The sequence below is a fragment of the Papaver somniferum genome, chromosome 11 (assembly GCF_003573695.1).
Source record: "Papaver somniferum cultivar HN1 chromosome 11, ASM357369v1, whole genome shotgun sequence".
Taxonomy (NCBI): domain Eukaryota; kingdom Viridiplantae; phylum Streptophyta; class Magnoliopsida; order Ranunculales; family Papaveraceae; genus Papaver; species Papaver somniferum.
In genome coordinates this window covers 75607890-75679978 of record NC_039368.1, presented here as the reverse complement: position 1 = coordinate 75679978, position 72089 = coordinate 75607890, and the positions used below count along the sequence as shown (strand labels likewise).

General features: G+C 37.8%; 4 protein-coding genes across 4 annotated transcripts; all 4 read left to right on the top strand.

Annotated features, from left to right (window-relative positions):
- Window positions 1-18509: 18509 nt before the first annotated feature.
- LOC113322877 (17.8 kDa class I heat shock protein-like) lies at window positions 18510-19473 on the top strand. Its single transcript, XM_026571057.1, has one exon. The coding sequence runs from the start codon at window positions 18773-18775 to the stop codon at window positions 19304-19306; it is 534 nt and encodes a 177-aa protein (XP_026426842.1). The 5' UTR covers window positions 18510-18772; the 3' UTR covers window positions 19307-19473.
- Window positions 19474-35432: 15959 nt separating this feature from the next.
- LOC113323516 (17.8 kDa class I heat shock protein-like) lies at window positions 35433-36547 on the top strand. Its single transcript, XM_026571832.1, has one exon. The coding sequence runs from the start codon at window positions 35833-35835 to the stop codon at window positions 36334-36336; it is 504 nt and encodes a 167-aa protein (XP_026427617.1). The 5' UTR covers window positions 35433-35832; the 3' UTR covers window positions 36337-36547.
- A 1365-nt stretch (window positions 36548-37912) lies between these two features.
- Window positions 37913-39633, top strand: LOC113323346 (omega-hydroxypalmitate O-feruloyl transferase-like). The gene is made up of 2 exons (XM_026571636.1): window positions 37913-38555; window positions 38651-39633. Exons 1-2 carry the CDS (start codon window positions 38097-38099, stop codon window positions 39509-39511), a joined length of 1320 nt encoding a protein of 439 aa, XP_026427421.1. The 5' UTR covers window positions 37913-38096; the 3' UTR covers window positions 39512-39633.
- Window positions 39634-40570: 937 nt separating this feature from the next.
- Window positions 40571-41508, top strand: LOC113321917 (17.8 kDa class I heat shock protein-like). Its single transcript, XM_026569876.1, has one exon. The coding sequence runs from the start codon at window positions 40781-40783 to the stop codon at window positions 41282-41284; it is 504 nt and encodes a 167-aa protein (XP_026425661.1). The 5' UTR covers window positions 40571-40780; the 3' UTR covers window positions 41285-41508.
- The last annotated feature ends 30581 nt before the right edge of the window (window positions 41509-72089 follow it).

The following is a 72089-nucleotide window of genomic DNA, read 5'->3' as shown; positions in this document are numbered from 1 at the left end:
ATATTCAAACCTGCACTTTCCCGCCAAAAATGTTTAAACCGTGGGGAAGAAAGGGTTGCCCCCTATCCAGAGTAGGGGTGAGAATAACAGATGGGTGCTGAGGACAAATTTGGGTGCTGAGGATGAATTTTGGCTACGCATAACCTTGGGTGCCTCTTAGCCAAATCGGGGGTCCGTATAGCAAATGTCCTCCAGGGGTCTAAATAGCACTTTTTGAGCAACTTTTTCCACACAAGTGTATTTCTCCAAAAACATCTACACAAACATAAAAACACCATAATAAGTACAAAATCAAGCACTAGCAATAGAGACACTGAGGACAATTCAGACACAAAAATGTGTCTATCAAATATCCCCAAACTTTTTATTTGCTAGTCCTCGAGCAAATCTAATAAAAATAAAAGCCTAACTCACTAGGTGGCCCTAATGACCGAGATATAGTCTCGGGAGGGTTTACCAGAGGTGTACCCACAAAACCATGACTTCTAATTGGTCACAAGTATCCAAAGAGCTATGAGGATATACAGATTCTCAACCTATCTCGAAGTAACTAGAATGCCAAAGAAATTAAATGTGCCAGCTCTAAAGCTGAACAAAGAATAGGGGAGACACATCCGCAATACTGTTAGATAAGAGATATCCGCTACACAGCTAGATACACATTGTAAGATGCGTTCGCTTTGCAGTTGAATAAGATTAGGAGAGAGATAAAAATGAGAGGGACATCTGCTACACAGCTGGACTAATTACGTGTGATGAGTTGAACCAGTGATAGAAAGATCTTGTACCAGATGGAAAGTGGACTAACAAAGCAACCAATATGCATCTCTCCTCGACTCTCTCATAGTGCTCAGTAGAAACAACGTCTTCTTCGGTCTTCAACTGTTGATGATAAACTCTCGAACTTCGTAGAACCTTGAAAATTAATTCTTCTCTTCGATTTCTTGCTTGAAACTTCCTTATAGATTTCTACTTCCTTATGGCCTTATTAAACAAAATTTAAATGTCCCTTTTTTTTTGGAAACAAAAATAACAAGACAACAATTTACATGGCCATTATAGAAGGACTTTAGAACTTAGATCTTCACAACTTGTAATTTCTTGGTATCATGAACTTCAACAACGTATATCGTTTGATTTTTTGCTCTTGTAACTCAAGCTTCAACTTTGATTTTTTTTTTGAATTATTCTTTTCTATTGTTTCTTCTAAACCTAAAACGTCTTCAACTTTCTTCATAGATTTTTATGTCGCTCCGCTTGTTGATGATGATAAGTTTCTACTGAGAGAGAGTCGTAATCCAATAACTAAGACTACATTGTGAGGTTGCTTTGTCTTTCTGGCATTTCCTTCTGACCTACTTGCCTTTCCATCATGGATGGTTAGGTCCATCACGGTTACCCTCTAAAAGGAACAAGTTCTCTCCTGAATGTCAAAGATCTTAATGTCGTTTTCTCTAATGTCTCAAAAGAATGTTATCCCTAGCAATTCCAATTTCCATCTTTTGGTTGATAAACCGAATGTAAATTTAGCTAATCGGGTACTATGTGACGCTAGAAGTTTCAAAAATGAAACTAAAAAGTTCTTCCCCACCCCCAAACTTAAATATAACATTGTCCTCAATGTTTCTAATGAAAAAGCAGTACCGAAAGTAAAATAACACGAGGAGAAGTTGGAAAGATAGTACCTTGGTGAAGAGAGAAATCAAAAACTAATATACAACATACAATCGCCTCGATGGTCAATTAAGGGTAAACAGAGTCCTCCAGAGGGACCTCCTCAACATCACCTGTAGGAAAGGGCTCTACAAAGGGTTTCAATGTGTGACCGTCAACCTTAGAAGAACTAATACCATTCGGTGTCTCAATCTCAACAGCTCCATGAGGAAAGACAGTGCGAACAATAAAAGGACCCGTCCACCGAGAACGTAATTTCCCAGGGAAAAGATGCAAGCGAGTATCATACAGAATAACTTTTTGACCTGGAGAAAATGACTTCCTTAAAATATTTCTATCATGCACAAGTTTCATTTTGTTCTTATACTCCTTCGCACTATCGTAAGCATCTATACGAATCTCTTCCAACTCATTGAGATGGAGTTTCCTATGGGCTCCTGCCTTGTCAAGTGAAAAATTTAGTTGCTTAACATCCCAATAAGCTCTATGTTCTAACTCAACAGGTAAATGACATGCCTTGCCATACACAAGCCGATAAGGCGACATTCCAATGGGGGTCTTAAACGCAGTACGGTAATCCCATAAGGCATCAGTAAGCGTAGACGACTAGTCTTTCCGATTAGGATTAACTGTTTTCTCTAATATACGCTTTATCTCCCTGTTGGAAACCTCTATCTGACCACTAGTATGTGGATGATATGGGGTATCTACCTTATGTGTAATACCATATTTCTTCATCAAAAGCCTAAAATGTCCATTACACAAGTGCGACCCTCCATCACTAATTATAGATCGCAGTGTACCAAAACGTGTAAGTATATTATTTTTCAAGAACTCAATCACAACCCTATGGTCATTGGTTTTACACGCAACCGCCTTAATCCACTTAGAGACATAGTCTACAGCGACAAGGATATAAAGGTTACCAAAAGAATTAGGAAACGGACCCATAAAGTCAATACCCCACACATCAAATACCTCAACAACTAAAATAGGGTTCAAGGGCTTCATGTTCCTGCGGGAAATGGTTCCTAATTTCTGGAAACGCTCACAAGTAACACAATGACTATGCGAGTCTTTAAACAACGAAGGCCAATAGAATCCACATTGCAATATCTTAGCAGCAGTCTTCTTAGCACTAAAGTGACCCCCACAAGCATGATCATGACAAAAGGAAATAATACTGGACTGGTCACTCTCAGGTATACATCTCCTAATAATCTAGTCTGGACAATACTTAAACAAATAAGGATCATCCCAAGAGAAATGCTTCACCTCGGCTAAAAACCTAGAACGATCTTGTTTACCCCAATGTTGGGGTATTCGACCAGTAACAATATAATTCACTATATTCACATACCAAGGTGCTTGGGTAACAAAGAACAGTTGTTCATCAGGAAAACTATCCCTAACAAGAGGAGAATCATTAAGGGTATCCACAACAAGCCTAGATAAGTGGTCTGCTACTACATTTTATGTACCCTTTTTATCTCTAATGTCTAAGGAAAATTCCTGCAACAATAGGATCCATCTAATCAATCTAGGTTTAGTATCCTTCTTGGAAAGAAGATACTTCAAAGCAGCATGATCAGTAAAGATTATGACCTTAGAACCTAAGAGGTAGGATCTAAACTTGTCTAAGGCAAACACAATAGCTAATAGTTCCTTCTCTTTAGTGGTATAGTTTAACTGGGTATCATTCAGAGTTTTGCTAGCATAGTAATTCACATGAAGTAACTTATTTTCTCGCTGACCTTGCACAACACCAATAGCATAATCTGAAAGCATCACACATGATCTCAGAGGGTAGGTTCCAATTGCGTGCCTGGACTATGGGGGCGTTAGTGGGTAAATTCTTAAGCTTCTCAAAAGCCTCTAAACAAGCATCATCAAAGACAAACTTAACGTCTTTTGCAAGAAAATTGCAAAGAGGTCTAGAAATCAAGCTAAAATCCTTAATGAATCGACGATAAAAACCTGCATGCCCTAAGAATGACCTAATATCTCTTACGTTTTTTGGGACCTGTAAAGTTTTAATAAGGTCAACTTTGGCTCTATCTACCTCTATACCCTTTGAAGATACTATATGGCCTAGAACAATTCCTGAACGAACCATGAAGTGACATTTCTCCCAATTAAGCACTAAATTATTTTCCTTACACCTAGTCAAAACTAATGACAAATGATGCAAGCACTCATCGTAAGACGAAACAAACACTGAAAAATCATCCATAAAGACCTCCAAGAACCGTTCTACCATGTCAGAAAATATGCTCAGCATACAATGCTGAAAGGTCGCAGGGGCATTACATAGCCTAAAAGGCATGCGTCTATACGCAAAGGTACCAAAGGGACAAGTAAAAGTGGTTTTCTCTTGGTCTTCTGGGGCATTAACAACCTGATTATAACCGCAGTATCCATCTAAAAAGCAATAATGGCTACGTCCAGCTAATCTCTCTAGCATTTGGTCGATGAAGGGAAGGGGAAAGTGGTCCTTCCTAGTGACCTTGTTCAATTTCCTATAGTCAATACAGACACGCCAACCCGTGGTCACCCGGGTTGGGATTAACTCATTGTTATCATTCTGAACTACAATGATACGGGATTTCTTGGGAACAACCTGAACGGGGATGACCCACTTAATGTCTGAAATGGGGTAGATAATGCCTGCATCTAACAGCTTAAGAACCTCGGTTCGAACTACTTCTTTTATATTAGGGTTCAGTCGACGTTGCATCTCCCTAGAAGGTTTGGTGTCACTCTCTAAATAGATATGATGCATACAATCAGTAGGACTTATACCCTTAATGTCTGCTATGGTCCACCCTAAAGCTTCCTTGTTATTCTGAAGGACAGTCACTAGCCTACTTTCCTGATCACTATCCAAGTCGGATGCTATAATCGCAGGTAAAGTTTCAGATGGGCCTAAAAACACATACTTCAGGGAATCTGGTAATGGTTTAAGGTCCAACTTAGGAGGCTTTTCTAACGAAGGAACTAGGGTAGACTCAGAAACGGGTAGAGGTTCGAACTTAGGTTTCCAGCCATTACTAGTGTCTATCAAAGGGGTTGAATCTAACAAAGCATTCACCTCATTAATCACATCGTCATCATCAAAATCAATCCCAAAGTGGGCTAGGCATTTCTCTAATGGATCTTCTAACAAAGTGTTTGGTAATGACTCCTCGACTAATGTTCCTATCATGTTCACCTCTTCTATGCTCGAGTCATCTAGTTCAGAGGGTAGCTTACTAATATTAAAAATGTTCAGCTCAATAGTCATATTACCAAAAGACAAATTCATAATACCATTTCGACAGTTAATGATCGCATTGGATGTAGCTAAAAACGGGCGACCTAAAATCACTGGTATTTGGTTCTCTGGGTCAGGGACAGGTTGGGTATCTAGGATAACAAAATCCACTGGATAAATAAACTTGTCGACCTCAATAAGAACGTCCTCGATCACACCACGAGGAATTTTAACGGACCTATCAGCTAACTGAAGTGTCATCTGGGTAGGTTTCATCTCACCAAGTCCTAGCTTAAGGTACACATGGTATGGCAGTAAGTTCACACTGGCTCCTAAGTCAAGCAAAGCTTTCTCGACACGGTATTTACCTATTGTGCAAGAAATAGTAGGGGACCCTGGGTCTTTATACTTAGGAGTAGTGGTATTCTGAATAATAGAACTCACATGACTAGCTAGGAAGGCTTTCTTCTGGACACTAAGTTTTCGCTTTCGCATACACATATCCTTAAGAAACTTAGCATAAGCGGGAATCTGCTTAATCACATCTAACAATGGGAGGTTGATAGTAACCTGCTTAAAAACCTTTAGTATATCATTAAAGTTGGACTCCCTCTTAGTTGGAACTAGCAGCTGGGGGAACGGGGCTCTAGGAACAAAGCCGGGCTCAACAGGACCCTCATTGGTCTTTTTGGAGACTCTATCAGTCTCTTCATTTTCTGGCTCAGAAGGGTGAACTACAGCATGTTCACTATCAGGCATGGCAACCTTATTGTCAACTTTCTTTCTACTCCTAAGGGTTTTTATAGAATTTCACATGATTGTACGATTTCTCTCCTTTAGGGTTAGGATCAGTTTGACTAGGGAATCTTCCATCTTCTCTTTCACTAAGAAACTTAGCTATTTGGCCGACTTGAAGTTCTAAGTTAGCAAGATACTGGGAATTATTCTTAAAATTCTGTCTGGTTTCTTCTTGAAAACCATAGTGGTTCTTTGATAACATCTCATGGTTCTTTGATAACATAGTAAGGGTTTCTTCTAAGGTGGAGATTTTTTTCTCATTATGAAACTGGGGTTGACCTGAAGAGTGCTTAGCATAACCAAAACCTTGGGGAGGCTGAGAATTACTAGACTGTCATTGATTCTGACCCTTAGACCGAGAAAAATTAGGATGGTTTCTCCAATCAGGGTTGTAAGCCTCTGAGTACGGGTCAAACTTCTGACGGTTCTCAAACCTAGCATTGTTATAGACATCATGGGCTTTCTCTTCACTAACCTGACCTTCCCAAAACGAGTTATTGGGTTTACTCCACAACTAGACACTTGAGAGGCTCTAAACCTATCATCAGGTTCAACAAGAGACCTATGTTTAGGATGATTCAATTCCAAAGCTTCTAACCTTCTAGACAAAGCAGCAAATTAGCATCAGACCCGAAGCTTGTATCTACCACATTGGTGCTACCTCTATTGACCAAGAGTCTTTTGTGGGGTTCAACACAAGAATCCCACTGTTGGGATTTTTCAGCGACATCTCCTAAGAAGGTAAAAGCATCATCAGCACTTTTACTAGTGAACTCACCAGCGCACATAGACTCAACCATGGCTTTGGTTGAATAGTCTAAACCATCATAAATAATCTCTACGAGTTTCATCTTATCAAATCCATGGTGAGGACACTGGGATAGGAGATCATTGAATCTGTCTAAGAACCTATGAAGAGAGTCTCCCTCTTGTTGCACACTAGCACTAATTTTCTGCCTAACAGACGCAGTTTTATGCTTAGGGTAGAATTTCATATAGAAAGCAGCAATAAGTTCATGCCATGTTTCAATGGATTCAGATGGTAGGTTGTTCAGCCAGGTCTTGGCTTTATCTCTCAAGGAAAGGGGAAACATCTTAAGTTTCAAGACTTCATCAGTAAGGTCTTTTATTCTAATAGTCCCACAAATTTCCTCAAGTCCCTAATATGAAAATAAGGTTTCTCATCATCTTTCTCTAAGAATATAGGGATCATCTGAAGAATACTAGGTTTTATCTCGAAATTAGCCGTAGTGGCTGGCAATTTAATGCACGAAGCTCGGGTGGACCTAGTTGGGAACATGTAATCTTTCAAAGTTGCCATCGCTGGCACAGCTGAAGTACTTGGGGTATTTTCCTCACGAAGAGACAAATTCTCAAAACTGAAGTTTCCAAAAACAGGGCTCTCAAAAGAAGAGTCTTCGAGCTCTCCTTTATCACTAATCAAACGACCTAGAGTGTTTCTTTTCCAAGCCCGCTCTTTAATAACCTTGGTCGTACACTAGAAAAACAAAAGATAAAGAAAGAAACCCTAAAAGGAAGGAAAGTTCTATGCAAACACAAACAAGGATAACTCCACCACAGCAAACCTACTGATTTCTAGCAAACAAAAAGCATGATGGCTCCACTTAGATTGTTTCTAGACCAGCTTCTAATCCTTCGAAAGGGAATTCGTTACAATTTAAGCAAACCCCTCTGGAATCAATCCGAGTTTAAGTAAGTTGAATCCAGACGAGGGAAGCTCAATGGAGCTTTGATACCCAAGGCCTCACTGACATTACAAGGCGGCATATTCAACTCACAGAAACCATCATGAACTTTGAAGCATGCTTAAAAGAGTAACCAATATTTTCTGAATGACTTTCCTATTAAGCTCGTTAACCTATAGGTCTTGTTCTAGTCAAATTTTAGGCTTAGGTTCGCTTTTGGTTTCGTTTTCCTAAGGCGGGCAAGAAGGGAACGGTGATAAAATCCGAACCCTTATCTTGTATGGCCAGTCCTTGCCCTTTACTAGGAAATTAACGCGGCCATCTTCAAATCCTCAGCATATATGCAAACAAAGGAATACAGTAACTCGCTTACAGGAGATTCACGAGTGTTTCGACAAACTTACCTCCCGTACCAGACGGGGGATGAACCACTGAAGTCGATTCGGGCCACGACTCCTATGTCATATACGAACTCAAGGGGTCGAGGCGATATCGTAATCGCCGTCATTCTCTGCAAACAATTTATATTTAAACTACGCTTCCGTAGAGTTTAAAAAAATAGCGTCCCAAAGTCCACAGTCCAAAGTCCAAAAATAAAGTGCAAAAGAAAAAGATAATCTAAAAATTTTTTGTCTCTCTCTCTTTTTTTTTTAATTAATTTTTATTCTCCTTTTATTTCGCTCCTTTCGCTTTGCTTTTACTCCAAATATTTAAGTATTCACCAAAAGCTTTGGCAAATTTTTCTTTTGCTCCAAATTCCAAAATCTGTAAGGAAAAGACAAAAACCCAAAAACATAAAGAAGAACAAATAAAATAAAAATAAAAAACAAATAAAAACCTAAAAAAAAAAATCTAAAAAAAACTCTAGCCTAAAGACAAGTCCGCGTCGGCGGCGCCAAAAATTGATGTGATTTCAAGTTGAGTTGTAGTAAAAAGTTCGTTGAGACATGTGAAAGCAATAGATTTTAGAAAAAAAATCAAATAAATGTTGATATGTTGTGAAAATTATGGAGAGGCTGGAGCGAGGATGTCACCATTCATCAATACTTATGTGGTTTTAAATTAATTTAAATCATGCAATTTAAACAATTGATTCGATAGTAAAGTATTGCCAAAATCAGATTCCAAAAATATCAAATGTTAGTCGCAAGTATAACGCATCAAGAGTCTAAAACTAAGCATGCATCATCAAGAGAAAACACATTTGATTAATAAGAATCATTTAATTTATTTTTTATCAATGCAATTAATCATATAAAAATATTGCATAAATTTATAAAATAAATATTACCACATAATTCTTGAGAGAATGGATTCCTCCGTCGCCCCAAGGATTGGGTTTAGCTCATCATTATGAAAACACACTCAAAATTCATTTTTTTATTGCTCAAAGTTGGTGTACAAATGATGAAATAGGAGAAACAATGATAACCGGGTTGCAACAGTTATAAGTGATACAAACTGAAAAGAACAATAGAACAATACTATCGCTGATTCTCGACCCACACTCGTGTGTCGTTTCCACTGTTGAAAAACGACTGTCTTGGATGGTCTGTTCTTCAGATGAACAGCAGCAGAAAAATATTTCTGGAACTGGATTTTTTTCGACTCTGTGATACTCTATAATCTCCCAAACTCTCCGTAAACCTTCTCTGCTACCCCAGGGTGATATTTATACTCAACAGGCAAAGAAAAATATCCGTAATAACTCCCAGTAATCTCTTTTTATTCGACAGTGAAGGGATATCTTCTCGGTAATATTTTCTTCCCATTCTTCTCTTCTCAAGTTGTCAACGAGTGCTGATTCTTCCTTATTTAACTCGCACACGCTTCTGCAGCGGTCAAGCTCTATCCAAACACGTAAAATCACGATGCAATCCCGTAATTATCTCATCCGCACACGTACTCCCTGATGTGTAGAAAATCCACGTATTCGCCCCACGTTTTCCGAATCTGAAGGACTTACCAGTCCTGTGTGAGTGTAACAAGCTAGAATGAGTCGATTGGAGTCATTGAATCTCGCCACAGCTCCTCCAAATTGAGAACATCAAACTCCGCAGGTGAACAATATTCAAACCTGCACTTTCCCGCCAAAAATGTGTTAACCGTGGGGAAGAAAGGGTTGCCACCTATCCAGAGTAGGGGTGTGAATATCAGATGGGTGCTGAGGATGAGTTTGGGCTACGCATAACATTGGGTGCCCCTTAGCCAAATCGGGGGTCCGTATAGAAAATGTCCTCGAGGGGTCCAAATAACACTTTTTGAGCAACTTTTTCCACACAAGTGTATTTCTCCAAAAACACATACACAAACATAAAAACACCATAATAAGTACAAAACCAAGCACTAGCAATAGAGACATTGAGGACAATTCAGACACAAAAATGTGTCTATCACATGACATAAATAGTCAAATGAAATTCATAATTCATTTATTCCAAAGGTTCAGTGAGTTCTTTTACTAATCTAACTATGGACTATACATGGCATATAACATGAAAAATTTAGCTAGAAGGTGAAACATTGAAATAGAATCACAAACATTATCATTAAGTTCAATTGGTAGAAACTTTATTCAAGAACATAAAATAATTCACCTACAACTTCATCCGTTCACCCTAACATGGATTAGCTAGACATGGTTTTCTCAAAAAACCATAAATAAATATAAATAAATCAAACTCTAGATAATAAAAACTAAGAATAGAAAACAAAACTTCAAAACCCTTCTCTAGTTGCGGCACTATGGCCGACCCCCCCATTTTCATTTTGAAACAACACATAAATATAGCCCACAGATGAATTCACGTCGTCGCCACATCACCTCCCAATAGAAGTCTGCCACATGTCATGAAATACAATCCGCCCAATAATATTGTGCCGCGTATCATAATATGACGAAACATTGTAAAGTATCAGCGAATCTTCACTTTCCATAGTATATGAAACCACCAAGGAAATGAACTAATTTCATTTAAAAAGCATGATATTTTCTTGCATGTGCTGGGCCCACCTTAACTATATTTGCACAAATGACGTCATTTGGTCTCAAACATTCCTTCAGATTCTTTATATATATATAGGATGAGAACTTATGTAAGGACAAGATATGTTAATCTTTCCTTTTTCTTCATTTGCACTTCATTTTCACGTGGTCATGGAGGTGATATTCTTCCATTCTTATGCTAACAATAATAAAGTCACTCTTGACCAATCTTAGGTGGCATTAGTGTGCTGACGTCGACTCGCTTCACCATGCATTAATTGAAGAGAAAATTAAATCTTGTCTGCCCATTGTGACCTCGGATGTGAAATAATTCTATGTTGCTTATATATATGGAGATACCAGGCCAACATAATAAGTGCTGCTGATATATAGAAATACCAGGCTAGCATAATAAGTGCTGCTGATATATAGAAATACCAGGCCAGCATAATAAGTGCTGCTGATATATAGAAATACCAGGCCAACATATTTGATCATTTTGGTTGTTGATACATGGAAATACCAGGCCAACCCGATTTCATCATTGTGGTTGCTGATACATGGAAATACCAGGCCAACCACGTTTCATCATTGTGATTACTGATATATGGAAATACCAGGACAACCACATTTCATCATTGTGGTTGCTGATATATGGAAATACCAGGCCAACCACATTTTCCAATTTTTGTCGCAAACATCATTAAGTCTCACATTTTGCTGTTTATTCGCTGGATGATCGAATTCACTTGTACTTTCTACAAAAGCACTAAAATAGTATTAGCAACTAAAATATTATATCCTAGATAATATAAATATGGGTATAAAATGTAGCATTTACATGCTTATCAACATACGCTGATAATGATATTCATTGCAATTCAGATGATTTTGGTATTGATTTGGGGCTTGTACAATTGTTCAGTGAAGAAGAGCATGACATACAGTTTGTAGTTGACTTAGGGAAGGTTGAATTTTCTGTTGACTATAATGATCTTTTGCATGAAAATAATTTGAAAGTGTCTGATTCCCTGCCTAAGTCGCAATATGTTGTTTCTTTTGATTCTAATTTGGGTTTTGTTGATTTGTTCTGTGAATGTAAGCATGCTACGTCACTTGTGGATGACTTAGGATATGTTGATTTGACTGATAACAATGGTGCTCTTGATCTCATACATGTGAGCAACTTAGATATGCCTAACTTTCTTCCTAAGTCACAAACTGATAATCTTCCACCTAACCTAGATTTGGTTTGTAACAAAATTGTAAAACCATCTTTTCTGAGAATACCTAATCTACGACTAGAACTGTGTGCTTCTGAAGTTCTTTTGGACCATTTTGCATCTAAATATAACATCTTTAAGGATCCACAGTTGGAATGTGTGTCACTGCCCGTTCCTAACATAATTCACTTTGAACTAGACCTTGTGCATGATGTACCCTTGCAGTTGCGATATTTTGTGTCCAAAAGCATATATGTAGACAATTTATGGTTGGGGGGTAGCTCATATACATCCGTAGTCTTACTTACACTCCCATGTTATATATGTGTAAGAATGTTGATGTTTCTGCACATTATCATTTGGGTTGATCCTAAACTCTTTAGGTCGTATGTGCATGGTGAAGTTTTCTTGTATATAATCCAGTAGGTAATATTTTAGTTGAATCTTATGTTTCTTTTATATATATTGTGCTAATCCAATGTGATCTCAACTGGAGAATGTTGGATTCTAGCCGCGAATAATGGTGTTCGGTTCTTTCTTTCGTCAAATCTGGTAATCTCTTTCTTTTTTCTAAAACTCAACATGTTTCTCCTGGTATGTTACAATTATAATTCTGTTGATCATTATAAACATTGAGGTCAATGTTTAGTTTAGGTTTGGTGGTGAACAGTATATACCATATGACTGATGGCATGATATAATTGTAACTCTTTCTTTTTGCTATTAAAAAATGAAAAATGGAAAAAAATGAAAAAAAAAGCTCATTTACCTTGATTTGTGATACGTGTGCATGTATGATATCTTAGGGTTCTTAGTCTAGATGATGAGGCACCTTTGATTCTAGCATAACTCACATGTGATATAAAAAATTTGCACATGCACGATCTACCAAGCATGTATAACGTCGGTGTTTCATAGGTTAAGTAGGCTGCCAATCATCTAGAATACTGAATGAGACTTGAATAGCTTGTTCTTTGGTTGGCTGTGATAGAAGTTTGAGGATACGTTAAGAAAAGCAACCATTGAATTTGACCGGGTGCATCGAAAAGCGTTACCTCTTGCTAAAAGTGTCATGTATTTTTTTTTTTTGTAAAGTTGTTGTGCCATCTTATGTTTGTATCTGTGTTATTCCAAAATCAATTGAGAAACAAATTCAGAAAAAAAAAAGAAAAAAAAAAGAAAAGAGAAATTGAAATTGAAATGAATTGTTATTGTTATTGTCTTTTGTTGCAAACCATTGAGTCAATTTCTCATTAAATCAGTTTCTCTTTAGTTATGTTTCCTTTTTGTATATATGAATGTAAATAGTCTTGTAATCTTGTAATAAGCAATGGAGGGTGTATTCCATCGATGTACAACGGGGGTAAACTGAAATATCACCAACTCTGAAGGTGAACATTCACAATTCTCGTAAAGCCGGACGTCTAGCTTGGCTTTAAATTCAGTTCTTAGCCTAAAAACTATCTCTTAGTAATTGGCAGTTAGAAATTCCTACAATAAATCATTCTCTATACATGTCTAAGTTAGATGCACTTTACACTCTTATCACATGTCTTTAGTTGTTCCAGTGCTAGAATGGTGCCTTTGAAAACTAGATTGACATATCCAATTGCTGTGAGCTAAAACTGAAATTCAGGTGTCACTCTCATTGAATCTGAGCTTATATTTTTTTCCTAGAACTTTTTGGGTATGTTCTAAGCAAACCCTCACGAGACTTCAACTCGTCCACTAGGGACACTTAATGGTTTAAAAGGCTTATTGCATTCGCTAAATGCAATCGAGAGACCAGTGACAGTGGTATAGGTAGGATTTCTTAGTTTTATGGTTTACTCGAGGTCGAGCAAAATTCAGGTTTGGGGATGTGATCGGTGCCTAATAATGCATATTTCTAGGCCTTTTGTTGTCTTTCGTCACATCTCAAATGCTTTGATGTCTTATTTTAAGTCAAATTATGCATTTTGCACATCGAGTATCAATAATCTTGTTTGTTGTAAATATTAATAACTTGTGTTTTGTTTATAATTGTAAGAGAATAAAAAGAATGTGGCTGGCATTGTCGAGAGGGGAATGGTGCACTTGAAGCATGAAATCTGTGAGCAGAAATGCAGACAGTCATATCGTTGGATTAACAAAGTCAAGGTAGCATAAAACAATGACTAAGAAGTAAAAGGGAACTGAAGTGCTGAACGTGGAATAGAATGTAACTAATGGGCCAAAGTACAAGTTGGTGTGTTGTTAGTCATGGTTTGGAGAAAGGAAGCCCAATCTTTATACCTAAAATAGGTAATCTCGTCCAACACCCTAGTGCACCCTCTGATACATTTCATCAAATTCCAAGATCAGAAACATTTTATTTTCTACTCTCTTAGAGCGTCCACAGTAGGCGACGAAACCCAAATATTTGGTCTTTTGAACAGACGTAGTGGAACGTACTATCGATCAAATTTTGATCGACGACTAAAACCCAGAGTATATTTGATCTGGGACCAAGACGAAACCCAAATATAGTCGAGCGTTGGTATAGTCCACGCCCCACCACCAGGAGGTTATATAATCTACGTCCCACACCAGGCGTACGTAAAGTCCCCGACCACACCAGGCGTACGTAAAGTCTACGCTCCACATGGGGCGTACGCAAAGTCTACGCCCCATTTTTTTTTTTAATTTTGTATGGGACGAGCATTATACCCCGCCCCATTCTTTGTTTTCCAAAACAATTTTAGTGGGGCGGGCTTTATACCTCCGCCCCACTTCTTTTTTTTTTTTTTTCAGATCTCCCCAATCAGGCGGACGTATAGCCCACGCCCCACACCAGGCGAATATATAGTGTACGCTCGATCAAATTTAGTCTTCCACCCGTAACGTCACACACTAGAATAAACTCAAATTTGGTCATTTTTTTTGGTCTTTGATCTTTGGTTATACTCGCACCATTGCAGTTGCTCTTACACCACCTACCATGTTCTTCAACTTTTCTGCAAAATCCATACCCCCACTGACCATCAACCTTTCTTTATGTCCAAATTTAATCTCCCTCTTTACTGATACCGCCACCCTACAACTGACTCTGTCACTTTCATCTATACATCTCTGATTCACGGTTTTCATCTCCTCCATCATAGTAATCTAATAGGTAGGGTGGCTTTATTTGAGCGTTAGAGATAATGATGGGCTGTCGCTGCAGACACCACCATATTTGCAACAAGAGCAAACAATTGAAGAGAGGGTTTTCTCGGTCAATCATGGTGAGTTGTATCTATCTAGTGTCCTAGTACCAATTTGTATTTTATTATTTGATGGGATTGATTAGAATTGGGAGAAAATTTATATAAAGAGGGGAGGGTGTTGTATTTGGAAAATCAAGCCCGGATTAGCCAGTGCAACAATATGTAGTAGATGTAATTTAGGTTTTTTTATTTTCTTAGTTATGTTTTAATCTCTTCTTAGGATTGAGATGAAACCCTTAAATAATTAGAATCTTTTAATTTGATTTTACTTGTTCTTCTTCATGGATTTTATTGATAAATATGTCTTAATTTCTGAATTTTGTCAATTTGCTTTCACCTTGTATAACATCCTAGGTAGTTTGGTTAACTCTTTGTCAAAATACAAGCCTATGTAAACTGATTTTAGTTCAATCTTTGATTACTTGTACCGTAGAAAGACAAGTAATGCTAGGGATTGACATATTAGCTGAGCTTAAGTCATATATGTGTGCAAGTGATTATATCACATCTTCAAGGTAGCTTGAGGCTAGCATCTCTATAGCTCATTGATTAATAGAGAACTAGTATATGAAATTAGAGATTCTATGCATTTTGAGGATGGATTCAAAGCCCCAGTTTACCATTTATTGATCTGTAATCTTATTTCTTTTGTATAATCATCCATCACTTTGTCGTATCGATGCAAACAAAAACCCTTTTTGTTACTTCTCGTTTGAATCAGTATAGAAATACCTTAGAATCAACTCTACATCGTCCTAGTCTCTGTGGGATCGACCTGTATTTGCTCTGTCTACTATAGACGTTGTGCACTTGCAGTTTAATATTGTAGGCATCTTTCCTAGCCTACCAAACTGTATGACAACGCGATTAATTGAATGAAAACGAAGATACAAACCACGAAAATCTCGGTTTCTGGGGTTCCCCGTTTCTGAGACGAACATGGTGAAAATGTTCTGCCAAAAAGGTGTATCAAACATGTCTTGATCGTGCATATCATTTTCTACCATATGAAAAACGTAGGCTTTGCATATGAATAAATCCTCTTCTTCGGTAAATTTAGGATCACGAATTTTAGCAGATATTTTTCTATAGATTGAAAGATTAAGAGTTTCAGAAAGACAAATTAAGATGTGAATTTGGAGATGGGAAGATTTGAATTTATAACATGATAAATAAAACCGTTGGGATTTTATTCGTTGGTGGTCAAAGAAAAATAACGCGGCTTTATCTAGACCGCCTCACGTGAATTACCAACGGCTACAAAGTAACAACTACGTTTTTTCTTATAAATTAATTAGACACTAATTTTGATACTCAACCTAACCAACAAAAATCATTCTCAGCCAAAAACATCCACCATGGTCTCTAAAGCAAAGCGAAGCCAATAATATGCGTGGAATTAAAAAGGATTTGCCCATTATGTTTCATGGATGTTCATAGTCTGACGCAATTTCCTTGGATGTATTCAAAGTGTTTACTTGAAGGTTGTTTCCGCATCGAAATGGTGATTGAATCACAACCAGAAGAAGAAAAACAAAAGTTTGCAACACTGTGCAGAAACTTCAAACTTAAAGCCATATTGAAGAAGAAATTATTACACTGTGAGCACTGTGGAGATGGAAATCATGAATACAAAAATTTTCTACAAAAAAACCTATGGATGCTCAAAGCCCTGTTGCAGGACTTTTATGCATTTCTACAATTCTACAGAAGAAGACACATACATAAAGCACTTCTAGAAATGTCCTAGGTATTTCTTAGTAAAGTTGACTGATAAAAGTGTAGGAACGAGTTGATTCACCGTCGTTTTATGTTTTTATTTCATGTTTTAGTTTGGTGTTATGTGATATGTTTGTCTCATCAATAAAAATTTATTCGCATTTAAAATATCTATATTTACTAATTTAAACCTTTCTTATAATAAAAACATGCTATATTGGATTAAACCAACGATATTGGATTAAAGCAAATACATTAGATTAAAGCAACTACTATATAGCCGTCAATTAACATCCTCGTTTAATATCCGCCAGGTGGCATTCCTAGGATGCTGAAAGGGTTGAATCTGTTGAGCTCTCTAAGAATATTGAAACAATCTTGGAAGGGAGAAAGGTCTGCTGTGAGATACTGCTCTCATCGCTAGTGTTTTTGGTTTTACTTCATCTACAACTTCACCGTTCATCTTATTTTGGTGATTGTGCACTAGCAGAGCTAGCAATTATGATATTTCCCGACTAATTACACTATAACGATGCGACAATCCTTCAGCCTCATGATTAAACAAGCTCCCTTTTTCTGCAACGAACTTCGAAAAAATATTTTCCTTCTCTTCATTCCCATTGATATTACCGTTTGTTTGAAAAACAAAGGCTCTACAGATAGCTAAATCCTCTTCTAAAGTGTATTTAAGATCACGAGATCTAGGAAACACTCTTGGAGGCATTTTTTTTTGTGATTTTTAAGCAGGGGAAAAACTACATGATGACTAGGGCTATCTTGAGCCATCCCAACATGCCAGAAAGCCATTTATTTTACAACCTATTTTGAGTTGGGTCATACTATGTGTATCAATTTTACATTTAAGCCAGCCCAAAAAAAGATCAAGCCCACCCCATACCTAATTTCCAGTTCTGCCACTGTTTATGGGAGAGATTTGAAGGTGAAGGCGTGAATTTTAGATTTATAGGAAATTCAAAGAGAGTCATTGGATAATTAAATTTAGAGCCGTTCAGATGCAGCCGTTGGCGGATAGAAAAGAGCCACCAGTGGAGAAAGTGGCACCGCATAGACTAAAAAGATTCGTGCGTGGCTGATGATGACCCGCACGATCTGAAGGGAGGCGCGCGACTACTCAAGAACCGCAGTGTGCAAATTTTCCCGTTTACCCAACCATTATTTATCTTATTTTTTTTGTTAGAAAAAATACATTGTATTGTGATGAAACCTTACAAATATTGTGTTAAGAAATAAGTAATGATTTCCCATCGCTCATGACAAACATTGAATCTTCTACGGTGCTATTAAAACCTATCATAAGATGAGAAGTTTTAATAATAGAAAACGAATCTAACAACATATAACAATCATCCATGATGGCACACTACTAAACTAACAAAGACTATTATTTTTATTCTTCAAATACTCCGTAACTTTCTTAGCATCACCGATAGGCTATTTACGCCCAACTGATAGCTTCAAGTACCGCTAGACATTCCGTCACCTCTGGATTTCTCGATATGCATTTGACAATTTTGCGTCCCTCGTAACTGTCTTTACCCATGGCCATATACATACCAATACCATTTGTAATATTAATGTTTTTATCAAAATATGCATCAAAGAAGAATAAGGTACTTTTCCACAAACGCTAGATTAGAGTCACTGTTAGATTGATTATTTGTAACTCCAATGGGTAGATTAGCTAACTGAATAGGATCAGAATGCATAGATGAATAGTATCATCGGAGTCACCGGACCAAGTTTAACCTGGACCTGCAGTGGGGGTGGTACTTTCCCAATCCGTTTCATTTGGCAATTCGTCGTACCGTATGGGCCCATTTGGTCAAAAGGTCCATCGAAGTTACTAGACTAAACTTTTTACAGTACAAAATGCAAAGAAAAGAAAAAAAGAAAAAGAAGATGGACGTTTCCAGAAGAGACATTGTTCTTCAATTTTCTGGAAAAATGGAGAATGGTGTAGAAATCTTAATAAGAAACCCTCACAAACAGATCCCGATCCTTCTTAATTCTACATATAAATACGAGATGATTCCGATCGACGCAACCATCCAACCTAATTCTGCAACATCAAGATTCTGAATTCTCATAACCTAACTCACGAATACTCAGAAAACAGTTTTCAAATTAACCTTCAATCAAAACCCCAAAACCACAAACTCTCAACAATGTCGATGATTCCAAGTTTCTTCGGCAACCAAAGGACAAATGTGTTCGACCCATTCTCACTAGACATTTGGGATCCATTCCAAGGTTTCCCATTCTCAGGATCCAATTCTTCTTCCTCTCCACTTTCCTTTCCGGCTGGTTCTGAAATCTCGAAAGAAACTTCACAATTGGCAAACACTAGAATCGATTGGAAAGAAACCCCAGAAGCCCATATTTTCCGAGCAGATCTTCCTGGTATTAAGAAAGAAGAAGTGAAAGTTGAAGTTGAAGAAGGAAGGGTTCTTCAGATAAGTGGTGAAAGAAGTAGAGAGAAAGAAGAGAAGAACGATAAATGGCATAGAGTTGAACGGAGCAGTGGTAAGTTTCTAAGGAGATTCCGATTGCCGGAGAATGCTAAAGTTGATGACGTTAAGGCGTCTATGGAGAATGGAGTGCTCACTGTAAGTGTTCCTAAGGTTGAAGAGAAGAAGCCTGAAACCAAATCAATTCAAATATCTGATCAAGTGCCTAGGGCTAATAACGCTAATAACTAATGAAATGTCTCTGCTCATAAGTCTTGTGTGGTGTGTGAAATGTGAAGAATAAGAAGATGAGATGTTATGGTGTTGTGGTAGTCTGTTATTAGTGCCAAAGTCTGTCTGTAATGGTTTAAACTTTTCTTGTTAATGAAAACTACTCGTATAAGCTTGTTTCTTGTCTATATGTTTTCTGCTAATATTGCAATTGAATTCACACTGGTCAAATTTGCGAAGGATTCATGTCCATCGTCTTGCCAATATGGCATAACCAGATAGAGAGCTCTAACTTTTCTTTTCCTTTTTTAATGCAAAGAGAGCTCTAACTTGGAACTTCGTTAGCCCGGGTGCCGAGATGAGTTGGCATATAAGCGTCTATTCTGCAGCATTGAATTTCCTGCATTAAGCTTCTGTTCCTGGTTTTCTCAAGAAAATCTCATCGTTGTTATAATTGTTATAAATGGACATCCTTATAACAAGTGCAGGTGAATCCTATCTCATACTGCTTCTTTTTGTGTTCTTTGCCATTTCTACAAATTTATGTTTACTGCATTACCTATTCGTCATAAACTCGTGGGAGGACTCTCACTTGAACCTTAGAAATTGAGGGATTTCTGCAGCAACAAAATTTATGCAAGGGAGAGCTGCCCATACCTCTCTTAAAGCAGGCTTTTGTTCTTCACTTGACTAACCGAACTTTTTGCAAGGATTTCCAATGAATTGTAGAAAGCCGAGTTTGACATTAACTAATGCTATAAAAATTTAGGCAAATGGTTTACAAACTGAGTTTGTTGAGGCTAGCTCAGAGCCATTCTTCTCAGCCTCTCATCTGCTGGACAGCTCTGATTGTTTGAGTAACAATTGCTTAATCAATTTCTCGTTGGTCAAGTCAGTAGGATATGCCTGAACTGCTGAGGCAACTAGATATCCCCATTTTGTCAGAGGTTGTTGTATAGATGATGTAAAGGGTGAGTGTTGGACACTTTTATGTGTTCAGAAATTCAGCTAAAACAATTCATGGACTCCATAACACTCGGTATTTATGGCATCAAGGGTAATTTTAGAGAGTTCTTTATGGCATTGTTAATGCACAACTTGTTTGAAACACAAATATAAACAGCTTTCGTAGTTCATATGCAGTATCTTTCCGATTCTTATCAGAATATGGCTGTTATATAACAAAGGGATCATTTTTACATTCTAGAAGTAAACGTAAGGAATTGATCATAGTCACAGAAAAAGAGCTGACACAGAACATGTTGTCAGAGAACTTTGGTTGATATAGTAGATGTGGTGGTTATCAACGTCTTTCGTTTCTTTGTTTTGAATTAATTGGGGAAGTTCCTCTGGAACTACTGTAACTGATTGAAAAATATATTAAGTCAGGTGGATGGGAAAAATAGATTTTCTACTATGGTAAAAGTATTGGGCGAGACCAATGTAGTCAATATCGAATTCCGATGAATACCGGTCGAATACCGAGACACGATATTTCGGTAAATACAGGTGAAATATCGGCCAATATCGAAATATCACCAATACCGGCATCCCGGTGAAATAGCGAAACCGATATTATCAGCGATATCTCGGCCATCTCGGACGAGATTAACTACATTGGGCGAGACCTCATAAAACGCGCGGCTAATGATTAAATGTTGTCGGGTTCAGAAAATCCGTACAGGCGAAGTAAGACCGCCCGGCGGTCGAAATAAATCCGCCAACATCTATTTTTCTAGAGTAAAAAAATGGTCATATTTTTACTACTATAAATTATCACTAACTTCGAGCACTCCTTTTCTTTGATCGGTATACTAACTTCAAACACTCCACTCACATCAAATTCACTCCTCTTGAATTTTATTTACTAATCTTTTTTCTAATTTTTATTCTAGTTTCGAACTCTGGTCACTGGTATCAACACCCAGTGACTTTACCACTGTACTACAGTGTCACCGGCAGCTTCAAACACTCTACTCATATCAAAATTCACTCCTCTTGAATTTTATTTACTAATCTCTTTTCTCTAATTTTTATTCTATTGTTAAGTGAAATGTCTTAAAAGGCTATCACACTTTTCTTTGATGCAAAACTTGAAGCTGTTGTTTTAAGGTATGAAAATTGGTAAAAGGGAAGTGCAAGTTTTAGAAGTTAATCGAAGAAAATTTTCTGCTAAAAGGCAAAGAAAAACTCCAGTTTTGAAAGTGAAGAACCGTAGCTACAAAAACAAAATATAAGATATTAAGGAGCGCGTTGAGTGGAAGATACGTCAAGTGAAGATAACCAGAAGGCCAAAGATTGTACTAAATTTTTATTTAAGTTGTTAGTTAGTTCTTATTATTGTCGAAGTTTATGTCTTGTAAATGAAGCAGTAATAATAATGAATAGAAATATTTAGACCTTAGATTAGGATTCTGTTTTATATTAACCGTTGTTTATCACATTTAGACTTACATATAACATCGAATTACATCAAATCTATTGACGTTAGCCTTATGGAGTTCATAACACTAAAAATGCTTAGACTCTCTTACGTTTTCTTCAATAAACTGGGCTTGAACCATGGTTTTTTGGAAAACACATAAACAACAAGTTATTTAATATGATTTTAATGAAACTATGATACAGTTGCTCAATGAGGACAAAGGTATGAAGATACTCACCAGTTCTTCATTGGACAACCCAGAATTATCATTGTGAACCATCCATAAAATTTTTGTATAACGTTTGACATCCGTACCGATGAATAAAAATCTTAGTTCTAGGCTCCAAACCTTTTGCAATACTCTTTCCTGTAAATAGTCACTAGTCATATTTCCCATTATAATATAAATAGTCACTTTGTCACCTATGAGTTGGATGTTTGGGCAGTCTCACGTTAGTCATACAAATGTATGATGCACGGTTCTTCATCAATGCCCAGTTTATTGTATGAATATGGGTTATCGACTGGAGATGCTTGATCGTCTGGGAAAGATCTACGTATTTCTCGAGATTGAGTTTTGAGGAAAAGTCATTGTTCTGTCTCTGCCATGTATCTTGACAAGGACTCATGTAAACATTCATTGAAAGTTCTCAGCTAAGATCTATTCTTATGGGAGATGATCAACCTAAATTGAGAGTAGCAGACCATTCTACTACCTGGAAGATGTATCTTGTCCTTCGTTCATCATGTGCGACTCTGAAACATGGGCAGCTTGTTGAGCCGTTTTTTCGATAAAAGAGGCTTTGACCAAGGGAAATGCTAGTTGGCGTCTGGATGAGTAGCGTGTAGCCTGGAGCAATGATCTCGGATCCTTCCCTTGTTTACTTCAGTGACATTAGTTGGTTGCGGCTATATACTGAGTAATGAAGATTTATCTGAATTTTTGGCCTCATGAGTATCGCTTCGGATTTCTTTTCCCTTGATAGATTAGCCTGCAAAGATATTATCCTTCTCCTTCTTGGGTGAACTGAGGTTCCATCGGAAAATGAAGTGTGGTAATTTTGGTAAAGCTGAACTGGAGGCTAATCGAGTCTTGGCCGTAACTCCCAGGTCTAGTTCTTCTTCTTTCTGACAGAACATTGTTGAGGTAGCATATCGACTAGCAGCTCTGCATCTTAGGATAAGGCTAAGTTTCGGTTGAGCCTTGTTGATAGACACATTTTTGTGTCTAATTTGTCCTCAATGTCCGTATTGTTGGAACTCTATTTTTGTACTAATATTGTGTTTTTATGTATTTTTAGGAAATAAACATTTTTGGAAAATTCGGCTCGAAAAGTTGATTTTGGCACCCGGAGGACAAGTGTTATTCGGACTCTCGCTTTTGGATAAGGGGTAACCTAATTACTAAGGGGCACCCCCAGGTCACCCCCAAGGCATCTTCTATTCGCACCCCAGTTCAGGATAGGGGGACACCCTTCCTTCTTCTCAAATTCAAATAAACTTTTGGGCGGGAAAATATTTTTACTCTCTGGAAGATTTTCAATCAACAAAATGAAGGTGTTATAGGGAGATTAAATCGCTGAAAATTTGTGGTATTGTTCCTGGGACATTTATAAATCTATTGCAAGTGTTGTGTTCGATTAAATTTGGCTAGAATTGGCTAGGGAAGCCACGAACTGGAAACAGGGGAGAACGTGCAGAGAAGAATTATTCACGGGATTTCTTGTGTTTGCGTATGGCTGAGATGATCTGGGAGAGTTATAACTATTGTTTGATGCGTATAAAGTCTAAACAAGGGAAGAATCAGAGCTGGAAACGCGTGGATAAAGAAAATATCTCAAAATATTCTCTCTTCACTGCCCGAGTAAAGAAGAATTATTTGGAGTTATTGTGAGGGATTTCAGCGTGCATGTGAGTATATAAAGGCTCCTTGGGTCTACTACCAGGGGGGTCGAGAATTTGGGGAAGCTTTAGAGGCTACAAAGTGAAGAAAAATCGAGTTGCAGAGCCACCATTTCTGCTGCTGCAAATCAAGAACACGAAGAACATTAGACAACCAGAGACAGTCGTTCATACTACAGTAACAACGACTGTCATTTGAGGGTCGTAGTATTCTGTATACTACAACACTTTTCATTTATCGTTCTTTGTAACGGTGTTTGCAACAATTATAAATGTTGCAAACACCCGATTTTCATTATTATCTCCATTTCATCATTTGTACACCTTTTTTGGGAAATGAAAAATTCCTTTGAGAGTGTTTCCAATATGCGGAGTTAGAACCCATCACTGGGACGACGGAGGAGGCCGAGCTTCATACATGGGTAATTTTGTTAATTTTTTTAAAGACTTTTGCATTAAAAATTAATTGAAATATGATTTAATTAAATTTGTTGTTATTTGATTAGATGGGTCATGCTTAGCTTAGGTGATTTGATGTTCCATGCTTAACATTTACAATCAATGTTTTGAGAATCTACTTTGGCAAAATAAGAGTCCATATAATTTATGTTTTGAGCGATTATTGTTGAGAATAAATCATTGAGCCCTATGTTATGAAAATTGGCCGAATCATTAGTCCCAGTACCTCTCACCATTGTTAATATTTTATTGTATATTAAGTCTAAAAAATTATCTTTCACAAATTCGAGAGTTTGAACCTCATTACTACAACCATGAAAAATATAAAATCATTTTGGCGCCGCCGACGTGGAATTGTGTTTAGGTAGAATTTTTTTTTTAGATTTATTTTTCTTTGTTCTTTTTTACGTTCTTTGGGTATTTGTCTATGTGATACATGTTTTGAGGATTGGGTCGAAAAGAAAAAAAGAAGAAGAAGAAGTTGTCAAAGATGTTTGGCGATTTCATAAAGACTGTGAGCAAAGCTTAAAGCAAAAAGAAGGGAAAGAAGACGAAGGATTTTTTTTTTTTTATTATTATTATTATTATTATTTAGATATTTTTTTATTATTATTAATTTTTCTTTTAGAAACTGTAATTAAGGTTTTATTTTTGTAATCTTTTATTTTTGGACATTTTTTTTCCGGACATTGAACATTGGACATTTTTTTAAACCCTACGGAAGGGTTATATAATTAAAAAAAAATAATTAAATACAAACTGTTTGCAGAGAAGGACGACGATTACTATATCGTCTCGGCCCCTCGGGTTCGCACACGGCATCGGAGTCGTGGCCCGAGTCGACGACAGCGGTTCATCGCCCGTCTGGTACGGGAGGTAAGTCCAATCGAAACACCCGCGAATCTCCTGCAAGCGGGTTACTGTCTGCCTTAAGGTGATAATTGTTTGAGGACGAACCGGACTGTCTTTATTTTCCTAGTAAAGGGCAAGGCCTGGCCTAAACAAGATAAGGGTTCGGATTTCATCACCGTTCCCTTCTTGCCCGCCTTAGGAAAACGAAACCTAACGCGAACCGAAGCTTTAAAATATGGAATAGAACGAGACCGATAGGGTAACGAGCTTAATAGGAAACTCGTTCGAAAAATATTGGTTCCTCTTTAAGCACACTTCAAAATTCATGATGGTTTTTGTGAGTTGAATGCGTGACTGCGCCGCCTTCTAATGCGGTGAGGCCTTGGGTATCAAAGCTCTACTAAGCTTCCCTCGCCTCGATTCAACTTACATTAGCTCGGATTGATTCCAGAGGGGTGTGCTCAAACTGTAACGAATTCCTTTTCGAAGGAATAAAAGCTGGTCTAGAAAACAATCTAAGTGGAGCCATCATGCTTTTTGTTTGCTAGAAATATTTAAGTTTGCTTTGGTGGAGTCGAGTCGGCCTTGTTTGTGATTGTGTAGAATTCCTCTGTAGTTTGTGTTTCTTCGGTGATGAATCCTTTTCAGGAGACGCCACCTGAAATGACGTTACGAGAATATATGAGTAGAAATTCTCGTTATCAAGAGACGTCTTCGAAAATGACTCTTGGTGAATATATGCAAGGGAAACGACATTGGGATGTTCCAACGGTTAGCGATGAATCACCTCTAACGATCTACGAGAAGTATTATAAAAATAGACCGCTTTGTTTGGAACAAAGATTGATAATTATTAGATGTCAAAAATTATATTATGATGATGAAGATAGTGCTGATGAAGAATCGGAAATGTGTGGGAATAGTGATCAGGAATTTGTTAGCCCAGTTGATCCTTATAATGATTATATTATTTCTGGTTCAGATCCTAATAATTTTAAAAATTATTCACCTATTCAAAAGGACGAGGATTTGACTAGAGATACCCCCGTTTCAGACGATGTAGTATGTCATGTTTACGAAACCAAGAAAGGTTTAGAGGAACCGGTTTATCCTGAGAATACTCTTTTAGAGTCATACGATTTAGAAACAATAGTCTTAGATGAACTCGTAGAGATGAGTGAGGATGCACCGCAAGATTACAACTTAGAAGAATCAATGGCCCATTTTCAAGAATCTGATGACCTACAAATTAGGGAAGTTGTGACTAGTCTATCTAGAAACACTGAAAACTCTAAGTTTGGGGGTGAGTATCATCCTCCATGTGATTTAACTCTTAGTAAGGTCCCTCACTTGGGACTTGGCATCAATGCCTCAACCATCTTACAAGATTATCTTCATACTCGTTTTCCAGAACCTAATGATATCCAACAAGAGTCTCAACTGTTAGAAACCCATCCTCTGGTTGATGTGGTTAACCCAGGCAATAATACCAAGATTGATTTTGTTTTCCCACCAAATAGTTTTCTTCCAAATGTGGGAACATATAGATTTCAAATGTGTCGAATATTAAGTTGTGAGACTAAACCTAAATGCCTTAGGAAATTAGAATCGACACATTTGCTTAAGAATGACCACTACGCTCACTGTGGTCAATTATGTAAGTCAGACCTGATTGACTTAGAGGATCCTCAGTTATTTAGGTTATTATTATTTTGTGATTCTAAGTTCTTATTTGAGTTTTTCCAGACTCTAGGACCTAGTAATTTGGATCCAATCTATGAGGAAATGCATCAAAGGAAAATATTTTATTTAGTCCCTTTCATAGAACCTCAACCTGAACCACAATTAGATATAAATATCTTAATCAGGAAACTAGGTAAGGGAACACTAGTCTTGTTCACTTTCTTGGTTTACTGCAATTTCCTTTGGTCAGCTCTATTTGGTTTTAAAGACCCACAGTTATTCCGGCAACTGTTATACGATCCGAGTTGACTGATCCTTTCCTAAGTCTGGATGAAGACTATAAAATTAGCACTTCTTGGGAGGTATCCCATGCTCATGCAACAAGGTAATATCTTTCCTTAACTCTTACGCTTCAAATGGTAACAGTTTCTCCTTGTTCATGCTTTTAGTTTCATCTTTAGAACATTGAGGACAATGTTAGATTTAAGTTTGGGGGTATGGGAGAAACTTTTTAGTTGCAATTATTAAACTCCATAGCCTAGAAATTTATGCCTATTAAGGTTTGCACTAACCAATCTAAGTGGATGGGAACATCTTGGTTGTAGGAGTTGAGGAACCAATCTGAATAAATGGAAACATCTAAAGAGTCTATTCATAAAAGAACAGAGCTCAGGTGTTAGAAATAACATGATAGTTTCACCATATTTCGTTGAGTCCTTTTCACTTCTATTTTTATTTTTTTTTGCTTTTAAACTATGTTTCTCTAATTGATTAGGTGGGGCACACGATTCAAGTTGTTACCACTGCTAGGGTGAATTAGAGTGATTGAGTTACTTTATAAAAAAAAATAAAAAAAAAAGTTGAGATCGGACCAATTAGACCAATCGGAATAAATATTAACACTTGGATAGCAATATGTGTGTGTTCTCCCTGTCTCCGTCGCCTAAACAAGCGTGGAATGCAGGACCCGTGGGAACTATCGTGTAATATGCTGACAAGAAGCATGCGCTTGGATCCAAAAGATCTATTCATGCCGTTAAAAAAAAAAAGAGAAAAAATCGAAAAAAAAGGTTATTATTCTATGTAGTCAACCACTGGTTCCCTTGTATATGCCAGTTAGTTGATCTAGATTTAGGTTATCGGACGCTGGTTCCCTTGTATATGCCAGCAGTGTTGATCTTAGTCAGACCGGTATCTCAGTCCATTAGGATAGGTTTATTTTAGCAGTGGCCTTCAGACAGATATGGGAAGCACCGTTCACTTTTCAACCATCTACATTTTTCTATTTCCATCTTCTTGATCTTTTCATGTGATTAGTCTGACTCCGAGTATGATGTCCATCGTGAAACTATCTTAGTAGAGCTCTGTCACTTATATGAATTTTAGTATGCTTGAGTGAAAACTCGTGTACAACAATTGGAATTTCGCATCAGGGTACTTCCTCCTATAGTCAATGTTTGTATGCCAACCAAGGAGATTCTTTAGTGCCTTCCAAGGTTCTGCGTAGATAGCTAGGGTCTGGAGTAAAGGTTTTGTGGGTATACCTCTGGTAAACCCTCCGGAGACAACACTCCGCCACTAGGGCCACCTAGGGGTTCAAATGATTTTCCTTTCTAGAATGAATTTGCTCGAGGACTAGCAAATAATAAGTTTGGGGGTATTGATAGACACATTTTTGTGTCTAATTTTTCCTCAATGTCCGTATTGTTGGAACTCTATTTTTGTACTAATATTGTGTTTTTATGTATTTTTAGGAAATAAACATTTTTGGAAAATTCGGATCGAAAAGTTGATTTTGGCACCCGGAGGACAAGTGTTATTCGGACTCTCGCTTTTGGATAAGGGGTAACCTAATTACTAAGGGGCACCCCCAGGTCACCCCCAAGGCATCTTCTATTCGCACCCCAGTTCAGGATAGGGGGACACCCTTCCTTCTTCTCAAATTCAAATAAACTTTGTGGCGGGAAAATATTTTTACTCTCTGGCAGATTTTCAATCAACAAAATGAAGGTGTTATAGGGAGATTAAATCGCTGAAAATTTGTGGTATTGTTCCTCGGACATTTATAAATCTATTGCAATTGTTGTGTTCAATTAAATTTGGCTAGAATTGGCTAGGGAAGCCACGAACTGGAAACAGGGGAGAACGTGCAGAGAAGAATATTCACGGGATTTCTTGTGTTTGCGTATGGCTGAGATGATCTGGGAGAGTTATAACTATTGTTTGATGCGTATAAAGTCTAAACAAGGGAAGAATCAGAGCTGGAAACGCGTGGAGAAAGAAAATATCTCAAAATATTCTCTCTTCACTGCCCGAGTAAAGAAGAATTATTTGGAGTTATTGTGAGGGATTTCAGCGTGCATGTGAGTATATAAAGGCTCCTTGGGTCTACTACCAGGGGGTCGAGAGTTTGGGGAAGATTTGGAGGCTACAGAGTGAAGAAAAATCGAGTTGCATAGCCACCATTTCTGCTGTTGCAACTCAAGAACACGAAGAACATTAGACAATCAGAGACAGTCGTTCATACTACAGTAACAACGACTGTCACTTGAGGGTCGTAGTATTCTGTAAACTACAACACTTTTCATTTATCGTTCTTTGTAACGGTGTTTGCAACAATTATAAACGTTGCAAACACCCGATTTTCATTATTATCTCCATTTCATCATTTGTACACCTCTTTTGAGCAATGAAAAATTCCTTTGAGCGTGTTTCCAATATGCGGAGTTAGAACCCATCACTGGGACGACGGAGGAGGCCGAGCTTCATACATGGGTAATTTTGTTAATTCTTTTTAAGAATTTTGCATTAAAAATTAATTGAAATATGATTTAATTAAATTGGTTGTTATTTGATTAGATGGGTCATGCTTAGCTTAGGTGATTTGATGTTCCATGCTTAACATTTACAATCAATATTTTGAGAATCTACTTTGGAAAAATAAGAGTCCATATAATTTATGTTTTGAGCGATTATTGTTGAGAATAAATCATTGAGCCCTATGTTATGAAAATTGGTCGAATCATTAGTCTCAGTACCTCTCACCATTGTTAATAATTTATTGTATATATTTTATCTTTTTTATTAAGTCTAAAAAATTATCCTTCACAAATACGAGAGTTTGAACCTCATTACTACAACCATGAAAAATATAAAATCACTTGTATTTGGATCTAGTTTTGTTTCCTACTTTGTCACGTTATTGTCATGATCCTCTGAAGCACGAAGGGCGACAAGATGTATCTTTGTTGGCGTTTTATGACCTTATGTGGCTTTGCAACGTGTTCGACTAGGTCACGAATTTTTTGGAGGCTTTCCAAGTTTCCTCTAAGTTTTTCCTATAGACGACGAGAAGACAAATCCGACAGAGAAAAGAACTAGGTCAATCGAGTATCGAATGAAAGGGTTATAAGTTAAATAGTAAAGTGAAGTGAACTTCCCGAGTGTCCTGTGACCAGGTTGAGGGCCCTTGACCTAAACGAATTTTGGAGAAAATACTCGTCAGAATATCCAAGTTTAGAGCGTCATCTGGTCCTTGAGAGTGATAAGGTCGAATGGATGGTTGTTCTTTGCTCTGTCGTGTTCATAGCGGTCTTCATCTTCTCCGGCGAGGTCGATTGCAGACATACTGGATCTCGTCCGTGCTATTCTTATCAATTTTAGTACTCATTTTTTAAGAAAAGTGTACTCGATCTGATTTGTTGGATCAATCCCTACTGGTAACTCTAAAGGTGTTTTCATATAATTCTGGATGTCGATCTGAGATTTTGCAAGATTTTATTGAGTCCCCAGGATCTCGCCTTGGTCCTTACCTAACTTTTTCAAGGATTAACAGTAGATTTTAATGAAAATAGGTTATTGGAGCGTTTTGTATGCAGGAAGAGATTCAGGCAATCTAAAACGTCATCAACCTATTCAATAAGGTCGAAAATTAGTCTGAGAGGGAAAAGTACTGGTAGAGATAACTATCTCGACTAAATCTGGGTTTATAGAGACTGAATCAATGAAACGTTTTTATGTTTAGATTGGTCGAATCGCTTCCTTCCTAATAGTGACCATGATTGAGATCTGTAACTGAGTGAAGAACCTCCCACAGTGGTCGCCAAAATATAGTTACCTAAAATTGGTGAGAGGCTAAAGTGGGATTCCGGGTTTTATGAAAGTGAGTTACGGGAGGTTGAGCACGAACAATGTTCACCGAATCCGCGCACAGTGGCCGTTCAAAAGCTACTTCAGTCACAGGAGAGGTTAGAGATAGTCTTAAGAAGGGAAGCAGATGAAGCGAGAGATCAGATAATTCTAGGGTTTGAAGAAGAACTGCTCTGAGAGGTTATGAGAAAGTTCTATGTTAGCTTGGATAAATATATGACGTATTTATAGTAGAATTCTCTAATATCAGGTCGGTGAAGATATGGATTTCTTATCTTGTCGTGCGGAACACTTTTCCCGTCTCTTCAGGAATAGATAAAGATAAACTAGTTTGAGTTTATCTTATTATTCCACTGCCGTAGGCAGCCAATCCAAAACCCTAATTGATATCCCCCCATTTGTGTGAAAGCTGAGTCAACCTTTGTGATGATGTGTTGAGACAGAGAAATATTCTCTTTAGCCGAGTTGGCCATGATAGAGAGATATTTTCTCATTTGTGAGAATGACTAGGATGAGTCACGTGAAAAGGTCATGGAATGCCTTATGAATCGTGTGCAGAGTGTGAGAAGAGATAAGGTTGAGATCCCTTTCTCCATGGCCGTCACATATGTCATGTGGAGACCGTATTATTGCTTTTGGGTTCCTTTGGTGAGCATGGGGAGCTCAAGAGAGCTTATCCACATTTTTGGATAGACATGTATAGTTCAGGCTCAATTTACTAGCCGTGAGTGTGTTTCAGAGGCTGAGGAATAGGCTTGAGCCCTAGGTAAGACGTGTGCCTATTATGGGGAATATTCGACCTTGTCTGAGATTTCTCAAGAAATTTGAATCTCACTGAGATTTTGCGGAGAGAGGTAAATCTCTCTAGGATTGTGAAACTCTTTGAGATTTTGTGGAGAGATGTGAATCTCTCCGAGATTTTGAGAAGATATTTGAATTTCTTTGAGATTTTGCAGAGAGATGTGAATCTCTACGAAATTTTGTAGAGAGATATGAATCTCTACGAGATTTTGCGTAGAGATGTGAATTTCTCTGTGATTTTGGGGAGAGATGTGAGTCTCTACGAGATTTTGTGGATAGATGTGAATCTCTACGAGATATGAATCTACCCGGGATTGTGAAAAGAGATGTAAATCTTTTTGAGATTTTGTGGACAGATGTGAATTTCTTTGGGATTTTGAGGAGAGATATGAATCTCTTTGAGATTTTGCAGAGAGATGTGAATCTCTCTGTGATTTTTCGGAGAGATGTGAGTCTCTCCGATATTTTACGGAGAGATTAACATCTCTCCCGGATTTTGAGAAGAGATGTGAATCTCTTTGAGATTTTGTAGACAAATGTGAATCTTTCGGCGATTTTGCTATCTCTCTGAGATTTTGCGGAGAGATGTGAATCTCTCCGGTATTTTGAGAAGAGATGTGAATCTCTCCGAGATTTTATTGACATATCTGAATATCTCTGTGATCGGCAGGGACTCGTCCTGAAGAGAGAGGAAGGGCTTTGTGCGCCCGATTAATGTCTCTGCTAGACTTTGGGTCACTTGTCTTTTATTAGCGTATCTTGCAGAGACGTGATAGGAACCTAGTGTGTCCATATGATGGGGTCGACATGACCAGTGTATATCGAAAGAATTTTTTAGGACATATACAAGAAATCGTGGCTATGAGTGCCTTGAGGACCAACAGCTTAATCTCTCATGTGATAGTTGTATCTTGTCTATGGTCTTGAAATAACATTTTCGCCCCTTATCCAAATTTCATAATCTATACCAGTAAATTTAAGACCACAAATTTTAGCAGACATTTTTCTATTGATTTGAGATTAAGAATTTTATAAAGACAAATTAAGATGTGAATTTGGAAACGGGAAGAGTTGAATTTATAGGGTAAGAAAATAGAGCCATTGGAAATGTATTCGCGTGGATTTATCTAGACTGCCTCACATGAATTACCAACGGCTAAAAAGTAACGACTCTTTATTTTTAGCGAATATTGATAAACTGCCCCACTCTCAATTTCGGTTTAATAAATTTCCCCCGTTTTTTTCAACTTTTCAAAACTGCCCCCATTGTTAACTTTTCCATCTAATTTTTTACTTATTTACCCTTTACTTGTCACGTTTATCTTCTACTTCATTTTTTCAGGTTCGTCGAGCTCGGTTCGTGGATTTAGGGTTCGGGGTTCAGGGTTAGGGGTTTAAGGTTCAGGGTTCAAAGTTCATGGTTCTGGGTTCATGGTTCACGATATAGTTCAGGGTTCAGGGTTAGGGGTTTAGGGTTCATAGTTCAGGCTTCGTTGTTCATGGTTTAGGGTTCATGGTTCACGATATAGTTCAGGGTTAGGGGTTTAGGGTTCATGGTTCATGGTTAGGGTTCATAGTTCACGACATAGTTCAGGGGTAAATATGACTTTTTAACAGGTGAGATAGCTGCCACCTTGCATTTAACGGGATGGAAAGCGGTATTTGAAAAAAACGGGGCAGTTTAAGAAAATGCAAAAAAGCAGGGGCACTTTTTTTACCCTAATTCAAAACTGGGTCACTTTATCAAAATTTCCTTATTTTTATAATTAATACAACACTAATTTTGATACTCAGCCCAACCAACAAAAATCATTCTCAGCCAAAAAACATCCACCATGTTTTCTAAAAGCAAAGTGAAGCAAATATGATGAAGCAAAAGAGGTTTGTCCATTATATTTCGTGGATGACCACAGTCTGATGCAATGCCCTTGGATGTATTCGGGAAGGTTTTTCATGCATCAGAATGGTGATTGAATCCCAGCCAGAAAAGATCGGGTATTTACAATGTCAAGATCCCAACTGTCCACAGGAACCACAGATGCTGAGGATGCTATGAAGGTTAAAAAAGAAGAAGAAAAGTTTGCAACACTGTGCAGGAACTTCAAACTTAAATCCAGATTGAAGAAGAAGTTATTACACTGCGAGCACCGTGGAGATGAAAATCACGAATACAAGCATTTTCCATGAATTTCTGTACTTCTACAGAAGAAGACACATAAGGAAAACACTTCTTGAAATGTCCTAGGTGTTTCTTGGTAGAGTGAACTGATTAAAGTGTAGGAACAAGTCGATTCACCATCGCATTTTCTTACCCCGGTGTTATATGATATGTTAATCTAATCAATAAAAAATTCTTCGCATTTGAACCATCAGTATTAACTAATTTAAACCTTTCTTATAATAAAAACACACTGTATTGGAGTAAAGCAAATACATTAGATTAAAGCAACTACTACAAACCGTCAATTAACATCCTCGTTTAATAGCCGCCAGGTGCATTCATAGGATGCTGAAGGGGTTGAATTTGTTGAGCTCTCTAAGAATGTTGAAACAAGCTTGGAAGGCGAAAGGTCTGCCGTGAGATACTACCCACATCACCAGTGTTCTTGGTTCCACTTCATCCACAACTTCAAATAAGTTTATATTGGTGATTGTGCACAAGTAGAGATAGCAATTCCGATATTTCCCGACTACCTACACTAAAACGATGTGACAATCCTTCAGCCTCACGATAGGTTCCTTGTTTCTGCGATGAACTTCATAAAAATATTCTCTCAAAACGTTCTCCTCAACACGGCTTCATCCCTATTCCTATTGATATTACAATTTGTTTGAAAAACAAAAGCTCTACAAATAACCAAATCATCTTCTAAAGTGTATTTACGATCACGAGATCTCGGAAACACTGTTTGAAGCATTCTTTTTGTGATTTTTGAGATAGATTTAGAGGTGAATGTGTGAATTTTAGTTTGAAATGAGTAATGTTTATAGGAAATTCAAAGAGAGCCGTTGGATGATTAAATTTGGAGTCATTGAGATGTAGCCGTTGGCGGGTAGAAAAGAGCCGTGCGGATTTTAAAAAGCCGCCAACGGAAAAAGTGTTACGGCACAGATTAAAAAAGGCCGCTCCTGGATGATGATGACCCGCACGGTTTGAAGAGAAACGCGCGGCTACTCAAAAACCGCAATCGAAAAACCAATGAATTTTTCCGTCTGCCCAACTATTTTTCTCTTTCGTTGAGTCCATAATGGGATCATAATAACTGCTCTTAGGGTGTGTAAATCTCTTATTCCTTTTTTGATCAATCAATTTTTCCTCGTGCTTGAAAATTATTACATCACCGATTCCACAGTTCCACTTGCTCAAACTGTAATTATTGGGTCCAAGAGCATAGCTCAGTGGTATCCCATCAACTCCAGTAAGGAGGAAGTTAGGGGTTCGATCCCCATCGTAGAGGTGTGTATTTACTTGATTAGTTGTATAGAGAGATTTGGCGGGATTGGATCTAGTAGTGGGGCTAATCCAGCTGGCTGGATTTGAGTAGGGACCTGGATCCGGCTTTAGCCAATCAAAAAAACAAACTATAACTATTGGAGTCACCGGACTGAGTTTAACATGGACATGTAGTGAAGTGGTATTTGACCAACCCTCATATTTTGGCAATTCGTTGTACCGTATGGGTTCATTTGGTCAAAACGTCAATTGAAGTTTCTTTTTGAAAAAAGAAGATTGTATTAAGAGAAAAAAACTGTACAAAGTTACATCCGTAGAAGATGTTTCACACATCCATCACATATGTAAAACAGTGTTCAATTATACAAAATTGAATTTACAGATAAACCTTCAAAAGTAGAGGTATCTGACAACCAAAGAACCACAGATTGTCTAATTACAAGACAAAGTTCCTCAACATCCTTTGCTCTTCCTACCAAAAACCCTTGCTCTTCCTCAATCGAAGTTACTAGACAAAACTTTTTCGAGTACAAAACCCGAAAAAGAAAAAAAAAATGAGAAAGAAGAAGGACGTCTCTAGAAGATACATTGTTCTTCAATTTTCTGGAACAATGGAGAATGGTGTAGAAATCTTAAAAGAAAACCCCCACAAACGAACCTTAATCCTTCTTATATACATACGAGATGGTTTCGATCGACATCACCATTAAAATCTCCAAGTCTGCAATATAAGCATTCTGAAATCTCATAACCTTACAAATTCTCAGAAACAATTTTCAAATTAACCCTCAACCAAAACCCGGAAATCTCAACAACCCAAAAATGTCGATGATTCCAAGTTTCTTCGGCAACCAAAGGACAAATGTGTTCGACCCATTCTCACTAGACATTTGGGATCCATTCCAAGGTTTCCCATTCTCAGGATCCAATTCTTCCTCCTCTGCACTTTCTTTTCCGGCTGGTTCTGAAATTTCAAAAGAAACATCACAATTGGCAAACACAAGAATTGATTGGAAAGAAACCCCAGAAGCCCATATTTTCCGAGCAGATCTTCCGGGAATTAAAAAGGAAGAAGTGAAAGTTGAAGTCGAAGAAGGAAGAGTTCTTCAGATAAGTGGTGAAAGAAGTAGAGAGAAAGAAGAGAAGAACGATAAATGGCATAGAGTTGAACGCAGCAGTGGCAAGTTTCTAAGGAGATTCCGATTGCCGGAGAATGCTAAAGTTGATGAAGTTAAGGCGTCTATGGAGAATGGAGTGCTGACTGTGAGTGTTCCTAAATTTGAAGAGAAGAACCCTGAAACCAAATCTGTTCAGATTTCTGGTTAAGAGTCCCATTACCAATGGAATGTATCTCTGGATATGTTCTCAAGTCTTGTACTTAATGTTTGGGTGAAATGTGAAGAATAAAGAAGAGGAGATGTTATGGTTTGTGGTAATCTGTTATTAGTGTCAGTGTTTGTAATGTCTCATGTCTGTAATGGTTTAAATTATTTTTGTTAATCAAAAAATCATGGGCTTGTTTCTTGTTTAAAACTTTGTTCCTTCACTCGCCAATTTGGCATAAACCAGCAACCAGCTGCAGAGCTCTAACATGGAACTTGGTTAGTTCCGTTGTATAAGACGGCATATTAAGTGTTGTTGGACTTGGTAAAAAAAAAACAAAAAACGATGGCATATAAGCAACTATTTTGCAGCATTGAAAATCTTGCTGCTAGCTTAAGATAGGAGAGTAGTCAGTTACTCGTTTGTAGTGGGTGGCGTATGTGCTTCTCATCATTGTTTTAAAATGGACATCTTGAGATAAGCTCAAATCCCGTTTTTATGTCTCTATGCACCATTGGCAGGCGACATGCCACAGGGTATAGAACCAAAAAAACATCTTGTCTTGGCATATGAAAGCAACTGCAATACGAGATGACAGCTACAAGACTTGATTTTTTGATGACCTTGAGAAGTAATTAGGATTGAGTTCAAGGAAATCTAATTTCTAAAACTAGTGGAATCAAATCAGTAGCACATCACTTGAATCAATTCATATCTGTGCCATTTAAGTGTCTTGTAAAATAATTTTGTTGGTTGGTGAATAAGTTGAAATTCACAAGTGCCTAGTAGAACCACTAAAAATGAAAACAATTGGTCCTGAAACTAAATTTGTTCCATGAATTAATAATATAATCTCAGAATAAAATATCATTCCACCAACAATTTCACCGGTCCAATCATTCAAGATTCTAAGAATAAAATTCAACTTTCGGAATATTAAAATTGCACAACAGCGGAACCTACTCTTAGAAACTGGTGTTTTACCATCTTATTCTAACTGCTCCATATCTGATCATCCGCCATCAGCCGTTTGAACAACCCGCATAAAATATTATTAGGAATCATACGAGTGATCGATGTGATGTACGAACGAGCTTCTCATACGAAGCCAACCACAACTTGACTTATCCTCTAACCAAATTACAACTATGTCATCAACGTGAGATCAACTCAAATGAATACAATCAAGTAAAGAAGGAGGAATAAGATTTGAACGTAAGCTCCACATCTTAAAAAGTTCGAAAGAAGAGTCAAATATGCTTTACCAAACCCAATATTATAACCAAAAATGAAAACTCCCAGCGGCCCTTGTTTACCACCAAACTTAGCTGACTTCACCACTGAAAGAAACATGCATGTTATCGCATTACCTAAAGCCATCATCAAGGTGGTTGTATTAACTTAGTTTTTATAATAATATCAGACAAAAGTTTCAATGGATACGCCTAAAAATGATTCTGGAACTTAATAAACTACTAATGAAGGTTTAACTCTACACGGCAAATGATGCTGTGCATGGATATATTTATTTCAAATTAACAACCTTGAAGGGAATGCACCACCATCATCAGTTGATGGAGGTCATTTTCATCTCAACAAGAAAAAACAATCGTGTATAAGTATATTATTCTTTTTTGGTGAAATTTATATAAAGTTTACGATAAAGTATCATTCTGGAAACACCAACAATCTGACTTCTTTGGGGATCGCCTCAAGAATTCAGACTTTTGATTTGATTGTTAAGAATTTGAGAGGAGATCAAAATGTCGTTCCGAGTAATGGAGAGTTCTAATGCGAACGTCTTAAATGTTAAGAAAGGAGAACAAACAATGGTTGTTCCAGCAGAGGAAACAGAAAAAGGTTTATATTTTCTGTCCAACCTTGACCAAACAAATCCATGGACGGTTCAAACTATATACTTGTTCGAGGCATCGGAGGAAAAGGGAAATGAATTAGCTGCTGCAACCATTAAGGATGCTTTGTCAAAGGTTCTTGTTTACTACTATCCACTCGCTGGGCGCTTAACAAAGGGTGAACATGACGACACCAGGTTGTATGTTGATTGCACAGGAGAAGGTGTTGTCTTTGTTGAAGCTGAAACTGATGCTACAATCGAAGAAATCAAAGATATTACTAAACTCGACGAAGAGACTCGTGCGAAACTAGTTTTTGACATTCAGGGTTCAACCAATGTTAATGGAAATCCTTTCATTGTGGCTCAGGTATTGTGTAGGTGACAAAATTAATTTTTGACATTCCAGTAATTCTTGGAACAGAAAAAGTAAATTAAGTTTCTGCTATTACTTTGATATTGCAGGTGACAAAATTTAAATGCGGAGGATTTGTTCTTGGGCTATGCATGAACCACATCATGTTTGATGGCGTTGGAGCAATGGAGTTTGTGAACTCATGGGGTGAAGTTGCAAGAGGTTTTCCATTATCCACACCACCGATCCTCGATCGAACCGCACTGAAAGCACGAAACCCACCTAAGATTGAATTCCACCATATCGAATACGGTGTAATTGAAGACATATCAAACACCAATGCTCTGTTCGAAGAAGAAGAAATGGTTTATGGTTCTTTCCTTTTCGATGCAGAAAGGCTAGAAAAGCTTAAGAGAATAGCCATGGAAGACGGAGTCCTTGACAAGTGCACAACTTTTGAAGCGCTGTCTGCTTTAGTATGGAGAGCAAAAGCACGAGCACTAAAACTAGTACCAGAACAAGAAACAAAGCTACTCTTTGTGGTCGACGGAAGAGCAAGAATCGATCCACCATTACCAAAAGGATACTTCGGCAATGCAGTTACGGTCACAACTTGTCAATGTAATTCACAAGAGCTGCTAGACAAGCCTATTTCGTACGCAATTGGGTTAGTTCAAAAGTCGATTCAGTCGGTTACAAATTCTTACTTACGATCTGGAATTGATCACTATGAAGTGAACAGGAGTATGGCTTCTATAGCTTCTACGGTTATGATAGGTCCTTGGATTAGACTGTCTTTCAGCTCAGCAGATTTCGGTTGGGGGGAGCCGATTGCTTCAGGGCCTGTGTCTCTTCTTCTGAAAGAAGCGATTTTGTTCTTATCTCTTGGGGATGATAGCAAAACGATAAACGTGGTTTTGGGTTTCCCTGTTTCTTCCATGAAGATCTTCCAAGAAATGATGGAAATATAGAATCACATATTGAGGCTATTATTTTTCATTGTCGATTTTCAAATTCTATATTTGCAGAAACTGTGTATAATTTATCAACAATCGATTTTCAATATATTATTACAGTATTTTTGTTGTTGAAATTTTAGATTAATAACAATTTATTAACCAACCGGGTGGATCTAGGGCAGCGTAGGGGTGTAAATAATATCCGAAAATACTCGGCCCGCCTGTATACGTCCGAGCCCGCCTGTACCCGAAGTAGCCCAAAGCCTGTTATGGCCCGTCATGGACCACCCGGCCTGGCCTGGATTAATTTATTGGGCGGTCTCGGGCTTTGCGATTAATTATGATGTCCGCCTGATACCCGGCCTGGTGCCCGGCCTGAAAACCTTCTATGTGCCATTAATCATTTAATATCCTCTTATAATTGTCAATTTTGTGTCAAAAAAAATAAAATATATAATTGTTTTTTTTACTTATAATTAACCTTTTCAAAACATTAATGGTAATTTTTTTTCTTATTAGAAAGTTTATTGTACTCAATTAATTATTTATTATAGGCTAAAATTAAATATTTATCAGTGTAATTTAAATATAAAATAATACTATCACTTATGATATGCCATGTTGGAAAGGAAAGGATATTGTATTTAATACCGTTTATTTGAAAATTTAAACTTAAAAAAAAAAAATCAAAATAGTGGCCTGTCCGGCCCGATCTGGCCTGCCCGTATAAAAAGCGGGCTTTGGGCGGTCTTTGGGTAGCAAATTATCTACTTGTGCCCGGTCTGTCCGGCCTGAATTTGTTTACGGGCTCACAAATATTAAGCCTGGCCTGTCCCGTCTGTCTTAGTTTTTGGGTCGGGCGGCCCGGCCTGCCCGAATTTACACCCCTAGGGCAGCGTGCGGTGGGGTGTATTTTCCCATCCACCTGGATGGTCATGTTTTTTTCATTTGGCAATTCCATGGACCGTATGGGTCCATTTGGTCAAAAGGTCAACAGAACAGAAGTCAGTGGACAATTCGAGTACAAAATGTTTGGCATCTGAAAGTGTGAAATAGACGTCTCTAGAAGAAACATTGTTCTTGAATTTTCCACAACCGTCGAGAATTGTCATAATCTTTCTTAATCTTTATATAAATAGGAGATGAATTCAATCGATATAACCATTCAAATCAAAACTCATTCGCTTTATAAACATTCTAAAATCTAATAGCCTCACTCACAAACCAAATTCTCAGAAAACAGTTTTCAAATCAAACCTCAAAACCCCAAAAATCTCAACAATGTCGATGATTCCAAGTTTCTTTGGCAACAGAAGGGAAAATGTTTTCGACCCATTCTCACTAGATATTTGGGATCCATTCCAAGGTTTCCCATTCTCAGGATCCAATTCTTCTTCCTCTGCACTTTCCTTTCCGGCTGGTTCCGAAATTTCAAAAGAAACTTCTCAATTGGCAAGCACTAGAATCGACTGGAAAGAAACGCCCGAAGCACACATTTTCCGAGCAGATCTTCCTGGAATTAAGAAAGAGGAAGTGAAAGTTGAAGTTGAAGAAGGAAGGGTGCTTCAGATTAGTGGTGAAAGAAGTAGGGAGAAAGAAGAGAAGAATGATAAGTGGCATAGAGTTGAACGCAGCAGCGGCAAGTTTTTGAGGAGATTTAGGTTGCCGGAGAATGCAAAAGTTGATGAAGTTAAGGCGTCTATGGAGAATGGAGTGCTCACTGTGAGTGTTCCTAAAGTTGAAGAGAAGAAGCCTGAAACCAAATCCATTCAGATTTCTGGTTGAGTCCAATGAAATGCGTCTTTGCTCTGCTCAAGTCTTGTGTTGGGTTTTACTATGTTGTGTGCTAGTGTGTGTGAAATGTGAACAATATAGGAGATTAGATGTCATGGTGTGGTGTTGTGGTAAGGCTGTTGTTATTAACTTGTTTGTCTCGGTGTGTTTGTAAGGTCTGTAATGGGTTTAGCTTTTCTTGTTAATGAAAACTTTGAGCTAGTTTCTTGTCCAAATGTTTTCTTCTAACTGTGTGCCTAGAATTGAACCTAAGGATTTTTTATTCTTTACTTTGCTACTAAGAGTTCTTGCTCATTCTCTTGACCATCTGGCATTAACAGACAACTCTAACCTGGAACAGCTCTTACTTGGGTGCCACTTGATCACACCATTGGAAACCAAATCCACATCCTCCTGTGATTCCCCTACCAATTGATGCCACAAACCAGGAAAAATACTAATTGTCTTATCCTTACTAGAAGCTTTCTTACACAATTCCTCTGCACAGGCAGGATCACACACTACATCATCTCCACCATGAATAATCAGCAGAGGTAATTCAACTTCACTAAACCTTTCCTGCACTTCTCTACAAACCCTGAGCAACTCCAATGCCGTAGCTGCTCTTGGCCTCGGCTGACTACGCCTTAAGTCATATAACAGCCGCAGGCTACTCGGAACTTACTACTCCACATCACAAAAGTTATATACCAGCTTCCTTATGCAGGGGAGTGTAGTATGACATCACTTACCAAAAAACACTAACCAACTATCGAGAAGATTTTAGAGCGATAGTTCTAAAGCTTTAAATAAAACCAATAACATTTGACTGTTAAGACTAGATGATTCTAATTTTTCTCTAAAGAACTAGTAATATTCTCTGGATGAAACTTAAGAAAATAACTGTATGTCCTTACTAGATGAACCAGAGTTACCAGATGAAAAACAAGGTCTAAGCACCCATAGAAAACAAACATTTTAAAATTAGGGAAGGGCATTGCACTACAAAGTGTTATCAACTTAAGCATAAAAACCATGTTCCTGCAAAGTCCCAGTCATAAAAGCACATCATAACTCCGATTGGCTTCCAAATAAACACTCTCCTTCCTGAGAAGTCAAATCCAATATTCTTTTGTTGAGAATAAATCTTTTAAAGTTAGGAAATGCTAGAAGGCTATTGTTGAAGAAGAAAATCAAGGTTCTAAGTCCATCTGGGTGAAAGGTGGTCCACTAAATTTTTCATACGGAATGCAGCTTAAAATGCTAATTCTACCCTGGATAATCTGGTAAGAAGACAACTGTGTAACATGGACAAAGAGGTCAGTTGATCATGTTTTGATTCATTGAATAAGTAGTATCATCATTATGTGCCAATCACTAACTAAAATGCTTCAATATCCATTCATACATAGGACTGGGATTAGCTTCATATTGGTAGCTAAAGGCGAATCAACCAAAAAAATTAGGAATTCATATATATGAACAATGCAAAAAACTTGTAAAGAAAATAAAATTTCAAGAATTTCCTCAAACTGTTAATCTCATACTGTCAATTTCAAATGAAAACTGTAAATTATATGGAGGAAGCTAATCTTGATCATCAGGAGTTTGTCAAAGGTACTAGAATATGTATAATAACAATCAAAAAAAGAAAAGGAAAGAAGAGAATCCAATGATTATCTATTCTCCAATACGCCTAAAAAAAACCCAAACAAGCCACATACCTGATTAGTACTAAGAATTTCTGTTGACAGTAATCGTTCAAATTTATTATCTGATCCTTCAAACCGGTACTCGTTCTAATTGAACATCTCTTTCCCTAACCAAAATATCAAATGTATAATAGGGACGACCACTGCATGAGTTGCTATAGCAGCCTCTATGTCTTCGTCGTTGTTGTATGAGTTGCAGACGAGGTAAACCACGGTGAGACGCACAAGCGAGAAATGAATCCAAATAATCGTCAATAAATAACAACCAATCCTCACAAATACTTCACCCGCCATTTTGTTTCCAAAAATCATCAGGTAGCAAAAAGGTAAAATTATACCTGTAAATGCGATTTCAAGCAAACCGTAGACAGCACAAGAAATCCATATCTTACCGAAATTCAATCTCATACTCTTTGCCAAATCTTTTATAGCATAATCCTTCTCTAATACAGTAACTTCTGCTGCGACTACCAAAACAGCTTTCATGTAGATTAATCCGGTAAAGTAAGGATCGGAAAATCTCAAATCATCCAGGCCTCCAAAAAAAGGTAATAGCAAACCAAGAGCCACAGGGCTGTATATAAAACAATGTGAAAATAAGACTCTCCCAACAGTTACCAAGAAAACCAATGACTTTCATACAAGTAATGTCTTTGGAGTTATAGAAACGAGCAATGGTATACATGACATTGTAAGTTGACAAGATAATGAGAAACAACGCCAAGATTAAATAGATGGATTGGGTTAGACCATAATCAATCTGTGGGTAAGTTTTGGTATCGATGATTGTGGAGATTTGTATATAAAACATAGCAAAAGGTATAGTTAAGGTGATTTGCGTAAAGAATTTTTTGTTTGTAAGTTTGTAAGCTTCCTTAAGGATAGCAAAGAACCCCATTGATTTCTTTGATGGTTCTCTGTTCATGATTCTTCTTCAATCCTAGAGAAAAACAGAAATTAAGACAGATAATTTTTGAAGATTGATTGTCAATGGGTGGAGTGGATGCGTAGAAAACAATGGGTGGAGTGGGATGTATATATGCGATGAAAGTAAGTATTCCGGAAGGTGAGACGAAATTTCTTCTATCTGAAAAGCAAAAAATTTCGGATTTCTTGGTAGGAGTATTAAACAGAGTTTGGAATTATCGGTGTAGAAGTAATGGTAGCTGAAAGTGCGTGTCCTAGTCCTATGGGACCTTATTCATATATAGGTGCATCTAGCACAGCAAACTTCAATAATTTCTTCTCCAATTTTTCCTTTCTTGTTCTTGATTCTGTATTTTCTTGGCACTTTCTCAATGGACTATAGTTAGTTAATTAGGTAAACTAATGACCTGAAGCTGTACACCCTTTCAGGTAATTTGAGGTCACACGAATTGAATTAGTAATGTATTATCCACGCAATTTTGTTAACAAGGCATTTATTCCCTGGTTAAGATATTGTGGTGGTGAATTTAGTGTTCACGGCTAATGAAGTATAATCTTTCACCAGAAATGAGTAAGACATTTTGATAAAAACCCAGACGTTACAGATAGGATATACTTTTCTTGTGCAAAACGATATACGCGTGCACATTAATCTTAATACTCAAATTCATACTCATATTAATCTTATACGCACGCATATGAATTCGGGGTCATTCAAAATAAAGTTATAAATTAGAGAAATTCTCTGAGGCGGTGGATTTTTTTTTTTTTAATTATTTGTATAATTAAGCTGATGGACTTGGACAAAAATGAATATTTACTATGTGTCGGATCGTGTTCATTTCATTAGTATTTCATTCCAAACAAGAAACGTTTACATGATGGTTTTTAAGAAACAAACAAGTACAACATAAACATAAAACACCTATAGTGATAGATGCGAAACGAAAATAAATTGCGAAAAGGAAGAGCGATCCGCAACGGTAGTACTCAAATCTTGTATGTAGAGATTGGAGAAGGAATGGTATTCGTAATCATAGTTCGACCATTTCGATTGATTTTCTTCTTGAAAAGAGATACTCCTATGAGAGAGGAGTGATTTTCCCAAAAACTCGTGCGTAGCGAGAAGCCCAAAAACCCTAGATTTATTATTCTGTTGAAGAATAATTTGATCTTGCCTCCGTCAAATCGCTGATGTACTTGTATCCAACAAACCAAACCACGAACAAATCTATTGAATGAAACACTATCAAAAGTGCAGATAAAATCACCCTAATAGCGAAGAAAAAAATCACTCTAATAGTGAAGAAATTTATTCAATATAACTAAATAGCTCTTAAAAACAAACAATTTTTGCTCAGATCTAGTTCTTTCGGGACCAGATCTGAGCAAAGAAGGAAGAAGATGATGAGTTTTCTAGGATTTTCAGAAGGGGCAAAAGAAGATATAGAACATACTGGATCGTGTTCATTTCATAGTACTGCATTGTTGCCCAGCTATCCTTAAAAAATGATGACTTCCTCTCTCATTTAAGCTATGGTTCACGTTGTATGTAACTTATTACCATATCGGGACCTAATCTATGTCAAAGGACAAATCTTTATCTATGATAAATTGAACTTATTACCATTTTATCTTTCCATTAACTAATTAATTTCATTAAAGAAAACTGAAAATCATTAAACCGACCCGTCAATTTATTTTATTCTTTTTCATCTTTTCTTCTTCTTTTCCTCTCATTCTTTTCTTCTTCTTCTTTGTTTGAGATGATTAATCACTGATCCATCGTCGATTAAATTGATTGTAAAAAACAACAATAAGGACAAAGGAAAAGGTAGGATCGTCGAAACAACCTCCTCCTGAACCAGATAAATCAAATTCTGAAAGTGAAGATGAAACTGAAAATCAAGAAGTAATGAGTGAAGGATATGAACCAGCTGCTGAGACTCCTGATATGACTGCAATAAGGTATGAATACAAAAAACCCACTCTTTATTTAAGCGTTTGAATGATTATTCAGTTGGTTCCGAAAATTTTAGGTATGAAAAATAGTTTCTCAAACTGCTTACGGTCGGGAGTTCTTTTTTTCCCAGCCGTAAATAGTGATTTACGGCTGGGAAAAAAAGAACTCCCGACCGTAACATAGGCGATGCGGACAAGAATTGAGAAATCTTAACCGCAATAATTTGTCTACGGCTATGTTATTCCTAGTCGTATCTTCTTCTGTATTTGAAATTTAATAAAATCCTGTTATGGAAGAGTAGGAGCGGAAACGGAAAGAAGTCAGGATCACTCTCTTCTCGTATATTGTGACTTCTGGAGAGGTGGAATGCTTCCCTTTCAATATGCTTCTCCTTCTTTCTTTGGACTTTCTTCTTTAGTGTTTACGTCTAGGTTTTCCTAACCGTAATTTTTATTTCCTAGCCAATTAGCGTGTAACGTCTTGGTCGATAACTCAAAGTCCTATCAGTAGATGTCATGGCTAGGTTATTCCTAGCCTATCATCCATGTTGTTACCCTAGATCTTCAGCATCATGTGACTACGTTCACTAAGTCTAAAGAATCTTGGGATGTATCATATAAACCGTATTTGAAGGGAATACCTCTGAAAAGGAAGATAAACTTAAAAACCTAAATTCTGATTGGGAAAACCTTCGTATGGCTGATGAAAATTCATTTGATGAGCTTAATCACAAAGTGTCTGAAATTGTTAATACATCTTTTGCATTGGGTAAGACTATTCCTGAAAAGGACATTGTGATGAAAATTCTCAGATCGTTACCAGCCAAATACGATTCTAAGAAGCATGCCATCGTTGAAGCTTACACAACTATGGCGTCTGAACCATCCTCTTTGTTGATATGTTCTTATTGTACTTTCAAGGGTCATGAACTCTCAAAATGTTTCAAGTACAAACATAAGATAAGATATGTCAACAAACTTCAACGAAGAGCAAATCGATTATCAAACAAGCTCAAACGTGTTCAGAAATCGTCTGAGGTATGTAAATCCATCTCTTCTCCCAAGAAGTTTATTTCTAAAGAAAGACTAGACCACTAGAGAAAAGAATATGGTCTAAACAGTATGTTAAACAAGATTTTAAGATTTCCGTTCAACAAGGTCACGGTGGACAAATTATTGTTCACCCCAGCACAACTTAATCGTGTTGTTGGCGTATATTTTCTTATGTGCCTATTTCAAAAGATACAAGAGTTTTCACACTTCAGGCTTTAGGAATTCTTTTCTGCCTGTTTGGAATTCTTCCGTCTTTTCATATCTAATTGATATTGAGAAGGGTTTCCCTGTTTGATCAATAAAAGAGGGTTAATATCGACAATTCTACCTTCTCTAGGGTTGAGAATTGTGCGTACGTGAATTCTTTTTGTATAAAGGTTCTGTAAACCATACATTCATTTTTCCTTCTCTGAGAAACTCTTTTTATCACAAGATAGCTTGTTGAGTCTGATTTATGATTTCCTCCCACAATCTCATACTTGAATGGAGATTCCAAGCGTTATGTCTTCTGATGGAAAAGATGTTAATATAATTGTTAAGCCATCAATCATGAAGGAAAAAGATAAATCTCCTTTACCTCAAACTTTGAAAAGAAAAGGAAGGAATGTGAAGAATCCAAGAGTTGTTCCTTCAAATTCCCAAAAAATTTCTGGTGTTCTTGAAGAGTTGAAGGAAACAAGAAAGGAGATTCAGCAAATAAAGGCTATTGTTTTTTAGGACTCTAGAAATTCATAAGGCCCTGGTACGACATCAGTCTAGATGGTTTGTTGGAATTGACTCCTATCTTCATGGACCTCATGTTCCCATGGCTATTGATGACAAGGAGTTAGGGGACGATAAACAATTTTTTAGATGTCTCAATATCTAGGAAACTTCTTATGAGAATTTGTTCTTGTGTTTAAGAATGATAACTAGGGTTTGGAATAGCAATTATTGTGAGTACGATTCTCAACTTGCAATACTTCTAGATTTATTTATTTAAATTCTAAAGTTTACTTGGAAGATGATTTTACAGTATTAATATTTATTGGTTTTATATATTGCAAGTTGTTATGGGATATATGTGTTTATGTCCGTGAACTATGATTGTCTCATACATGCACGCTCAAAAGTTAAGCCTATCATATGTCTTTATGCAAATATTTATGAAAGATAGAATGAACTTTTGATATCGAAGATTAAGTCTATTATATGTCATTGTGCAAATAGTGATGAAAAATAGAATGAATCTTTGATTATTCCGCAGTACTGATCTTTCCTTGATCCAAATCTTTGTGAAAATTATGTGTTGCTGGTGTAAAGGGAAAAGACCTACAAACTAGCCTGCAAGTATACAGGGAAGTTGAAGCAAGAAAGAGTAAATAGGGGTTTGTCCACAGGGACTTGGAGGATTTGCTAAAGTTCTCTTTGGGGAGTTTCTAAGGTTTTCTGAGTTCAAGGGAGGGTACTAAGGCTTTTGATTCCACTACCTGACCCTAGGCTAAGGAAATTGTGATGCAATGTATGTCTTGTTTTTTTCATGAAAGATTACAATGAAGAATAGAGTAACTAACCTAGCTAAATGACCCCTAGCATCAGCTGTCTTTCAACAGCACAACTGATCACAAGTATTTAGCTCAACTAGCTAACTGAACTTAAGGCACTCTCTCTAATGGACTAAATTCTTACAACTGACCTAGCTGCACTCCTAGCATCAGCTGTCTTCTAACAGCACAGCTGATCACAAGTGAAGTAACTCAAATGGCATTTCATTAATCCTAAGGCAGTTAAAGCATTTCAAGACAATACATATACATTTACTATCCTAGCATATGATCAGGAGCTTCCTCTAAGCCCTAGCAAAAGAATTAGAACATGAACATGCTTATAATCATGATATTAACACATACACACATGCTCCACATGATAACAGCACACTTCACAGTCAATTTTTATGTATAACACACATTCCACATGAACTGAAAATGTAACTGCTATATGAAAACTAAAACATTTGTTCACTGGCTAGCCCAGAGATGTCCAATTTTTCAACCCCTAACACCCTTTTATAGTTACAACATAAAAAATCCAAAATCCCCAAATCAGTAAAATTAGGGTTTACAAAAAAAATCTAAAATTGACCTTTACCTAATCTCTGAAATCAATCAATGGTCTCGACCCATTCTTCTATCGCTTCTCCTCTTCCGTAATTGGTGGTTTGATTTCACTAACTCTGTTTCTCTCAAACCTAGTTTCTAGGTTCACTGTTTTTGAAAAGAAAAAAGGGTTGAGAGAGAAGGAGCTAGAGAGTATCATGGTGGTGTCCTTTAGTGATGGAGGGGGAGGCTGATTGATGGGGTACAGTGATGGAGGTGGTTGAGCGGACATGGTGGTGGTGATGGTTGCTGTAGAGGACTGGAGAAGATGGAGTCGATGGGTTTGGGATGAAGGGCGTGTTTGTTTTGCGGGTATAGGTATTTGGTTGTTTGGATGTTGAGCGGGCTCATCAAATCTCGATGTTTCGCGAAGCTGAGCCGTATGATGCGGAAATGATAGATCGATCTAATGGCGAGATGGAAGGGAGCGAGGAGCGACCGTTGGATGCAAAAATACAACGAAACTAACGGCTCAAGATGGAGTTAGGTGCTGTAGTGTTGGTAAGGTGCATCGAAATCTGATGCATGATGACGCAGCGACCGTTGGATGATGGAATGGATCCAATCTTACGGTTAAGAAGGAAAACGGGTTTGGGTATTGAATTTTGGGTTTAGGATATGGATTTGGGTTTAGGAATTGGATTTGGGCTTAGGAATTGGATTTGGGATTAGGTAATCTTGAGCCCACTTCTTCTTTAAGAACAATTTCTTCCTTTTTAAGCCCATTTTTATCCTTGAGTCTTCCATAACACATTCTTCACTTCTTTTCCGCTAGAGATTCCACCGGCTTTCTCCCGTGTCTTTGCTCTTTTGGCTCCGCAACTCATCTAGTCTTTATTTGGTACCTAAAAATACAAAATTAAACAACATTAAGTAATTATCCTTGAGGAGAGTAAAATACAAAATTCATTACAAAAGGGGGAATTATGGTATGCAAAATGGGATAAGTGCCAATAAAACGATGATAAATAATGCAATATTTGGCGCCTATCAGTTGCTCCGTAAGTTTTCTTATGTTGAGCATTGCCAATTGTATTAATTACTTTATTTGTGGTCAATTCAATTGAGATTTTTTTGATACAAATTCATGTTTCATGTGATTTGATTATGTCCAAAGAAATCCTTCTTTTCTTGTAAAAGTAAGGTCGCTCTTGATGTTCTTTCACGAATGACATTTTATGGGGGGGAGTTCTTATTTGAACTTGTGCTTATTTGCCAAATATTTGTGGGGTGTGCAGCTGTGGAATATGAAAGTGTTCATATGGCTAACTTCGGCTAACTATTTTTGAGCCAACAAAGTGTACACGTTTAGGTACGGTTACTCATATCTAAATAAAGGTACATTTCATTTGTGTGTAACAAGCTAAGTTCGATCTAACGGTTAAACGATATTAGCTAAATTCTAATAAGGTTTTCATTTAACGGTGAATATTGAATGCTTTGTTACCAAGGTAACATTGATTGAAAACCCTGATTTGAAAACTATATAAGGGAGAACTCTAGCAACTGGGATACCCAATCCCTAAACCTCATGTGTGATACTAGTTGCGACTAGAACTGATTCTCCTTTAACCTTAGTTTTTTTTCAAAACCCTGTAGGTTAACGACTTGAAGACTTTATTAGGATTGTGAAGTGATAGGTGCAAAATATTGCATTATTTATCATCATTTTATTGGCACTTATCCCTTTTTTCATACCATAATTTCCCCTTTTGTAATGAATTTTGTATTTTACTCTCCTCAAGGATAAAAATTTTATTTTACTTAATTTTGCATTTTTAGGTGATAAATAAAGTCTAGATGAGTTGCGGAGCGAAAAGACCAAAGACACGGGAAAAGCCGAAGGAAACTCTAGCGGAAAAGAAGTGAAGAATGTGGTATGGAAGAATCAAAGATGAAAATGGGCTTAAAAGAAATTGTGCTTAAAGAAGAAGTGGGCTCAAGATTATCTAAGCCCAAATCCATTTCCTAAACCCAAACCCATATCCTAAACCCAAAATCCAAACCCAAACCCGCTTCTCTCCTTAGCCGTCAGATTGAATCCATTCCATCATCTAACGGTCGCTTCATCAGAGTACACCGAGCTTTGAAGTTCATGTCTAACACTATAGCACCTAACTCCATCTTGGACCGTCAGTTTTGATGTATCTCACATCAAACGGTCGCTCCACACCCATTTCCATCGCTTTGTTGGATCATTCCCTCATCTTTTCATCCAACATCTTCTCATCACCAATCATCAAAACTTGATGCCCCGCCTCACACCCTAGCAACCAAATACCCTCTTCCCAACCAAACACTCCCCAATCCAAAATCATCTCTTCTCTCTTTTCCCCAAACTCCATATTCCCCAAATTGTAGAGAACTGCTCCACCACCATTCCCTGCCACCGTCACCTCTATCACTGCCACCACCATCTCTTCACCGACAACACCACCATCTCTCTAGGCTAGATATTTTGCCCATTTCACATCCCGTGAAACACTAGGGTGTGGAGTTTGTAAAACAGCTAGCTAGGGCATCAGTAGGGAACAATAGGAGCAGAGGAAGAGCATCAGAGACGCAAAAGAGAGATGGGTTCGACAGAGGAGACAACAAAAGCAGAGACGGGTGAGCTTTAATTTTAATTTTCAATGTAAACCCTAATTTGGGAATTTTGGGGAAAACTGTTAAGAACCCTAATTTTGGGTATAAATAGAACATGGTATTGTGTGTGGGTGGGTATGCCTAGGTTAGACAGAGCTCAACCCTAGATGCCCGGATTAGCCGGTGCACCAAGCTGTAGTAATTTATGTTTGTTTTCAGTGGTGTTATTATGTTATAATTCAATAAGTAGGGTTTAGATGAAACCTTAGCTTTCTGCTGTGTTATTCATACTAATTGTTTCTCTTGAATGCTTAAACTGTTAGGATAGTTTCAATCTTAGTATGTCAATGCTTTGCTTTCACAGTGTATGCCATGTATCCGTTGTAGTCAGGATAAAACAGTGTTGATTATGCTGCAGCTCATGCTTTAGAGATTATTGTTAATCCCTTGACTAGTTGTGCTTAATTAGACAGTTAGTGCTCCGGATTGATATTTTAGTTGTGATTGAATCATCCATTGGTGAAACACCTTAGGTAAGTAATAGACTTGAAACCTCTACCTTATCTGTTAAAAGGATAAGAGTATCATAATCAGTTGAATACATAGTATGAGTTAATGGTGGATTCGACAATCCTAGTACCTTCATTCTCAGTGTTTATTCCCTGTGTTATTTGCATCTTTTACTTTTATTTATTTTATGTTGTAATCCTCACCAACACCTTGTCGTATCGACACATCAAAACAACCCCCATTTTGGTTACTCTTTCTTGTTTAGAATCAGTTTAAGTGAGACCATAGTTTCAGCTTTACACCCACCTTGTCCCTGTGGATCGACCTGTGCTTGCCCTTTGTTACATTGTGACACTGTGCACTTGCAGTTAGACATAGTCGTAGGTACTCTTTCAAGTCCTACCAAGTTTTTGGCGCCGCTGCCGGGGACTTGGCTGCTGTGTAGTTGAAATGTTTTCCTAACTGTTTTCTGGGCTAATTTCTGTTATAGCTGTGTAGTTTTGTTGTACATCTTAATCCCTGTATCTTAGTTCCTGATTCTTGCTGTGCATCTTAGTCTCACTTGGCATAACTTCGTTCTGTAAGCATTCAGCTCACTTGTTGTGCATTTAGTGTAAGCATACTTGTTGTTCTTCTTACTTGTTGTGCATTTAGTGTAAGCTCAATTGTTGTCTTGTTCTTTGCATCTTTTAGCTTAGTGATATTCTTGAATCTTTTAACTAAGTGTTGTTCCTGATTCTTGCATATTCATCTTACTTGCATCATCTTTGCTGTTCTGCATACTTAGTTCTTGCATACTTAGTTATCTATTCTTGCATCCTAATGTTTTTCTTACTAACTTGTCTGCATATTGTCTTGCATTAACATGTTCATCTTAGCTTGTTCATCTTCATTGCTTTTCAGAGCTAGTTCTTAGCTAGTTCTTGCTGTGTAACTGCATCTTAGTGTGACTTGCATATCTTGCATAGCATATGTAGCTTAAACCCATGTAGTAGCTGTAACTTTTCTGATAAGCATCTTAGTGTAGTAGTTTTATGTAGCTTTGTAAGCATCTTAGTGTAATTTTGCTTGTTTCTTTTTCCTACACACAACTGAACTTCCATGTGTGAAGGTTCTGACAAGCTTCTTTGAGCCACTAGGTACCTGTGGTGCTGCTGAGGAAGAAGCTTGTGCTGCTGTGTTGCTGCCTGTTACTACTGCCAGATGCTGCTGCTGAGTGTTGTGTAGCCCTGCTGCTGCTGGTGCTGCTGTGGCTCTTGCTTCTGTTGAGTGGCTGCTGAACAGGCCTGCAACATTGTTGCTGCCAAGGCTGGGAGAAAAGGGAAAGGAGCAGGAGCTTGTGAACTGTGAGTTGCTCCTACAACAACCAAAGCATACAACCCAGTTTATTGGGTTTGGTGTTACAAGTTGTTGTTGTGCTTCTGTTGGAAGAGCTAAGAAGAAGTGGGCTAGCTAGTTCTGTTGCTGGGCTGTGCTTAGTTCTGTTGCTGGGCTGTGCTGTAAAGATTAAGAACAAAGCTCAATTGGGCTTGTACAAAAGTCAGGAAGATCAAAGCCCAACTGGGCTTGTGCAACAAAAAAGGGATAAAAAGCCCAACTGGGCTTCCCTCCAAAAAAAAAAAGGTAAGCCTAAACCCATTAAGAGAACCCAACTTTTGGGTTTCCATTTTCTGTTGGGTTTGTAATTTAATTTCTTGAGGGCTTGTAATCTTAATTACTTGTGGGCTTGTTTGTTTTTAAACATTTCTGTTTGGGCTTATAACTTTGACAATCTTTAAAATTTTCAAATTTTCAAAACCCAACAGCTGGGATTCATAACAAAATCAAACTGTTGGGATTGGCTCAAGCTTCAAAAGTTAAAAAAATTTCAAACCAACTTCCAACCCAACAGTTAGGCCTGTTCAAAACTTCCTTTTGGGCTGCACAATTCTCCCACCAATGTGGCATTGCTCCTAACAACAAAATCAAATTTTTCTCCCAACTCAAAACCAAATTCTTGCTCCACCAATGTGGGCTTGCTCCCAATTTTAAAACCAAATTTTTTCTCCCAATATTAAAAACCAAATTTTTCCAGAATGTGCTTAATTTCCCTATTAGAAACTTCTACTTGTCCGCTTGTCTGAGGGTGGTACGGAGTTGCAACCTTGTGGGTTATGCCATACTTGCGTACTAAAGACTCAAAGTACTTGTTACAGAAATGTGAACCACCGTCACTGATTATAGCTCTAGGGGTACCAAAACGTGAAAATATGTTCTCCTTCAGAAATGAGAGTACCACCTTGTGGTCATTTGTCTTGGTTGCAACAGCTTCAACCCACTTCGAAACGTAATCAACAACAACTAGGATGTATAATTTGCCTTCAGAAATAGGAAATGGACCCATAAAGTCAATCCCCCACACATCAAATAGCTCAACGATCAAAATCGGATTCAACGGCATCATGTTTCTCCTCGAGATACTTCCTAGTTTCTGACAGCGCTCACAAGCAATACAATACTCATGGCAGTCTCTAAACAGCGATGGCCAGTAAAACCCACACTGCAGGATCTTTGCAGCGGTCTTCTTGGCACTGAAATGCCCCCCACATGCTTGGTCATGACAGAAAGATATCACATCTTTCTGTTCCATGTCGGGCACACATCTCCTAATGATTTGGTCTCGGCAGTACTTAAACAAATATGGGTCATCCCAAAGGAAATGTTTAACTTCAGCCAAGAACTTGGATCGGTCTTGTCTCGACCAATGTGAGGGCATTCTACCTGTAGCAAGGTAGTTAACAATGTCGGCAAACCAAGGAAGGTTTGACACAGACATCAATTGTTCATCAGGGAATGATTCTCTAATCAGCTCAGATTCATCAATAGACTCACTAGTTAATCGGGACAAGTGATCAGCAACCACATTCTCACAACCTTTCTTATCACGGATTTCGATGTCAAATTCCTGTAATAAGAGTATCCATCGAATAAGGCGAGCTTTAGCATCCTTCTTAGAAAGAAGATACTTCAAAGCCGCATGGTCAGTGTATATGATGATCTTAGATCCTATCAAATAAGATCTAAACTTGTCTAATGCAAATACCACGGCAAGTAACTCCTTCTCGGTAGTCGAATAGTTGAGTTGAGCATCATTAAGAGTTTTACTAGCATAGTATATCACATATGGTAGTCTATCAACACGCTGTCCTAAAACAGCGCCAACGGCATAATCAGAGGCATCACACATGAGTTCGAACGGTAGTTCCCAGTTGGGTGGTTGGACAATAGGAGCTGAGGTGAGGAGAGTCTTGAGTTCTTCCCATGCCTTCACACAAGCAGTATCGAAGTTAAAGACAACATCTTTGACAAGTAGATTACACAAAGGTCTTGAGATTTGGCTAAAGTTGTTGATGAATCTCCGGTAGAATCCGGCGTGACCTAAAAATGATCGAATCCCCTTCACAGAGTGGGGTTGTGGTAAATGTTGAATGAGGTCGACTTTAGCTTTATCTACTTCAATTCCTTTTTCCGAAACGATGTGTCCTAGAACTATGCCGGAGTTTACCATGAAGTGACATTTTTCCCAGTTTAAAATCAGATTCTTTTGCTTACATCTAGACAACACAAGGACCAGATGGTCCAAACATTCATCAAAAGAGGAACCAAACACAGAGAAATCATCCATAAAGATCTCGAGAAAACTATCTATCATGTCTGAAAAAATGCTCATCATGCAACGCTGGAAAGTAGCAGGCGCATTACACAGCCCGAAGGGCATACGTCTAAAAGCAAATGTCCCAAATGGACACGTGAATGTAGTTTTTTCCTGATCTTCCGGTGCAATGTGAATTTGGTTATAACCGGAAAAGCCATCTAGAAAACAGTAGTGACTGTGTCCAGACACACGTTCTAGCATTTGGTCTATGAAGGGAAGGGGGAAGTGATATTTTCTTGTTACTGTGTTCAACTTCCTGTAGTCGATACATACTCGCCATCCTGTGGTCGTACGTGAAGGGACTAACTCATTCTTTTCGTTCCGAACTACAGTAATGCCTGACTTCTTAGGCACAACTTGAATGGGACTAACCCATTTACTATCTGAAATCGGATATATGATACCCGCATCAAGTAGCTTCAAGATCTCACTCTTAACAACGTCTCTCATGTTAGGATTAAGTCTTCTTTGCATTTCCCTAGATGGTTTGGCATTCTCTTCAAGATTAATGTGATGCATGCAAATGGTGGGACTTATCCCTTTGAGATCTGAGATGGTCCATCCTAAGGCTTCTTTCTGCTCCTCAAGTACTCCTAAAAGCTTGTTTTCCTGTTCTATGTTTAATCGTGAAGAAATGATAACAGGTAAAGTATCAGAAGGACCTAGAAATGCATACTTCAAAGTATCAGGTAATGGTTTCAATTCCTGTTTGGCCTTAGGAGACTCATCCGAAGATATAACAGACTTCTCAGAAAGTGGGAGTTGTTCCACTGTAGTCTGCCATTTAGTGATGTCCATTTGAGGTACAGATTCGAGCAAAGATTGGACTTCACCAATGTATTCATCATCATACAACTCCAAGTTAACATCTTCCAAACATGCTTGCAAGGGATCTTTTGACATAATGCCAGTCAATGAATCTTGTATCAAACTCTCAATCATATTGACCTCATGTACATCCTCATCATCAAGATTCACATGTGTTGACTAACATTAAACACATTCAGCTCTACAGTCATGTTTCCAAAAGACAGCTTCAACACTCCATTACGACAATTGATGATCGCATTAGACGTCGCCAAGAAAGGACGTCCTAAAATGACAGGAATGTGACTATCCGGGTTTTGTACAGGTTGAGTGTCTAAGACAATAAAGTCTACAGGAAAGTAGAACTTATCAACCTTAATTAAAATCCTCAATTACACCGAGGGACTTTGACGGATCGGTCCGCCAATTGGAGAGTTATGGGTGTTGGCTTCAATTCTCCAAGACCTAACTGCGCATAAACAGAATATGGCAGGAGGTTCACACTTGCACCTAGATCTAATAAAGCTTTATTGACCATGTGGTTTCCTATAGTGCAAGAAATTGTTGGACAACCTGGGTCCCTAAACTTAGGTGGAGTTTTGTTCAGAATGATGGAACTCACCTGTTCAGCTAAGAAAGCACGTTTGTGCACATTAATCTTGCGCTTTTGAGTGCACAAGTCTTTGAGGAATTTGGCATATGCAGGGATTTGCTTAATTGCCTCAAGAAAAGGAATGTTGATGTTGACTCTTTTGAACAGTTCTAACATCTCATTGTAGTGGGTGCTTATCTGTTGGCGAACTAACCTCTGAGGATATGGAGCAACATCAACATTAGGAGTTAGAGGGTATTCACAACATGGGATTGTCGGCTTTGCTAATGTACTCAGGTTCCTTTTCTAAGTTGGAGGTGTTCTTTGGTGGTGTAGGCAATGATATGCTTGGCTCAGACTCATTTGATTGTGGTATGCCTACATTGTTCTCAACAATCTTACCACTTCGGAGAGTGGTGATGGAATGGGCTTGATCGGGTGAGGTTTCATTGCAAGATGATGTTCCTGCTTGAAATATCCTCTTTGGATTTTGTTGGGGCTGGCTAGGAAGTTTACCCTTTTCTCTTGTATTCAGTGCATCGCAAATTTGACCCATCTGGAGTTCTAGAGCGGAGACTCGTTGATCAGTTGCTTTCTCATTCTTCATCAGATGTTGGGTCAATTGATTGATACTCTCTTCAATGCTAGACAATTTCTTGTCAGCAGTGTATTGAGGGTACGACTGCTGTTGAGGATTTTTAGGGTATTGATAGCCTTGATTGTTTTGATAGCTTTGAGTGGGTTGAGATGGTCCTCCTTGAATGGGTCCTTTAGACCATGAAAAATTGGGGTGGTTCCTCCATCCTGGGTTGTAGGTCTGAGAATAAGGGTTATGCTCTTGTTTTTGAAACATAGCATGTGCCTGTTCTAGCCTAGATTCTTGGAATGCATGCATTTCCGGACAATCACTGACCTGATGGTCAGAACCGTTACATATATCACAGATAGCCATTTCGACATGTTCACAGAAAGCAGTGGTAGAAGGTTTTACGTTTTTCTGAAGTTCTAATGCTTCTATTCTTCTTGCTAGTGCTGCCATTTTTGCATTTTCCTCAAATTAGACTCAATTATGGACCTTATCTACAGGTGTAGTCTTTCTAGGTTCACGAATGGACTCCCATTGTTGAGTTTTTTCAGCAACTTCAATTAGGAAAGCCCAAGAGTCATCAGCACTTTTATCTGTGAAGAGTCCATTGCACATAGACTCTACAATTGTTCGGGTGGAGACATCTAAACCTTCATACAAAATTTGCACAAGTCTCCATTTCTCAAAACCATGATGGGGACACTTAAGCAACAATTCATTGAATCTCTCAAGATATCTAGCTAAGGTTTCACCTTCTAATTGTACAAAGCTGTTCAGATTTTGACGAATTGTCGCAGTCTTGTGATTAGGGAAGAACTTTTTGAAAAACTCTTTCGTGAGGTTGTCCCATGTCCTAATTGACTGTGGATGTAAGGCATACAGCCATGACTTGGCCTTTTCCTTCAAAGAAAAAGGGAATAGTCTCAATTTTAGGGTTTCGTCAGACATCTGAGTGAAACGTATAGTTCCACAAATCTCCTCAAATTCTCTCACGTGATGGTAAGGGTTTTCATTTTCAATTCCTCTAAACACGGGAAGCATTTGTATTGTGCTCGATTTTAGCTCATAATGACCAGTAGCTTCTGGTAAAACAATGCACGAGGGTTGGCTTGTCCTTGTGGGGTACATGTAATCCTTGAGGCTACGGGGTTCTTCCATTATCTCAGGTTGGTCCGGTGTGTTTTCCTCGAGGATGTGGGTATGTCAATTGGGTCTATTGGATTGACTCTAATTAGTCGGTTTGATTGGTCTCTAAAGGTCACAACCATATCCTAACAAGATCATTGATCGATGAACTAACATCTAACAAGCCCACAGTCAATGAAAAACACGACCTAAAATTTGGTTTAGTTGGGTTTTGGTTTCACAATGGGTTTAGAGAAATTTTGGATTAATTGGGACAAAAAGCCCAAACAACTAAAAAAAAAAAGGGTTTTGGTTCTTGGTTTTTTTTTTTTTTTTTGTAAGGTTAGGAGCCCAATGATTGGGGTATAAACCTATAGTCCAAAATAAAATGCAAGCCCACAAAAGAAAAGAAAAATAACCAACAAATAATTACAAGCATATAAAAGAAAAAGAAAAAGAAAAAGAAAAATTATTACAAGCCCAAATAGAAAATAAAGAAAAAGAAAAATAAAATTATTACAGGCCCAAATATAAACACTTAAATACAAGCCCAGATAAATTTAATGAGGCCCAGATGGGTTAGCTCATGGGTTAGGCTTACTTGATTTTTGGAGGGAGCCCAAATTTGGGCTTTTTATCCCTTTTTGGTTGCACAGGCCCAGTTGGGCTTTAGGATCGTCCTAAGCAGCTCAGGTGGAGCAGAGCCCAGCAGAATCTGCAGCGAAGCCCAGCTCAGTTGGTTCAAGCCCAGCTTAGTTGGTTCAGAGCCCAGCAGCAGAGAGTTGGCACAAGCCCAGCAGCAGAGAGTTGGCACAAGCCCAGCAGCAGAGAAAGCAGGCTTTGGCTTTGGCTTTGGCAGCAGCAGCAACAGCAGCAGCTGCACAGCAACAGCACCAGCAGCAACACTTGCACACCTGCACACCAACAACAGAAAATAAGTAGCAGAAATCAACACTTGCACACCAGCAGCAGAAGCACTTGCACTTGCAGCAGCACTTGCAGCAGTGCAAGGTAGTGCAAGGCAATGCACTTAGTGAAGCAAAAACGAGACAGAAAACAGGAAACAAGCAGAAAACAAGCAAACCGCTACCGAGTCCCCGGCAGCGGCGCCAAAAACTTGGTGTAAAGGGAAAAGACCTACAAACTAGCCTGCAAGTATACAGGGAAGTTGAAGCAAGAAAGAGTAAATAGGGGTTTGTCCACAGGGACTTGGAGGATTTGCTAAAGTTCTCTTTGGGGAGTTTCTAAGGTTTTCTGAGTTCAAGGGAGGGTACTAAGGCTTTTGATTCCACTACCTGACCCTAGGCTAAGGAAATTGTGATGCAATGTATGTCTTGTTTTTTTCATGAAAGATTACAATGAAGAATAGAGTAACTAACCTAGCTAAATGACCCCTAGCATCAGCTGTCTTTCAACAGCACAACTGATCACAAGTATTTAGCTCAACTAGCTAACTGAACTTAAGGCACTCTCTCTAATGGACTAAATTCTTACAACTGACCTAGCTGCACTCCTAGCATCAGCTGTCTTCTAACAGCACAGCTGATCACAAGTGAAGTAACTCAAATGGCATTTCATTAATCCTAAGGCAGTTAAAGCATTTCAAGACAATACATATACATTTACTATCCTAGCATATGATCAGGAGCTTCCTCTAAGCCCTAGCAAAAGAATTAGAACATGAACATGCTTATAATCATGATATTAACACATACACACATGCTCCACATGATAACAGCACACTTCACAGTCAATTTTTATGTATAACACACATTCCACATGAACTGAAAATGTAACTGCTATATGAAAACTAAAACATTTGTTCACTGGCTAGCCCAGAGATGTCCAATTTTTCAACCCCTAACACCCTTTTATAGTTACAACATAAAAAATCCAAAATCCCCAAATCAGTAAAATTAGGGTTTACAAAAAAAATCTAAAATTGACCTTTACCTAATCTCTGAAATCAATCAATGGTCTCGACCCATTCTTCTATCGCTTCTCCTCTTCCGTAATTGGTGGTTTGATTTCACTAACTCTGTTTCTCTCAAACCTAGTTTCTAGGTTCACTGTTTTTGAAAAGAAAAAAGGGTTGAGAGAGAAGGAGCTAGAGAGTATCATGGTGGTGTCCTTTAGTGATGGAGGGGGAGGCTGATTGATGGGGTACAGTGATGGAGGTGGTTGAGCGGACATGGTGGTGGTGATGGTTGCTGTAGAGGACTGGAGAAGATGGAGTCGATGGGTTTGGGATGAAGGGCGTGTTTGTTTTGCGGGTATAGGTATTTGGTTGTTTGGGTGTTGAGCGGGCTCATCAAATCTCGATGTTTCGCGAAGCTGAGCCGTATGATGCGGAAATGATAGATCGATCTAATGGCGAGATGGAAGGGAGCGAGGAGCGACCGTTGGATGCAAAAATACAACGAAACTAACGGCTCAAGATGGAGGTAGGTGCTGTAGTGTTGGTAAGGTGCATCGAAATCTGATGCATGATGACGCAGCGACCGTTGGATGATGGAATGGATCCAATCTTACGGTTAAGAAGGAAAACGGGTTTGGGTATTGAATTTTGGGTTTAGGATATGGATTTGGGTTTAGGAATTGGATTTGGGCTTAGGAATTGGATTTGGGATTAGGTAATCTTGAGCCCACTTCTTCTTTAAGAACAATTTCTTCCTTTTTAAGCCCATTTTTATCCTTGAGTCTTCCATAACACATTCTTCACTTCTTTTCCGCTAGAGATTCCACCGGCTTTCTCCCGTGTCTTTGCTCTTTTGGCTCCGCAACTCATCTAGTCTTTATTTGGTACCTAAAAATACAAAATTAAACAACATTAAGTAATTATCCTTGAGGAGAGTAAAATACAAAATTCATTACAAAAGGGGGAATTATGGTATGCAAAATGGGATAAGTGCCAATAAAACGATGATAAATAATGCAATATTTGGCGCCTATCAGTTGCTCCGTAAGTTTTCTTATGTTGAGCATTGCCAATTGTATTAATTACTTTATTTGTGGTCAATTCAATTGAGATTTTTTTGATACAAATTCATGTTTCATGTGATTTGATTATGTCCAAAGAAATCCTTCTTTTCTTGTAAAAGTAAGGTCGCTCTTGATGTTCTTTCACGAATGACATTTTATGGGGGGGAGTTCTTATTTGAACTTGTGCTTATTTGCCAAATATTTGTGGGGTGTGCAGCTGTGGAATATGAAAGTGTTCATATGGCTAACTTCGGCTAACTATTTTTGAGCCAACAAAGTGTACACGTTTAGGTACGGTTACTCATATCTAAATAAAGGTACATTTCATTTGTGTGTAACAAGCTAAGTTCGATCTAACGGTTAAACGATATTAGCTAAATTCTAATAAGGTTTTCATTTAACGGTGAATATTGAATGCTTTGTTACCAAGGTAACATTGATTGAAAACCCTGATTTGAAAACTATATAAGGGAGAACTCTAGCAACTGGGATACCCAATCCCTAAACCTCATGTGTGATACTAGTTGCGACTAGAACTGATTCTCCTTTAACCTTAGTTTTTTTTCAAAACCCTGTAGGTTAACGACTTGAAGACTTTATTAGGATTGTGAAGTGATAGGTGCAAAATATTGCATTATTTATCATCATTTTATTGGCACTTATCCCTTTTTTCATACCATAATTTCCCCTTTTGTAATGAATTTTGTATTTTACTCTCCTCAAGGATAAAAATTTTATTTTACTTAATTTTGCATTTTTAGGTGATAAATAAAGTCTAGATGAGTTGCGGAGCGAAAAGACCAAAGACACGGGAAAAGCCGAAGGAAACTCTAGCGGAAAAGAAGTGAAGAATGTGGTATGGAAGAATCAAAGATGAAAATGGGCTTAAAAGAAATTGTGCTTAAAGAAGAAGTGGGCTCAAGATTATCTAAGCCCAAATCCATTTCCTAAACCCAAACCCATATCCTAAACCCAAAATCCAAACCCAAACCCGCTTCTCTCCTTAGCCGTCAGATTGAATCCATTCCATCATCTAACGGTCGCTTCATCAGAGTACACCGAGCTTTGAAGTTCATGTCTAACACTATAGCACCTAACTCCATCTTGGACCGTCAGTTTTGATGTATCTCACATCAAACGGTCGCTCCACACCCATTTCCATCGCTTTGTTGGATCATTCCCTCATCTTTTCATCCAACATCTTCTCATCACCAATCATCAAAACTTGATGCCCCGCCTCACACCCTAGCAACCAAATACCCTCTTCCCAACCAAACACTCCCCAATCCAAAATCATCTCTTCTCTCTTTTCCCCAAACTCCATATTCCCCAAATTGTAGAGAACTGCTCCACCACCATTCCCTTCCACCGTCACCTCACTCTACACTGCCACCACCATCTCTTCACCGACAACACCACCATCTCTCTAGGCTAGATATTTTGCCCATTTCACATCCCGTGAAACACTAGGGTGTGGAGTTTGTAAAACAGCTAGCTAGGGCATCAGTAGGGAACAATAGGAGCAGAGGAAGAGCATCAGAGACGCAAAAGAGAGATGGGTTCGACAGAGGAGACAACAAAAGCAGAGACGGGTGAGCTTTAATTTTAATTTTCAATGTAAACCCTAATTTGGGAATTTTGGGGAAAACTGTTAAGAACCCTAATTTTGGGTATAAATAGAACATGGTATTGTGTGTGGGTGGGTATGCCTAGGTTAGACAGAGCTCAACCCTAGATGCCCGGATTAGCCGGTGCACCAAGCTGTAGTAATTTATGTTTGTTTTCAGTGGTGTTATTATGTTATAATTCAATAAGTAGGGTTTAGATGAAACCTTAGCTTTCTGCTGTGTTATTCATACTAATTGTTTCTCTTGAATGCTTAAACTGTTAGGATAGTTTCAATCTTAGTATGTCAATGCTTTGCTTTCACAGTGTATGCCATGTATCCGTTGTAGTCAGGATAAAACAGTGTTGATTATGCTGCAGCTCATGCTTTAGAGATTATTGTTAATCCCTTGACTAGTTGTGCTTAATTAGACAGTTAGTGCTCCGGATTGATATTTTAGTTGTGATTGAATCATCCATTGGTGAAACACCTTAGGTAAGTAATAGACTTGAAACCTCTACCTTATCTGTTAAAAGGATAAGAGTATCATAATCAGTTGAATACATAGTATGAGTTAATGGTGGATTCGACAATCCTAGTACCTTCATTCTCAGTGTTTATTCCCTGTGTTATTTGCATCTTTTACTTTTATTTATTTTATGTTGTAATCCTCACCAACACCTTGTCGTATCGACACATCAAAACAACCCCCATTTTGGTTACTCTTTCTTGTTTAGAATCAGTTTAAGTGAGACCATAGTTTCAGCTTTACACCCACCTTGTCCCTGTGGATCGACCTGTGCTTGCCCTTTGTTACATTGTGACACTGTGCACTTGCAGTTAGACATAGTCGTAGGTACTCTTTCAAGTCCTACCAAGTTTTTGGCGCCGCTGCCGGGGACTTGGCTGCTGTGTAGTTGAAATGTTTTCCTAACTGTTTTCTGGGCTAATTTCTGTTATAGCTGTGTAGTTTTGTTGTACATCTTAATCCCTGTATCTTAGTTCCTGATTCTTGCTGTGCATCTTAGTCTCACTTGGCATAACTTCGTTCTGTAAGCATTCAGCTCACTTGTTGTGCATTTAGTGTAAGCATACTTGTTGTTCTTCTTACTTGTTGTGCATTTAGTGTAAGCTCAATTGTTGTCTTGTTCTTTGCATCTTTTAGCTTAGTGATATTCTTGAATCTTTTAACTAAGTGTTGTTCCTGATTCTTGCATATTCATCTTACTTGCATCATCTTTGCTGTTCTGCATACTTAGTTCTTGCATACTTAGTTATCTATTCTTGCATCCTAATGTTTTTCTTACTAACTTGTCTGCATATTGTCTTGCATTAACATGTTCATCTTAGCTTGTTCATCTTCATTGCTTTTCAGAGCTAGTTCTTAGCTAGTTCTTGCTGTGTAACTGCATCTTAGTGTGACTTGCATATCTTGCATAGCATATGTAGCTTAAACCCATGTAGTAGCTGTAACTTTTCTGATAAGCATCTTAGTGTAGTAGTTTTATGTAGCTTTGTAAGCATCTTAGTGTAATTTTGCTTGTTTCTTTTTCCTACACACAACTGAACTTCCATGTGTGAAGGTTCTGACAAGCTTCTTTGAGCCACTAGGTACCTGTGGTGCTGCTGAGGAAGAAGCTTGTGCTGCTGTGTTGCTGCCTGTTACTACTGCCAGATGCTGCTGCTGAGTGTTGTGTAGCCCTGCTGCTGCTGGTGCTGCTGTGGCTCTTGCTTCTGTTGAGTGGCTGCTGAACAGGCCTGCAACATTGTCGCTGCCAAGGCTGGGAGAAAAGGGAAAGGAGAAGGAGCTTGTGAACTGTGAGTTGCTCCTACAACAACCAAAGCATACAACCCAGTTTATTGGGTTTGGTGTTACAAGTTGTTGTTGTGCTTCTGTTGGAAGAGCTAAGAAGAAGTGGGCTAGCTAGTTCTGTTGCTGGGCTGTGCTTAGTTCTGTTGCTGGGCTGTGCTGTAAAGATTAAGAACAAAGCTCAATTGGGCTTGTGCAAAAGTCAGGAAGATCAAAGCCCAACTGGGCTTGTGCAACAAAAAAGGGATAAAAAGCCCAACTGGGCTTCCCTCCAAAAAAAAAAGGTAAGCCTAAACCCATTAAGAGAACCCAACTTTTGGGTTTCCATTTTCTGTTGGGTTTGTAATTTAATTTCTTGAGGGCTTGTAATCTTAATTACTTGTGGGCTTGTTTGTTTTTAAACATTTCTGTTTGGGCTTATAACTTTGACAATCTTTAAAATTTTCAAATTTTCAAAACCCAACAGCTGGGATTCATAACAAAATCAAACTGTTGGGATTGGCTCAAGCTTCAAAAGTTAAAAAAATTTCAAACCAACTTCCAACCCAACAGTTAGGCCTGTTCAAAACTTCCTTTTGGGCTGCACAATTCTCCCACCAATGTGGCATTGCTCCTAACAACAAAATCAAATTTTTCTCCCAACTCAAAACCAAATTCTTGCTCCACCAATGTGGGCTTGCTCCCAATTTTAAAACCAAATTTTTTCTCCCAATATTAAAAACCAAATTTTTCTTTTTATCTCCCAATTAAAACCAAAATTTTCTCCCTCTTTTTAACCAAAAATCCCAAATAGGCTTTACCTTTAAAGCCTAAAAACCAAATTTTTTGAAACCCATAACTGAAAAGTCTGGGCCTTATTTCTCTTTTTGAATTGTGTGATTGTTTGATAAACATAACATGTCTGGATTTTGATCTGCCACTGGGAATAAATTTATTAGAGAAGCTTACGGGAAAGATTCACCTTATGAGCCTCCCACAGACCATGATGTCAATAGTTATGGGGATTATTGTTATGGACCTTCTGTAGGTCATGAACCTCAATATGCAAACCCTAATGACTATTCACACATGTATCATCCACCATTGAGTGAAAATGAACATTTAGACAATATCCAACTCACACATTCGTCACTTGTGAATAAGTTAGAGGCTCGGATCACTGCTTTAGAAATGCAAACACATGAGAAATTTGTAGCATCTAGTTCACATAGACGACCTGAAATCTATGCATGTACCTTATGTGGTGGTTTAGACCACCCTGATAAATATTTCTATATTTTGCATGATTATAGGCAATTTAGAGAATCCCATGAAAATCCAAATTATGAAATGCCCACAAATTGTGAGGCTGGTAGTCATTGGGACCATAATCAATCCTTTGAGGATTGCGATCAATCTTTTATAAACCCTAATGACCATGCACACATGTACCATTCACCACAATTTAAACATGAAGAATTTTGTACTCCCATGAATTCAGACTCCACCACAGAAGCTTTCAGACTCAGTGAGAAAAACTTTGCTAGATCTACATCACAAATTCAGGCATATTTAGATCAGATTTTGCTTCACCTACAAAAGGAGGAAATTCATGAGGAAATGTATGTTGTCCCTAATGAAGTGTCTAGTCCCATTCATGTAAATGATGTTGAATATGAACCTAATTTAGAGGAACATGAATCGACTAATGACACCACCACTGTTAATGAGGACCAATATGCATGTTACCATGATGATGATTATGAATATTATGATGATAATGATGTTATGTTAGATGAACATGAAAATATTGTGGAACCTTTGGGTTCAATAACATATGGCTTCTCGCCCTCGACCTTCATGAATGTTGTTTCTTCTAATACTCATAGCAAATCATATGATTTTGATATTGATATGGTACTTGTACAATTGTTCTTCGAAGATGAGCATGACATATGAATAGTTGAATCTTCTGTAGACACTAATGTTAATATGCATGAAAACAAATTTGATGTGTCTGATTCCTTGCCTAAGTCACAAAATGTTATTTCTTCCGATGTTGATTTGAGTACTACGGACAATCATGATACCGATTTAGGTCTTGATGTTTTGTTCGATGAATGTGAGCATGATTTACCAATTTCTGATTTAGGGGAAGTATGTGTTGGTACTATTGATCTTATCCATGAAAATAACTTAGAAGTACCAACTTTCTTACCTAAATCGCATATTGAGATTATTCCACCCAACCTATATTTGGTTTGTAACAAAACTTTTAAACCAACTTTTCTGAAAATTCCCAACCTAGAATTGGAACTGTGTGCCTCCTAAGTCCTTTTGGACTATTTTGCATCAAAATACAATACTTTTAAGGATCCACAATTGGAATACATTTCTTTGCCCATCCCGCATAAAGTCCATTTTGAGTTAGACCTGGTGAATCCCGAACCCCCAAAATTGCTAGATTTTGTGCTTAAAAATAAATATGTTGAAAAATTCAGGTTTAGGGGTGATTCATTCGGTTTTTCACTCTCACTCCCATTTAAGTCCAATTTTAGTGTTTTGAAACTGTCTATGTTTCAACACTTTGTCTTTTGGGTTGATCCTCAACTCTTTAGACTTTATGTATATAGTGAATTTTTTGTATATAATCCGGTAGGTAGTTTTTAGTGGAATTTTATGTTTCTTTTTCTTTATATTTTGCTACTCCATGGTGATCGCGTCTGAAATATGTTGGATTCTAACCATGAACAATGGAGTTCGGTTCTTTCTTTCGTCAAATCGGGTAATCTCTTTCCTTTCTCTCAAAACTCAACATGTTCTTCTGATTTGTCCAAGTTATAAATCTGTTTATCATTAGAAACATTGAGGACAATGTTTAGTTTAGGTTTAGGGGTGAAAAGTAGATACAGTGATATCATGCTATAATTGAAAACAAAACTCCTCCCTCTTTTGAAAAATAAAAAATCACAATAAAAAATTATAAAATTGAAAAAAATTAAAAATGGAGCTCATTTACCTTGAAATGTTGACTCTTGTGCATGTATGTAAACATAACGATTCTTAGTCTAGATATTTAGGCACCCTGATTCTAGCACAATTCACATAGTGATAAGAAACTTGCACGCGCACGATCTACCAATACATGTATAACCTCATCCTTGAGGTGTTCTATCGGAAGTCACGATTGCCAATCACTTTAGAATACTGAACGAGACTTGACTAGCTTGTTCTTTGGTTGGTTGGGATAGAAGGTGGAGGTTACATTAAGAAATCCAACCATCGAATTTAACTGGGTGCATCAAAAAGGGCTACCTCTTGCAAAGTGTCATGTAATTTTTTGTTTCTTTTTGCTTATGTATCAAAAGAGTTACCATGTTGTAAATAAATGTTTCAAAAAAAAAAAAAAACGATGTATATATTCAGAAAAAATCAAAAAAATCAAGTATTTATCAATTCCATTCTCTCTTGTCCAAAAATAAAAGAGAGTAGTCAATGTAAATAAGATTCATGTAAAGAGTCATCTTTTGTGTTATAAGCAAGGAAGGGTGTATGCCATTGATGTACAACGCGAGTAATTGTGAAATACCTCCAACTCATTCACAATTCTCGTAAATTCCGGACAGCTAGCTAGATTTCGACCTCGTTTCTTAGCCTGAGAAACTATCTCTTGGTGATTAGTAGTCATAACGTCCGATCTTTCTTTACACATGTGTAGATACACTTTACACTCTTATCACATGTCTTTATTTGTTATCAGTGCTAGGATTGTGCCTTTGATAGCTAGATTGACATCTCCATTTTGTTGTGAGCTTAAACTGTCTTGCACATGTCACATTTGATGGAATCTAAGCTCATATTTTGGCCTAGAACTTTGTAGGTACGTTCTAAGCAAACCTTCACGAGACTTCAACTCGTCCACTAGGGACACTTAGTGGTTCAAAAGGCTTGTTGCATTCGCTAAATGCAATCGAGAAACCATCGACAGTGGTATAGGTAGGATTTCCTTAGTTTATGTTTTACTTGAGGACAAGTAAAATTCAGGTTTAGGGGTATTTGATAGGTGCCAAATATTGCATTATTTATCATCATTTTATTGGCACTTATCCCTTTTTGCATACCATAATTTCCCCTTTTGTAATGAATTCTGTATTTTACTCTCCTCAAGGATAAATATTTGATTTTACTTAATTTTTCATTTTTAGGTGATAAATAAAGTCTAGATGAGTTGCGGAGCGAAAAGAGAAAAGACACGGGAAAAGCCGAAGGAAACTCTAGCGGAAAAGAAGTGAAGAATGTGGTATGGAAGAATCAAAGCTGAAAATGGGCTTAAAAAGGAAGAAATTGTGCTTAAAGAAGAAGTGGGCTCAAGATTATCTAAGCCCAAATCCATTTCCTAAACCCAAACCCATATCCTAAATAGAACATGATATTGTGTGTGTGGGGGTATGCCTGGGTTATCCAGAGCTCAACCCTAGATGCCCGGATTAGCCGGTGCACCAAGCTGTAGTAATTTATGTTTGTTTTCAGTAGTGTTATTATGTTATAATTCAATAACTAGGGTTTAGATGAAACCTTAGCTTTCTGCTGTGTTATTCATACTAATTGTTGCTCTGGAATGCTTAAACTGTTAGGATAGTTTCAATCTTAGTACGTCAATGCTTTGCTTTCACAGTGTATGCCATGTATCCATTGTAGTCAGGATAAAACAGTGTTGATTATGATGCAGCTCATGCTTTAGAGACTATTGTTAATCCCTTGACTAGTTGTGCTTAATTAGACAGTTAGTGCTCCGTATTGATATTTTAGTTGTGATTGAATCATCCATTGGTGAAACACCTTAGGTAAGTGATAGACTTGAAACCTCTACCTTATCTGTTAAAAGGACAAGAGTATCATAATCAGTTGAATACATAGTATCAGTTAATGGTGGATTCGAAAATCCTAGTACCTTCATTCTCAGTGTTTACTCCCTGTGTGATTTGCATCTTTTACTTTTATTTATTTTATGTTGTAATCCTCACCAACACCTTGTCTTATCGACACATCAAAACAACCCCCATTTTGGTTACTCTTTCTTGTTTAGAATCAGTTTAAGTGAGACCATAGTTTCAACTTTACACCCACCTTGTCCCTGTGGATCGACCTGTGCTTTCCATGTGTTACATTGTGACACTGTGCACTTGCAGTTAGACATAGTCGTAGGTACTCTTTCAAGTCCTACCATGAAGCCAGACCCAACTTGAAAAAGAGGGGGTACAACAACTACACCCAATATTTCGCTTAGCAATATGTATGGACAAACTCCAATATACTTTCTAGAGAATAAACTAGACAGTCAGACTCAATCTAGATAAAAGTGTATCAAAGAGTTTATATCTCAATCTCTCGATTAGATATATACTCAAGCAAATAGAAATCTGCGAGTCTTTATCAAATACTAGAGAGATAACTTGGATGGTACCAAATACCAATATACAAGTATCAATCAATTTAAATCAACAACCAAAATGTCTGATATTCTAATTGATTGAACAACGCACAACCTGTGATATTTTAATTATATAACAAAATATAATGCGGAAAAGAAATAACACAGACACCAAAATTTTGTTAACGAGGAAACCTCAAATGCATAAAAACCCCGGGACCTAGTCCAGATTGAACACACACTATATTAAGCCGCTACAGACACTAGCCTACTCCAAGCTAACTTCGTACTGGACTGTAGTTGAATCCCAATCAGTCTCCCACTGATCCAAAGTACAGTTGTACTCCTTACGCATCTGATCCCAGCAGGATACTGCGCACTTGATTCCCTTAGCTGATCTCACCCACAACTAAGAGTTGTTATGACCCAAAATCGCAGGCTTTGACAATAAACGAATCTGTCTTACACAGACAAGTCTATCAAAGGATCAATCTGTCTCCCACATATAAACCCTAAAAGGTTTTGTTACGTCTTTTAATAATAATCAAGGTGAACAGGAACAAATTGATAATTCGGTCTTATATTCCCGAAGAACAGCCTAGAGTTATCAATCACCTTACAACAATCTTAATCGTATGGTAGCGAAACAAGATTTTGTGGAATCACAAACAATGAGACGAAGATGTTTGTGATTACTTTTTATATCTTGCCTATCGGAGATATCAATCTCAAGCCAATCAATCTGATTGTACTCGTACGATAGAAGATGCAAGATCATATCACACAACTACAATAAAAGTAGTATCAGTCTGGATTCAAAATCCCAATGAAGTCTTTAAGTCGTTAACCTGGTTTTAGAAGAAGAAAACCAAAGTTTAAAGGAGAACCGACTCTAGTATGCAAACTAGTATCACACGTGAGGTGTGGGGATTAGTTTTCACAGATTATAGAGTTCCCCTTATATAGTCTTTCAAATCATGGTTTGCAATTAAGTTACCTTGGTAAAAAAAGCAATAAATATCCACCGTTAGATGAAAACCTGATTTAGATTCAAGCTAATATTTCTCAACCATTAGATCGAAAACTTAGCTTTTTATAAACACTTGACAATGCACGCTTCTAGGTTTGTTAACCGTACCCAAAGGTATGCACTTGTTGGTTCAAAAATAGTTAACCAAAAGGTTACCCATATGAGCATTTCATATCAACCACGTTCTTCTTCACCATAACTAGTTCAAATGACTTCAAATGAACTAGTTAGAGAGTTGTTCAATTGCAAGGAAATCTCATGTACTACACAAGACACAATTGAAGCAAAGA

Excerpts from the sequence above, each read along its gene's own strand:
- LOC113323346 (XM_026571636.1), top strand. The coding sequence starts at position 38,097 with ATGTCGTTCCGAGTAATGGAGAGTTCTAATGCGAACGTCTTAAATGTT. Across the intron at positions 38,556-38,650 it reads ATCCTTTCATTGTGGCTCAG|GTGACAAAATTTAAATGCGG; the intron begins GTATTGTGTAGG and ends TTGATATTGCAG.
- LOC113323516 (XM_026571832.1), top strand. The coding sequence starts at position 35,833 with ATGTCGATGATTCCAAGTTTCTTCGGCAACCAAAGGACAAATGTGTTC.
- LOC113322877 (XM_026571057.1), top strand. The coding sequence starts at position 18,773 with ATGTCGATGATTCCAAGTTTCTTCGGCAACCAAAGGACAAATGTGTTC.
- LOC113321917 (XM_026569876.1), top strand. The coding sequence starts at position 40,781 with ATGTCGATGATTCCAAGTTTCTTTGGCAACAGAAGGGAAAATGTTTTC.